General features: G+C 43.0%; 3 non-coding genes across 3 annotated transcripts; 1 reads left to right on the top strand and 2 right to left on the bottom strand.

The window, feature by feature from the left end:
• The first annotated feature begins 18,039 nt into the window (after positions 1-18,039).
• Positions 18,040-18,111, top strand: trnap-agg (transfer RNA proline (anticodon AGG)). Its single transcript has one exon. It is a non-coding gene; the product is annotated as a tRNA-Pro (tRNA).
• Positions 18,112-57,223: 39,112 nt separating this feature from the next.
• On the bottom strand, positions 57,224-57,296 carry trnaa-agc (transfer RNA alanine (anticodon AGC)). Its single transcript has one exon. It is a non-coding gene; the product is annotated as a tRNA-Ala (tRNA).
• A 1,868-nt stretch (positions 57,297-59,164) lies between these two features.
• Positions 59,165-59,256, bottom strand: trnar-ucu (transfer RNA arginine (anticodon UCU)). Its single transcript is given in 2 exon segments — positions 59,165-59,200; positions 59,220-59,256. It is a non-coding gene; the product is annotated as a tRNA-Arg (tRNA).
• Positions 59,257-72,089: the final 12,833 nt, after the last annotated feature.

Raw genomic sequence — 72,089 nt, 5'->3', positions numbered from 1 at the left:
CAACGGCAATCAAACTAATCAGCTAAAAACACATGTGCAATGCATGATGGGTAGTTTTTAAATGTCAACATGTTTACATGTCTCCATGGTGATGTGAAGTGCTTTGATGACAAGAGTTTCAGTCACAGTGCGTCTTTGAACTTCTGTTACGTACTGAGAGGAGCCAGGCAACAAACACAGAGAAAATATAAAGTCTGCAAAGTCAACATGACTCAAAAAGACGGGGAATTAGTTTACAAGGATCTCCTTGACCAGGAGCTTTTCTGTGATGCTATCATCAGAGTGGAGGAGGTTGACTTTAATATCCACAAAGTCATCTTGGCGAACTGCAGCCCTTACTTCAGGTGAAGTGATTATCTCAATTTTAAATGAATGTGTTAGTAACCTTTACATAGGGAGACAAAATGATGTGAGTGTTGGAGATTATTCAATCTTGTTTTTATAGCTCACAGTGTTTCAGTGTGTTTGCTGATATTGTTGTGATGACTAGTCAACTGCTGGGGAAAATGTTGTCAGCCTGACCTCATAAAGAAAGCAGCAGCAGTCCTTAATGTTTGAACATGACAAAAACAACCGGTGAACAAGTGTGTGTTAATCTGCTGGCCCCAGGTGGGACTTGGATGATAGGACATGTTTGACATGTTGACATTAAAGCATCTAATAGTGATTTCTCCCTCTATAGGCTCAAACTTATTTTATCTTAAACTTAAACTTGATGTATAGTTATACATTATAGATAATGTTACAGCAGGGTTAGGGTTAGGGTTAGGGTTAGCAGATTTAGACCTTTAACTAGACTGTTGAATAAAGTTACCCGTAAATCCACCAGTGACTTAGTGACTCATTTTAGTATCTGTTTTAAAAACTGAAATGCATCAAAGTGGTGTATAATGTTGTGGAACTTTTTCTGTGTCTTTCAGAGCTCTCTTCGCACGCTGGTCTGAACCTGACAAGAAAGTCTACGTTATTCCTGACCTATCCTCAGACATGATGGAGCTCATCATTGAGTTTGCATACACCGGCTCTGTTAACGTGACAGAGTCCAATGCACGGAGGCTTTTCATGGCAGCTGATTACCTCAATATAGTGGAGCTGGTGCAAATATGCTGCAACTTTTTTGAAAAGACGCTCTGCCCAGACAACTGCATCGGCATCTGGCAGTTCACAAAAACCTACCACGCCCCTGAACTGCACCTCAAGGCTTTCCACTATGTCCTCAGTCACTTTGAGGATGTGGCTTTCAGTGAAGAGTTCCTGCAGCTCTCGGCCCAGGATGTCAGTGACATCATCAGCCGTGACAACCTCAATGTGAGACAGGAGGCAGCTGTGTTTGAGGCCATCATTCGGTGGATCACACATGAACCTCAGGAACGAGAAGGATGCGCAGATCTTCTCTTTCCAAAGGTACTTTATATTATAATTTTCACTTTATAGGTTAATCTATTTCAAGACAGTGACTGAAGCCAACCTCAGCCCAATAGAGGGTTATTAGATGTCATGATGATGGTCAGTACAGCCATCCTTTACCCTTTTATAGGCCAGAAGGTGCAATATCATCTGTTCTGATGAGTGATAATAGAAAGCAACACAGACTACCTGAGTGATATCTGCACGGCAGCATGTCATTTCTCTCTGCGCTGCTGTCTGTGCAGAGGCCCGATGTGCGTACACACACAGACGCATGCACAGACAAACACACACAGACACACACCGTCGGACAGAGAACGTGTGTTGCTTTGTCCTTTGCTCATTACATGCTAGTAGGATAGACTGAACTTTATGACTACGCTAGGTTAAGCTAAAGTTACTGATGTCCGTGTTTTTATTTTATTTTTCTATTGAAATATGCTATTTACATCCCGCTCTGTAAACCATGACAGGACCTTCGGCAGCTTTTGCGCACGGTCAGACGCAGAGTGCTGTGGGTCTCTCTGCTCTGCCTGCAGCTGAACCTGCTGCGAACCGAAACACGTGTACCGGATTTTTTTCCTACCTACCTATGAAAGAGCAAGAAATGAAAATATAAGAAAACAAAAACCTCCTGTTAAACCTGGTCGCTGGCACAAGCATTTATAATCATTTATTATTATTAGTACAAGTACATAAACTAATAAGGAACACATACATGTAATGCATAAGCTTTGTGTGCAGGTTAATGCAACTCAGACAATCAATAAGCTGATAATGATACTATGACAGATGAAGGGAGGAGAGTAATGAGAGGAATGAAAAAATATATTAAAGATAATCAAAGAGGGCTCAGTCCATCTGACTGACTGCCACGATGTAGAACAAAGAGAATGAAGACCTCCTTTGTTCCGGTTGCTAATAGCATTTCAAATAACTGACCATTATTTTATTGTTTTACTTGTTGTATTTATTGTGATGTTCTTTATTAGGAACCATGATTTTTTTATGTGTTTTTATTTATTCTGACACAGACTTTTAAGTTATATCCTCTTTATTCTCTGTATTGTTGTAGGTCAGGCTGAGCATGATGCCTACAGAGTACATACAGAGTCATGTGCTGTCCAATAAGCTGGTGATGGACAACTTGAGGTGCCAGGCCATGGTCTCTGAGGTCATCAAATGCAAAGACAGAATCCTCGGTCAGCCTCGTCTGCCTTCTGCCATCCTATTGGCCATTGGAGGCTGGAGCAGCAGCAGCAGACGTATAACTAATGTAATCGAGGCATTTGACGTACGTGCAAATCACTGGATGAACATTACAAACCTTTCTGAGCCTCTTCGTGCCTGTCATGGTGCAGCCTACCTCGGTGGGTATGTCTACTGTGTTGGTGGCTTTGACCAGGTGTCCAAAGCCATGAATAGTGTGTGCAGGTTTGACCTGAGCACACGAACATGGCAAGAGGTGGCACCGATGCACTATCGCCGCAGTTATGTGAGCGTGACTGTGCTGAACGGGTGCATCTACGCCATGGGAGGCTATGGTGAGCACACACATCTCAGCAGTGCTGAGTTCTACCAGCCAGAAACCAACCAGTGGCTTCAAATTGCACCCATGCATGAGCAGAGGAGCGACGCCAGCTGCACAGCACTCAACAGCAAGGTGGGTGGAACACAGTGGAACATACCAGAGAACAGAAAGATATGTTTACAAAACACTGCTGCCAGTTTGAGCCAACAAAAATGACAATTTCTTATTGCCCCCCCCCTTTTTGTATTCAGATCTACATATGTGGTGGATATGATGGGAATGAGTTCCTGCAAACAGCAGAGTGCTACAACCCAGAGACCAACCAGTGGACCCTGATCTCTCCCATGAGCAGCCGGTGTAGAGGACTAGGAGTCATTGCATACGACAACCATGTTTATGCAGTAAGTGCATGAAAGAAATGTGTGACCAGCTTTCATTAGTGGTTTAAAGCAGCTAGTTTTTTATGTGACAATTGAATTGATAAGTGATGCATCTTCTTCTCATCTTTGACTCCAAAGGTTGGTGGATCTGATGGAACAGGCTGTCTGCAGACCGCTGAGGTCTACAACCCTCACACCAACACCTGGCGCAACGTGTCCTCCATGATGACCCCCCGCTGCAACTTTGGCATTGAAGTAGTTGAGGACCGGCTCTTTGTTGTCGGGGGCAGAACCTCTAATGTTGAGTACTATGACAGAGAGATGAATGAGTGGTCTCAGGCCTGTGACATGAACGTCGGCCGCAGCGAGCTGAGCTGCTGTGTGCTTTCTGGTCTTCCCAACATGGCCGACTACACCATCCCTCGTGATTCGTGATTTCTGTAAATCTTGTATAAATATGAATGAATGAATAAATGTATAAAGTGATGTAACAACACTGTCACAGTACCTGGCTGTAAATGTATATAATCTGTTTATTCCACTCTTATGCAGTCTGCATGTATGTTTTAGGCTCGCGGTTATGCTGTACACATCTGGATTGCTAGACCTGTCCCAGCCACCATACAGTATGGTGCTGTTTGGGACCATGAGCTCCCTCTCACTTAGTGTCAATTACCTTTGAATTATAAAATGAAGCACTTTCTCCTTGGTAAAAGGAGTGTACCATTAAAACACTACTATTTATGTGCGGATCAGTTATCCGATTGAACATCATTTTTGACAGTTTGACAGGCTAAGTTTATTTTTTACCTAAAGGTCACGCACATCAAGCAGCTGTGGTAGACATTTTTTAAAATAACAGTGTACGACTTTACAGCTTTGATTTACTCTTGCTGATTTCACCGTGTTATGTTGAACCACAGGAGGCGGCTGCTTTCAGAGACTTGGCTCTAAACTCCCTCCTTTACCTACTCAGCAGCAAACAGCAGGAGCTGACAGACAGCATTGGCAACTGCCTGGTGAACATATGGAGCATTTGGTAGCTAGAGAGGCAGATGTAGAAACCAAAAAAAAAAACATAGAACCAAAGGAGAGTGAATATTGGGCTTACGTTCACCAGGTGGACAGAGACACAGCTCCAAATGAATGATGTTCCAAAACAGCTGGCTGTGTAAATAAACAACTGTTTGCTATCAAGTTAGAAAAAAGATGATAATGACATTGTTGTGCTGACAAAAAGGGCTTAATTTAAGAGAATCTGACTCCTTCAAAGCTGCTTCACATACCATCATATTTTTCATTGGAGGCCTTTATGTACAGCATCAACATATTTTTTATATCAGTGGTTATTAAGATTAAGAAACCTTTATTAGTCCCACAATGGGGAAATTGCATAATAGTGATAAGAGACAGTCTGCTGTCCTTGACAAATAAATGCCATTAAATTCCATGAAGTTCTGCTGTGTTTGGGACAATATTAGCGCTTCATCACAGCTTTTAACCTGGGACTGTTGTGGATGTCACTTCTGTTCTCTGTTTGTGGTTTTTCTTGCCTGCCTTTTGTTATTCTTATTTCCTGATTGTATTACTATCCTTCCTGCCCTGACCTCTTTTGTATGTGTCTCTTCCTTACCTTCCTTCTGTTTCCAGCCTCTGTGATTACCTGCTCCTCCCTAATTTTTCATTCTTCATTGTTCTTTGTACCTGTGTGTTGTGGCTGCCTGCCGTCATGTCCTCCCTGTCAGTTCGTCCTCCTGTTCCTCTCTTTGGATTTATTTTGGTTTGGTTAGTGTTTTTCCTTGGTTTCATTTTGTACATTTGGGTTTTTTACTTTGGAGTTCATTCTGAGGTTTTGTTCCCAGCCTCTTATGTCAATAGCTGTGTCTCAATTCAGGGTCTGCATCCTTCGGAGTGCGCATTTTAAGGCCGCTTACGTCACAACGCTGCGCGAAGACTGTCACAACTCGCCAACATTCGAAGGGTCCTTCAAATGCGTCCTCCTTTTGCCTGAATTCGGAGGATGCATCGCTACCATCCTTCGTGGCCTTACATATCCCAAGATGCTTTGCGGGCCCATTTTTTTCAACAGTAAAATGACGGACCAAGCGAGCGGCACCGGCAGGAGTGCCGAATTCACATTTAAATGTAAGTAAAGGGCAGTAGTTCGAGGGATTTTTAAAATGCTATAAAAAAAAGAGTTTTATATGACGTCCTGTTGATACGAGGCGCTATAAACTAAACGTTTTGATTGAATGTTGTTTCTGGACTGTTTACTGTGGTATAGTATAAAACGTGAGGAGCAATAACCTGACGAGAGAGAGAGAGTTTCTAACTATTTACCAGTGGGCATTATGAAAATGTACAGTTTATTATTTATAAAGATCAGCAGAAAATACTATTCACAAAGAACATATATATAAATGTTTGGCTGAGCAGGAGTCCTTGGTGCTGCTGGACTGGATGATGCCACGGTGAAGACCTTGGAGTCCTCTGGCTGTGAGTGGGACATCATCTGGGGGAGGGGGGTGCCTGTCTCCTCTGTCCACCACATCGTCCATCAGGGTTTGCAGAGCTGACGATCGGCGGCTGCCATGTTACTAAAGATGTTTTTAAAAAGGGCAAAAATAAAAATAATAACTTCAACAGAGCGGCTTCCAAAACAGCTGAAAATATGAAAAGCTATAAAATATGTATCCTCACCCTCCAAAGGGGATGATGGTCAGTACACCTCCTCCAGGACAGACAGCTGGTCCTGCAGGGAGCCCCACTCTCCTCCACCCAGCAGTAATTCTCTGGTGCAGTGACAGACCTGATGCTTAATGACACATTAAAGCAGTGCTTTCAGGGTTATTTGCCTTATTATCTCAGTAACTGGTATATTAATTATGATCAATAATATGGTTAAACAGCAGCTTACCGTCACCTCCCCACTGCGCTCTCCCAGCCTGAAGAAAATGAGCCGTCACCGGTTTTGCTGCCGCTGGAGCCGCCTCTCCTCTTCCTCCAACAACAAATAAATATATTTAAAAATTCCAAATTTCTAAATCCACACTGTTGTCCCACTTGTTGTGTAGTCCGTGTTGTGTCGCTGTCGCTAAAGGCTGCACAACCATGGGAAGACTGCTGACTTGACAGTTGCCCAAAAGACGACCATTGACACCTTGCACAAGGAGGGCAAGACACGAAGAGGCTGGCTGTTCACAGAGCTCTGTCCAAGCACATTAACAGAGAGGGAAGGGGAGTACAAGCAAGAGGGAGTACAAAGTGTTCCGCCCAAACAGGGACTTGAACCCTGGACCCTCAGATTAAAAGTCTGATGCTTGCAATACTTCACTAGTACACTTCATGTAGTGCAATGAGTCCTGATTGACTTTCAATTGATCCTTTATACAAGGGGGATTAGCTCAAATGGTAGAGCGCTCGCTGCGCAAAAGAAGGGGTCCGATTTTCTCGCTGTCGCACGCAAGGGAAAAAGTCGAGAAAAATGTGGAGCCCCGCTGTGCGCGGACAAACGTCTCGTGTAGCGGTATTGAGGCAATATTCCTGTTCATTATAAAGGAGTTTAAGTGAAATATGAAACAAATCATCTGCCATGGGCTGGACTCGAACCCGTAGTCTGTGCCGTCGGCTGTGCGACAATGTATAGAGTTGTTGGAATGTTTAAATCCCACAATGTGCGTAAAATAATTAATGATTGATTTAGCTTAGTTTAGATGTTTAAATATATTACAATATCAACAGATGTTTTTTAGTTTATTTAGTGTTTACTTTGGCTTTAACATGATATGTCCCATCCAATGACTTGTGATGTTTACCTGTTTATGGTTTAATAATATGAACAATAAGCAGTCAACGTGTTTTTGTGTGGGAGCTTCTTTGATGAAGATCAGAGTGAATCTTAAATGTTTATATGATTTATCAGAACAAATATAAAACAAATACAAGTGAATACACACACACACACACACTGCATACAGGACTATAAAATACTATTCAGCCCATTCACCCATGTGAAAATATATACAACATATATAGGTCAAATATTAGGTCAAATATTACACAATGTACAATTATACAATAAAATTCAACAGCACTGCATAAAGGCAGACAGGCTTGTTGATTTAAACATAAGAAAATTGCTTATATACAATATATACAGGCCAAACATACAGTGTTTACTGTGGATGTTTTTGCTGGTGCAGCCACTCATCCAGAGACATTCCACTGGATGAACGCGAGCAAAAAAGGTTGGTGGTTCGATCCCAACTCCTCCCTAGTCACTGTTGTGTGTTCTTGGGCAAGACACTTCACCCTAGCCTGTGGCGCGCCTTGCTAGTCATTGTATGACACTGCTTGTGCAGCAGCCGTAACGAATTTCCCTCTGGGGATTAATACAGTATCTAAAATAAAAAAAAAAATAAAAATAAAAAAATGTGGCATTACCATATCTACTGTGGCCAAACTCTGCTGTTTTAGGATGCCCACATTTGCTGCATGTGTTGAAGGTAACCCTTCTCACATACTTCCTTTTTTGGTTGCCACTCTCCTCCTCCAGAGCCCGCCGCCGCCTGTTCCTCTGAGTGAAACGGGACACAGTAGGAAGAGGAGCAGCAGACGCAGGAAGAAGCGGAGCTGCGCCTGCACCGGATGCTGCAGTACCAGAAGCTGCCATCACCACTGGCACAGTCATGTTTGGGTTCAGAACTAACGTGCCTAACCCAGCTGCTGAAACAGGCTGTGCAGTTTCTGATGCTGTGGGACCAGGTACTGTGGGCGCAGGTGTGATGGGGCGCTCCCTGATGCGCCGGCGACCAGGCCGCAGAGGAGGAGCCTGTCCTTCCTGATTTGGTGGAAGTACCAATGTGTGTCTTGGGCCTGATGTGACTGGTGCTTCATCCAGTGGTTCCCTCGGAGCAGTAAGCCGGGTTTGAGCCACAGGAATTGAGGCAGATGGAGCCGGTCCCTGATTAAGGACACTCAATTCCTGACTCTTCTGCCGCCGTTGAAACCTGAAAATACATCATTTGTATTATATGTGTTTAGAAGTATTTACTTCATTTGAGGCAAATAGTGTACCCTGCCTACCACTGAATGAGTGTCCGCTGGTTTAGCTCAACGAGCTGGATCGTGGTTTCCTCCATCAGCCTGGTGCTGTTAAGCACCAAATCTCGGATGTGGTGGTAATCGGTGAGGATTTTAGACCACCTGGGGTTGCTCACTCCAGCCTTTTTGGTTGTTGACCTGTGTAAAGCGCACAGCTTTACACATATGGCCTCAACTAAGCGGCTGGTACTAGGCCACTGAGCTGGCCCCCCAGGATGGCCAATCAAACACCGTTTTACACTCTCCACACCCGGGGTGACTCCAGATCGCTTTGGTGCCTTAAAGCGGCTGTGTGTCAGTCGAGGCTGATGTCGAGGCTGGTAGTTAGCCCGTTGTTTGTCACCATCAGGGAGCGCTGCCCACAGCCGGAAGGCCTCTGTCACCTGCAGCTCAGTGAGGTAAGAAGCCTCACGAAGACCCACAAGGTAACCAGCCAGTTCCTGGACCTTGTCCCACCCAGTGACACCATCAGGGCCAATAACTGCTCCCTAGTAAATGCAGATTAATGTTAATATATGTGCAATAAAAGCTGACCAAAAGTTAAAAGGCCATTAAAATGTCTTACCTGAGGCTCGTTGGATGGACTGCTTCCAGGATCCAGTGCAGCCTGACAGATGTCAGACGGCTGTGACAGCACTAAGGAGGCAGAGGCAGGATGCTGTCCTTCTCCATCACTGGACGTGGATGGGTGGGGTGGAGCAGAGGCCTGAGGACTGGTTGTCAAAGATGGGGGGCTCTTTTGAAGATCATGGCAGGGGTCATCCTCACAGAGCACTGATACTGTGATGTCCTCCATGATCTCCTCCTGAAATCCCTCATCTTGCAGGTCCTCGTCATTTATTTGCTCCACCAACCTGTCCTCCTCTTCAGGGTTCTGGAGCACTGGAGTCAATGTTTTGCCTGTCTGGCTGTACAGATACTCCACCCCCAGCAATTCACCTACAAGAAAAAAACAAAAAAGAAAGTGTTCTTAATATTTTGTCCAGAACATAAAAGGTTATACAGATAATGTTTCAAAATACAAAAATGTGGATTGATGAATAAATTATTTATATTAGTGTTAAATGAGTATTTCTTGCCTGTGTATACTCCAGGAGGGCGGTAGCGCTCATCCCAGGGCTTCCCAAACACAACTCGGCTGAGCTGGTCCACAGCCTCTCGCAGGGCACTGCCATATGATCGGATGGGAGAGGCTCCTTTTACAGCCTCTTCCATCCGATCTTCATTCCATCGCATCAAGCCTTCAAGGAGATAGGCCTGAAAATGTGCATCACTGGCACTGGTTCCTAAAGGTTAAATAAAATAGGAAAAAGGGTCACACACGCGCAAGATATGTGCTACATTTGAGGTACTATGAGGTTACATGCAATAGAGTTATGTAAATACATGAAAAATCATCATTATAACCAGAATTAATGAGGAAAAGTAATTAAATTAGTTTCTTGTGAGATAAGATCTGTTCTGACATCAGAAAAGGACTGTAATATTACTGTAGAATGTGACATTACTTTAAAGTAATGGAAACAGTTACAGTGCTTATAATACTTAAAGAGACACTGTAATCCATATGGGATACCTGGGATGAAGCGGTTCAAGTGGAGGTGGAAAGACTCCAGGGAGGTAGAGCCACGGGCACACCTGTAGCAGCACAGCTCCAAACCACCTTTCTTCAGTGTCCCCTTCTTAATGTAGAGTGGGAAGTTCTCTGGGTCTTGGATACACAGTACATGTTTCTGCTGTTCTTTCCATATTTGCTGGATCCGATCATGGTCCAGTAGAGGAACTCCCAGAGTGTCCTTCCCATCCACACTGTCAAAGTGATCAATCAGTGATCCAATCAGGCTGGTGGTCTCCTCCATCCCTCTGGTCCTCCTGCGGCAGTGCAGTGCCAACTCCCTCCGGGTAATGCGAGCACTGAGTGCCTTTTCTGAGAGGTGGCCGGTCTTCTTTGCTGCTAGCTCCCCCTCCTTTGCACGGCGAAGAGCAGCGACATCCTCTGGATCCCATTCAAAGATGCACGTGGACAGACGTGCCATGAAGACTCCATAGAGTGGATGAGCCTCTGTTGTGACACCTGCAGCAAATCGCCGCATAAAATGCCAGATGTCAAGGCGCACTTCGAGGTCATCCCACTCTGAAAACATGGCCTTAACACGAGACTGGCCATGCTGACTGCAGCAGTCTCTGTCCACATACATCACTTTTGGGGGCATCTGTCCTGCCTCCCGATAGCGCTTCATCAGGCCAGCTGCCATGGCATCCAATCCATGTCCCTCGGCAGCTGTGAGCACAGAGACAAGGACTTGGCCGTGTTCATTTCCCACATTTGTGCACCAAGCAGCTGTCCCTGAAGCAGCCCCAGCGAGTTTCTTTGTGACCTATTTGGAAAAGGTCAAACAGAGTGTTCATTATGCACGCAAACATATTTATATCTGGCCAACATTCTGTATAGGTAAAATGCTGTGATACCTTTTTAGTGGAGTCAATCTTGAGCACAGACCCAAAGACAGATGTAATTTTGGCCTTGACCTCATGCAGTCGCCCCAGAACATCCCTGGCGTATACAGCTAACAGCCACTTAGGTTTAGGTATGGCAGGTAAGGGAGGAGGCTCAAGGAACACAGGAGGCTGCACAAGGGAGGACTTTGCAAATGGCTCACAGGCAGTGAGGTACTGCAGTACACGCTGCGTCCATGCCTCACCATGTTGCTCCATCAACTTCTTGTGAAGCTGAGTCACACTGTTGCCCAATGTCCTCTCCCTCATCATCCTCACCACCCGGTTGTCACATGAGTATCTAATGAAAGACCAGTGTAATAACACAAATGCAGTTTTTGGTTAAACAATAACACAAATCAAAGCACCTAATAATGTTTGATCTTAATTATGACTTACCTGTATGTCAATAAAGCAGGAAACTGACTGCGGTGGCCCATATCCAGTTGTCCTAAGATGTCTTCGGACCAGGCTGGATACTTTTTTGTGCAGCGTTTGCACTCCAAGTACTCTGTTGCAAGGTCATACCACCCGTCGATGTCTAAGACCTTGCGCACAGTACGATACAGTCCTGCCGCTGTTAGTCTGTGTTTACCACAGTCTGGGCGAACACAGACAAGAGGGAACTGCCACATCTTCAGCGGCATCCATAAAAAAAGGGGCCGACAGAAGAAGAGGTCAGGTGAGGTGGGCAGCTGACTGTGAATGAGAGGGGGCTGAGGAGGATGCCACCAAAGCTTCAGCTGGGGCACTAGCTCTGGCTTGCCAGTGTGTAGGTTGGCCTTGAAGAGGGTCTTACGGATCCACTCCTGCTGGAAAGGTGGAAGCTGATCCTTCCAGTGACGAGGGAGCTCAGTAGGTGGCTGATGATGTGGAGGGTCTGGTATTTTTACCACTAGAGGCGGACCAGCACGGGCCTCTGAATGAGCAATGGCTGGAGCTTTTGAAGGAGAAATGCAGAAAAAAATAATATAAGGATGACTGTTGTATTTGATCGCAGTCCACAATCTGCCTGCACAGCATACATTTGGACAAGCATTAATAGATTATGATTATAATTAATAGTTAGACATAAAAAAATAAGAGACCACTGTGGTTTCTTATTTTTTCCAGAGCTGTATTTGAAAAGGATTAGATGGAATAGAGCAAAGAAAATAAGTTGTGATGAATTTAGTATAAAGTAGTGATGCCCACAGACATGAAGCGTGCACACAGTTGCAGTGATGAAAAACAGTTACTGTGATCATTAAAACAATGAATCTCCTCCGTCCTGTTCAGGGGATTAGACAGATAGTGAGTGAGAAAAGCAAGTGATGTTAGTGAAAATGTTATCCAATGATTGTTTCTCAACGGGAAACACAAATGAAAACACCAACACCTTTGGATATCCTTAAGGTTTTGAAGAGGTGCACTCAAAGAATGCATCCCGCTTGAAGCTTGATGCGACATAATCCTGTACTGTAAACAAAAATATTTGAAAAAACAGTGATTTTTTATTCCTCAAAAATAATACTTCACAGTGTGTTTTCACTAAACATTTTCATAATATTTGCATTTGTGTCGTATGCCACACCTGTATTCTGCTGTGCTTCATATTGTGACACTGCAGATACCAGCTCCTCATCATCGTCTTCAGCAAAGTCACCCGCTCCAGAAGGGGCAACAGAAGTGCCTGCAGCACAAATATAAAATGTTATTAGCATTTATTAATAGGTTAATAAAATTATTACTGTTGACAAGACACAAGGACAAACAATGTACGATGTTACTTACCAGTAGGGAAGAGCTGCCTTTGTGCCAAATGTTTGGCTGGGGGTTCTGTTGGCAGAGTGCACTGCGGTACTGGGGCTGGAAACAGCAAGTGGATAAGTCTGTGTAGTCTGCCATAATGATAACTGAATACATATACAGTACATGTTGCACAGTTACACTCACAGGGTTTAACTGGTGACATCAGTTTTTTAGCCAGCTGTGAAGGAGACAAATGTTTGCCACGCGCCAACAGTGCTTTCACAGTGCCAGTCTTCCACACACCAGTTTGGATGGCAGCAGGTGAAGGAGCAGACATGTGGGAGGCTGCAGGTGTAGGTGCAGAGGCACTGGAGGCTGCAGGGGTAGGTGCAGAGGCACTGGAGGCTGCAGGTGTAGGTGCAGGCTGACATGCTCCAGCAGAAGCCCTTCTTTTCAAGACGTATGTCTTGAAAATAGCCATGTTGGTTTTGGGCCTGGCATCTGCCTTGATCAGGTACTTGATGAGAGCCTGGGCCTCCTTGCTCTGGTCTTCATAGACGTCCTTCATGGACCGGCCCTTGAAGTCTCCAAACTCTACCATCAAACATCCCTGGTCTCCAGTTTCCCGGGCTTCTGCTTGCAATTGCTGCTTTCTTTTAAACTTCTCCAGTTCCTCTGCCATCTCTCTAATAAGAGATGTGTACTGAATGAACAGCTGCTTATTTTGTGACAGGGGGTTTGCCTGCACCGTCTCTTTAGATATGCTGTCCATCAAATACAATGCATACCCCAGAGAGTTTTCCAGGAGCCATCTAAATCTCTGGCCCTGGTACTTCCCAAACTGGAGCTTGCAGTGAGCAAGCACCAAAAACTGGTCACTGGGGTCTCCACCGTTTACACTCACAAAAGTTCTGGCCTCCGCCAGCACTTCCTCTTCAGGTTTGGCCCTTCCAGATTCCACATTTTGCGTGTGCATCGCCTCCTCTGATGGCGCCATGAGGAGACGCTGTGATGTAGCCGACTGCCGCTTAAAAACCGGATAAGCATACATTTTCTGAAATGAAAACACAATTACAGCTGAAAGATACCTGTACTTTTAGAGTGTGATCATTTAACAAGCTACTTCATTTCCCCACAGGGATTGATAAAGTAATTCACATTACTATGATAATGTGTACTACTGTGTCTCCTACAAAGCAAAACCATGTTATTTTCATTGAGCTATTGTATTGTACCTTTATTTAAATATTTGTAGAGGTAAGTTGTTAAAGGGGAGGGATTGTAATAAAACACCCACCTGAAAACAAACCATTTTAACATCATAACATAACATAACTTAATTTGTAAGAGTAAAAAGTATTCTATTTTGATTTATTCTGATGTATTTTGAAAACCCCAATGTCTGAATCCTTAACTTTACTATATTAATGTTAAAACTGGAATTTCTGAACTGATCAATATCCTACGTTTATAGTTTATAGAGATAGTGAATGACCTCCTGGATTAGCCTACATGTAGGCTACTTTACATCTACAAAAAGCGGTTTACACCATTACAAGGTATTACATGCATATTAGTATGTTATGTGTACATTACATAAAACGAACAATAGAGCAATATCTACCAGTTTACAGAGAATCAATTGCACGTATAGCCTGTTAGCGGGTGGCCATGATAGCGATAGCGATCAATGGTAGTGACATTTTTTGGTCGGTATTTAGAGGTTGACGGGTACGTCGAAGAAAACGTGTGCTATATAATGTCCAATCGCTATATCGCTATGTCGGCCTGTTTTGTTTTCTTAAGGTACAGACTGTATCTGAACAGACAATGGCCGATTTATAGTAAATTAAATAAGGTGAAGTAAACTTCATCTTACCGTTTTCACGAGGAAGGGTCAAAAGTAAGCCACAGTGAAGGAACGCGATTGGTTGGTCAAAAGTAAGCCCAGGGAAAGGAACGTGATTGGTCAAAAGTAAGCCCAGGGAAAGGAACGTGATTGGCTAATGTGGGCTTACTTTGGGCTTACTTTGGCTCGACTAGCACGATGCAGTAAGCGCAAGCGAGAGGTAGCGGGATCGATGCCCGCATCCTCCAGCCTGCATTTTAAGAGGGAGGGTGTAGCTGGATGGATAATGTAAAACACATGACAATAACATGTGAGACAGAGAGTTTATGATCAGTGCTCCCCCTGCTGGTTTGGACATATGATGACATTTTAAATGCACCAGTCAAAAGTCACTCAGTGGTTTGTCTTTGTTTTTATGACTTTCTACATTTCAGATTCATCCTGAAGACATCAGAGCTATGAAGGAACACATGTGGAATGATGCAGTGAACAAACAGTGTTAAACCAAGCAGAATATGTTTGATGTTTGACATTCTTCCAAGCAGCCAGCTTTTGCTTTGATGACAGCTTTGCACACTCTTTGCATTCTCTCAATCTGAACTGAACCACCAATGCTGTGCAATGCTGACATCTAGTGGTGGAATTGTAGGCTGCAGCCTCCTCGTTCCAAAAACAATTCCTCCTCCACATAAAGTCGGAAGCGGAGAGGAGCGGCTGTTCAAAATAAAGGAGGAAGCACACACTCTGCAGGCTGCAAGGGAAGGAGCAGAGGACAAAACAAGAGAAGTAAGAGTCTGTGACACAGCTCAGCCTCATCTTACTCCACCACTGTTTGTCTTTTTTACATTGTATCACTTAAACACTTTTAGAGACGCAGGCTTCACGTCACTACAGCCTCCTTCATGCTGCAGCCTGAATGTTCACTGTGAGTCGCTCTGCGTACAAACATCTGCTAAATGAGTTACAAACGTCAATATAATGACGTGATATAAAACTTAAACGTATAAAAACGTAAATGAAGCTGTAAAGTAGCTTGTTAGCTCATGCAGCAACAGTGTGTAGCTGCTATGCTAATGCTACTTTAGCTTGTTTAGCATTAAGCTAAGTGCTGCTGTTACAACTTACTGTTAGAGTTAATGACCTCTAAACCACAGCAGGAAAAACTAATGTATGTATTTAGTCTATTTAGTGTTTATTAATGCTCAGGTGTTTCTCTGTAAAGGACAAGCTAGTGAATTATTGTCATATAGTTGTTATTTTATGGCTTTTTTAAATGTTTTCAGGTGCTGTGCTTAAACACCTGTCTGTGTCTCCTCATGAAGATGCCACAGCCTCCACAGATGAAGGTATAATCTGGATTATTTACAGTGTTAATTATCAGGCTGATCATTATGGTCTTATACCACACAGGTCATGTGGAGCCCTGTGAGGAAACTCCAGAGGACGTCCCAGCAGCAGTCCAACACCTGAGAGCCTCCACTCCTTCCTCTGCTCCTCCAGCACCTGACCTGGTAACAGAGGAAGGTCCAAGGTGTCCAGGTCTCACTGATGATCCTGCACTGTGGACAAACTTAATAATAACAATACTAGTCATCTTGTGTTGTCAGTGGTGGAAGAAGCACTGATGTTTAGTACTCAAGTAAAAGTAGATGTGCTACATCAATGATCCTACTTAACCAAAGTCTTAAGTACTTACTTTTAATTTCCAAGAGTTTAAATCGAGACAACTGGACTCAAGGATTGTTTTTTTTTAACTTGGGGATACATAAAAAATACATGAAAAATTACCTAAGTACAGTAACAAAGTACAAATACTTAGTTACTTTCCACCACTGTGGACAGTCTTCAGAGAGTACATATTTCTATGATGTATTTTGATTGTGTTGTACAGGTTTTTTATGTTTCCTTAAGATAATATTTTCATATGTGTGTTCCACATTATTTAAATAAAAGGTTGCTTATATAATCATCACTGTACATGTCTTTGTGTTTGGGGCGGCATTTCTATAGAATCTAGTAGCCCGTAGGGCCCCAGTGTTACCTTCTCGCCTAGGGCCCCTATAGTGTCAAGCAACGGCTCTGTTCAAGAGTTAACAAGACACAGGTGACAACAATCATGGTGGAGCAGCTGACCACCAAGGAGGGAAACACAAGAGGAAGGAAAGAGTCCTTTCACAATAAAACAGGATATCCAACAAAACAACAAAGTACATGAAGCAGGAAGATGGAGGACTTAAAGGGAAACAAAGCTGACACAGCTGGCATCATGACATTAGTAACAGTTCAAATGCAGTAAACATGCTGCAGACATGTGTTCATAGATGAAGTCAAACATCAAATGTGCCGTCCCATTCACCTAAATGTTACTAAGAAGAGGACTTCCTGCTGCTCCTTAAACATGATGGTCTGCTGTGGGTCATGTCTTTGTTCTGCACATGTACAGCTAACATCTCCAGTGTTACACAAACACATCATGTGCTGCTTGACTGGTTCCATTCATGGTAGGAAAGCATGTGGAAGTCACACATGTCAAATCTGTGCTAGTCTCCCTTCATTCAGGCCATATGAAGACAAAGAGTCTGCAGGTCCAGGAAGTTATAATTAACTATCATTAAACAACAAGAACGTATGATGCAGCCAGCACATGAAGACCCCTTTAAAATAATAAACCTCAAAAACTGGTGTTTTCATCAAAAAGTGACTGTGGCCCCACAGTGAGTCCAGGGGCTTATTTCTGCCTCAAAAGGACTTGATTTCACTCTGGTCTGTGATATTTAACAGATTATTGTTGAATCCTGGAACACTTCAAACAGACCGGTGCTGTAGGTGGACTGACTTGCAGCCACCCTTTGAAATATCTTAGAAATAAAGGTGAGGTTGGAGATCACAGCAGTAGCAGCCTGTGGTACTTACTCTGTTGCCAGAGACAGGTTGATCTGGCCACACTTGTGTGAAACCAGCCTGTCCAGTTAGGATCAACATTGACTGTGAATCAGTTTCAGCTGCTGTTGTGCAAATGGAACAGACAACAGGTGGAAATGAGAGGCAGTTATCAAGACAGCCCCTATAAAGGAGAGGTTCTGCTTCTCAGGAGGGTCACACCCTAATACAAGACCACTTCCTGTTATGCAACAAATACACTTTATGATTCAATGTTGAGCTAATGCCACAGCCACAGAAAGACATTTCTCCCAGCTGCTAGACAGCAAGCCTTATCTAGACATGGAGGACAGACAGTCTCCTCTCCTCATGGAGGACAGACAGTCTCCTCTGGAGGACAGACAGTCTCCTCTCCTCATGGAGGACAGACAGTCTCCTCTCCTCATGGAGGACAGACAGTCTCCTCTCCTCATGGAGGACAGTCTCCTCTCCTCATGGAGGACAGTCTCCTCATGGAGGACAGTGATATGCAGTGTTCAATCTTTGTTGACACAGTTAGAAGAAATCTTTGTTCATACCTTTACCAATGTCAAACTAAGAAGAACATGTGCTTTGTGTTGTTCTCCCACTGACTGAGACATGAAAAATAAGAGGTCACACATGGCTCGTTGGTCTAGGGGTATGATTCTCGCTTAGGGTGCGAGAGGTCCCGGGTTCAAATCCCGGACGAGCCCTGATGTTTAACTTTATTCCATTGGAGACCAACTCCTTTTTGTTGAACTCTTTTCAGTTCCTCTCTAACTACCACACAGCTTTACAAAGCTAACAAAGTTCTATTCAGACTCATCCCAATCCAGAGCAGTTGTTACACACCCTTGTTCGGGCTGGGTGAATGGGTGGCCGTCTTACACACACCTCCGCCACATCTTTTACATTCCATTTCGTGTTTATTCAAAGCTGAACAAAGGTCTTAAAAAAATACAAAATAATTTAACTCAAATGAAAATCACTCAAAATTAATAATGCTTGGCCAAAGGTGGTCAAGAAACTGTTTGCCACCTTCTTCCACCCTCCTCTTCCTGTAAAAACCCTAACTAAACACTAAATGTAGACTTGTTACGGGTTGCAAAATAATAATAATGGCACAACTTTCAAATATACTAAATAACCAAAAACAATATTGTACAGTGCCAAATTAATCAAAAAATGGCTACAACAATATGAGTGTCACAGCAAAGGCTCTGAATACTTGGGACCATGTCATATTTCACTTTTTCTTTTTAATACATTGAGTTTGGCCACTCCCCCGAGTAGCATCCTCAGTTCTGCCGAGTGGCTCATCACATTACGATAACATCTTCCCAACCCATCTACTCTTGGAGAGACACAGTCATGCTGTCTACACTTTAACAATGCTACGTGACTATGCTGTAAATGTGTCTGCACATCATCTGAGCTGCTCTGCACTGTGTGCCCTGGTGCGGCCTCTGCAGTGCGCAGTGCTGCCTTTGCAGTGCAGCCTTTGCATTGTGCAGTGCGGACCTTGCAGTGTGCAGTGCGTCCTCTGCAGTGCAGCCTTTGCAGTGTGCAGTGAGGCCTTTGCAGTGTGCAGTGCGGCCTGTGCAGTGCAGCCTTTGCAGTGTGCAGTGCGGCCTTTGCAGTGTGCAGTGCGGCCTGTGCAGTGCAGCCTTTGCAGTGTGCAGTGCAGCCTTTGCAGTGTGCAGTGCGGCCTCTGCAGTGCAGCTTTTGCAGTGTGCAGTGCGGCCTCTGCAGTGCAGCATTTGCAGTGTGCAGTGAATTTTCCTCCTTAGTCTTTGAAGGAGAACTTGTTTCTGTCACAGCATTTGCCTTAAACATAAGCATCTTGTTTGAAGACAAACTTTGACAAACATTGAAGGCCAGTTTTTGGAGTAGTTGCTTGGTTTCTCCATTGTACAGAACAGAGCATGCCTCACTGCACTGGACTGCATATATCCAGGGGTGGCAGTAAAAAAAAGCAGCTTCCCTGAGGGGAAACTCAGTGATGCTGTAACCTCTGTTATGCTGACTTTAAAAAAAAAAAAAAAAATACTTTAAAGCCACTGCTTTGTGGCTTTGGTGCACAATGGATAGCGCATTGGACTTCTAGTTAAACACAGGAGAAGTGATTCAAAGGTTGTCGGTTTTGAGTCCTTTTGCTTTTTGCTTTTTAACTTCCTGTGGTGCCGTCCTTCAGGGTGGATACCTGTTGCAGCAGCTCTCGTCCTGAGAGCTAGAAAAAAAATGAAATGTTCCTTTCAGTTGGATGAATCGATAGAGCAGAGCATCTCCAGTGCTGCTCAGTTGATAGTTTTGGTGTGCTATCCCTGATATTTTGGAAGACTTTCTGTTCTGCAAGTTATTGCGCAGATAAAGTCTGTCAATCCAGAGATTAAAGCTGCTCACTGTATGCTGCTGAACATGAGGCACTGCTGGATCACTCTGAGGTGCGATAGGTGTTGCAATGGCTGCAGCACAGCGCTCAATCAGAGGGGAAGAAGAAGGAGCAACATCACTGGAGAGCAGACTGGAGAAGAAGGCAGCGTGGTCAGAGCAGTCAGAAACAGGTGCTGCAGGGTTTCAGCCTTTCTCTGACACACAGGACACGACCTGGTTCAGACCATGTGCTTCATCTGGTGCAGAATGATACAGCTGTAAATCCCTCTGTGCCTCATCTTGAAATCTGTGTCAACACGTGCTGTCTCAACAAGTCTTTAGACCGAGGTGACATTCATGATCAGTATTGAGTATTGTGGTGTATGAGATGAGGGTAATATGTTAAGCTAGTTGTGTAACGTCTGTTTAGAAGCTGTGTTCAGCAGTGTCCTCAATCAGCTGTGGATCAGCCATGGTCACAGACACTCACATGTTGTCATCAACTAAATTAGCTGTCAGTGTTCCAGCAGCTCTTTGATGCTAAGTGAGTGCTCTACCATTTGAGCTAATCCCCCTTGCTGGCACGTGCAAATGCCAAATATTGCGCCTTGTCCTGCTGCAATATGGAGCCAAATCTGGGTCATACATTGTCAGCCATGCTGCTACAGTCCTTGTGTGGTGCACCCAAATATGTGCAACCACATTTGGTATTTTGAGAATCAAAAAGCAGGTAAAAATTTTATTTTGTTGATACTTTAACAGTGCTACTAAGTAATACTTTAATAATAAGATCATTATTTTGCATGTATAAAAGGTATGCCTGTGCGAATATGAGTGAATTAAGTGTTATAATGGTAAGTGGAACCTTTGGCATTGTGATTGTCACTCCTCAGTTGTCTACTGCGGACCAACTTCCTGTTTCCTGTTAGAAGCAACCCGGAGAACGAAGCGAGTGCTACTGTGTTTCTTTTGCTAACATTCTATTATTCTCAGGTCAGTAGTTGGTTAAAAATGGTCACGAATGAAAGCCTTAAGCTTCGTATTGATTCTGTATTCGCTGACAGTGATTTCATAATGATTTGCGTAACTTTGAGTAACTTTAAAAGTAGTTTGTAGAAGCTAACGATGCAGCTAATTGGAAGGTAGTAGCGGTATAGCCGAGCTGTGGGTAATCTCGCGCTACTTCGAGTAATTATCGCGCTGAAATGCTCCGCTGTAATTTGTATCAAGTATATGTATATAGCACACTTACGTCACTCCAATTGAATGTATGTCTCCTGATGTGTTGATGTGTGATTATAAGATAGAGTTGCATTATTTGTTCAGTGTTAAATGTAATGTTTGATGAAAGAATGAAATATTATTGGGTTTATTTTGGTGCAATGTCCAAGTCTGTATAAACTTGTATGTTTATTTTGTGAGAAATACTGTTATACTGTTTGGTGGGGAAACATGGTTTATATGTGGTTACAGACCTGCTGGAAAAACGGAGGTGGTGGCCTCAGACATCATCTTTCTACCACATACAATGCAGTGATTCCATCCATTCCCAGGAAGTTTGCACATACTCACAGCAAGAACAAAGGGCTGTCAACCAGTCCCCCTCCGGCAGTCTCACAGTCGTTAGCCAGTCGTTAGACACACCTGGCCCAGGCAGCCAGAACATCACAGGTAACTATGGAAACATTTAGTGCTATTGTTTTTTTTAAGTTTTACCCAGACCCACCCACTGAGGTCTGTAACCACATATAAACCATGTTTCCCACCAAACAGTTAGAACTGATGAAGCTGCTTGGAGGAGCAGCGAAACGTCTTCACGAAAACTCTACAAGTCCAGACGCCTTACTTCAATCTTCTCTACGTATGATGACCTGGATGACTGAGAATCTTCATCAACAGGAAACATGACCCACAGCCTGAACAAAATGTGCTTAAAAATACACATTATGAGGCTGGAAAAAGAGAAAGACTTCATGAGGATGTTTTAATGGAGATGTATCTCACCCAGTCTCTCATGAAGGAATGTGATTTTAAGTTTCACAAGGTGCCTGGATATATACAGCATTACCAGGTTGATCCATTTGGAGTACATATGTACACAGAGACTGGAGTAAGCATCCTCATGCAGGAAAAAATGTGGCTGTATATCTTGTGACGGCCCCTGAGTGGGCTGGATCTCGTCTGTGTCTGGGGCCTTTAACTTTGCTCCCAGCTCTGTCTCCTCCTCTCCCCTTGTTTCTCTCCCTATTCTCAGGTGTTCCTGATCACGGTGCCACCTGGCGGGGGCGTGGCCGGCTAGGTTTAAAAGCCAGTTTCCAGCACTGATGTCTCTCTCTCTGCTCAGCCCTGCCAGCCCTGCTCTGCATTGGTTGTGTTGGCCTGCTCGCCAGCGGCCACCTTTTCTTTTGTTTTGGCACTTGTTTGGGTTGTTTCATTTTGTTATACTTTATTTTTATGTTAATAAATTGCACTTTGATTGGCATCCCTCCCGTTTGGTGTTTTGTTTGTCCGCCTTCTGCGAGCCAGGCGTGACAATCTAGATGCTACAGGGAATGTGGTATCCAAGGTCCCTAATCAAAGTAAATGACTGCTATACTATGCCAAAATGCACCCCCCTCCCAGTCTGTGAAATGATGACCAATGAACACTCCATCCTACTTTCTGGCTACTGCAGTTCCTCAGAAAAGTATCACAATACACAACCCTGAAAGTAAAACAGGTTGAAACAGAACAGTTGGGCACTACTGCAGAGTGTGCTGTTATCATTCAATGGGGAGAGCATTGAAAGCTATTTAGACAGAGCTTATGCAACGTGTTCTAAATGGAAGACAGAGAAGGACATACAAACATTCACAGTCTTGTGCATATGCTCTGCACATATGATTAAAGCTGTCAGTAAGGCAATTGGGGAAAAAACTGCAGATACGAACTTGAAAAGTTTTGCCACATTTGCATTTGCTAGGTTGCAAAACAGTACTTCAATGGCTGCAGCACTCACCATCTTCCGTTCTCTCTGCCATGTGTTAAAAGGCAAACACAATAGCAGTTGTGTCCAGAAACATCTTGAGACATTGCATGACTTGATTAAAACAAACATCATTCCAGACATGGAACAAACAGGAAATGCTGACACACCCCTAGCTCTGGAAGATGACAAACAAAGAAGAAATTGTTGGAGGATCTCCCTTTACACATGTGTTTAAGAGCATCTTGGAGGAAGTACAGACAGAAATGGAAGAGATTCAGAGACCTCACTTCCTGAAGACATTCCCTACTTCTGTCCTGCAGTCCTTGATGATCTCTTTGACAACTGCCTTGGCATATTTCCCCTATGGAGTGGTCTCATGTTGAGACATGTGAAAAGGGATGTATGTGACCAAAAAGACCAGACCATCACAACCAAAACCAGAGACACAAACTGCCACGTGGAGAGATGGATTGGAATTGTTAAACACTGTATTTTGAAAAAGCAGAGGTGCCTGAGGCCAGCAGCATTTGTTAGAATAATGTATGGGTCCTTACAGGGAAGATACAGAGAGCATATCATGTATCATAACTCTGAAAACCTGCTCATTGAAACTATGCTCAATTATGCTATGCTGATGAGCATATCATAGCATAAAACACAGGACAGGAGAAGAGCAAGCAGAGAGCAGAGCAGAGTGGGAGCAGTCAGAAACACGTCTGCACTCCTTAAAGGACAGATAAGGAATAATCCTTGTTGAATAATCATTGTAATAGCCTGGGCATACCAGCAGGGAGGAAGGGAAGAGAAGTGACCTGCAGATGCAACATTGTTCTATTTAAAGTGAGCACCACTTACATCAGTCCAGTCAGATTAGCATTCAGTATTCTACAGGCAGACAGGATGCAAAAACGCAGTCAAGCACAATAAAGAGTAATGATATTATGAGGGGTTATATAAACAGTATATTTATAATTGCAGCATGGTGTTTTTGTCATCCTGTGGAGGAAACATCTATGCTATGTACAATGTTTCAGGTCACATTCCATCACTATGATGTCGATGTAGGAAATGTGCACTTTGTGGGAAGTATACAGCCACTAATGCAACAGCGTTTCAGTTTCTTTTTTCACTTAATATATATTTAAGTGCAGCTTTTATGGAAGGCAGATGCTGTTCTTCACTTGTCCAGCTGGCTTAGTGTTTTTCCTTCATGGCAAGAGGGAGAATGAACCATGACAAGAATGGTAAGGGTCCTTTATGGTGGGGTGGCTCTGTGGATGCACCTGCATTGCAGAGTCACTACCAAGTACAGGAGAGGTGTACCAATGATTTTACTGGGTGTTCTCTGTGTCCTGTTAAGCTGTTATAGAGTGATCCTGAAAGCAACAGAGAATTTGGGTGTAGCTGTTTTTCCTCTGTCGTCTTGGAGGTGTGACTTGTGCAATATGTCACACTAAATAAAGACATTTTTGTGACTGTATTTATGTATTTGTATCTATTTGTTGTATACATGTACATTATATACATAAGCTCTATATACACTATACACCCAGTAGGCATATTATGTCAGATTTGGACAAACTTACGTTTGTATTTAAACATCTTTTTTTCTAACCAGTCCAGTGTACATGAGCACCTCACCTATGGATACAGGGATAGGCTCCAGCCCCCAGTGACCCTGACGAAGCAGGTTCAGATGATGGATGGATGTTGTAGAATAACCACCAGGAATTAATCGTGGAATGATGTCTTAATTAGGGCTTAATTAGGCAGCCAGGGCTGTTACCATGGTGACAGGCTGACACACAGAGGCATACAAACTATATACTACTAAACTACTACTACTACTTTTCCGCATTCAAATCACACAGTCTGTGTTTTTTATAGTCTTATGGTTTTATTCCAGCCTCTGACCTTTCATATGGTGTATTCACAGACTATTCTTTAAGGTCATGACTTCATACTGCTCTTGTCATTCAGCTGTTTCTTTTTCATTAGTGGGCCAATGCACTAGAGCATTGCCCTGTTGCACTGTTCTAGTGCATTGTTCCACTATTGTTATTGCTCATACTTCTTTATTATTCTCCTTCTTCCAGACACAATTTGGCGCGTAACTAGCCCCACAGCTTTGACGTGAGTGACCTGAAACTTTTACAGGACGTCCAGCTATATCGGGACACCTGTGCCATTTTTTCCAATTCGACGTACGGTTTTCGCATAATTTGCAAAAAACACATGGCAGAATGACATAGACGGTGACTGGGAGAGAGAGAGAGAAAAAAATGCAAAAATCACAAAACCTGGGTCTCTTTGTGGCACTCTGACTCAGCCACACTTTCACCTACAGACATGGGCGTCTCAGCCGTGGGGGATGTGGGGGATGTAACACCCACACTTTTTCTAAAATCACATTTCATCCCCCACAGTCTTTGGAGAGGTAACGTAACTAAACAGCTGAGATATGACGTCTGCGAAAGGGAATGAATGATCCCACAGAGAGGTAGATAAGACTCTCTCTCTGTCTGATTGTACACCATTGACAGTAAAAACTATGGACAGAGCTTCCGTGACGTCACCCGTTTGTTTCTGAAGAGCCGTTTTGAGGCTCGGTGGGAGGTTCCGGGACGTGATGACCGCCGCCATGTTGACAGCGTCACGTCCGCCAAAACTCTCAAATATGGACAAAGAGGGGGAGCACGAGCGGGGTTTAGGGGGGCGGGCGATCGTGGGAGCAGGAAACTCACGCTGTGATACGTCAACTGTCTGTCACTCAAGCGGCAACGCCCATAATTAGGCGTAATTTTAAGTCCGAATACAATTGAAACGAGTGGGTTGTAAAAAAATTCACCCCCCCTACAACTGACACTAGAAGAGAACCTATCATCTGAGACCAGAGTGGTTTTTTGTACCAGGCCGTAAACATGTTAATTTCTGCAGTGAAGTCTGCCATTTTAACATGGGAGTCTATGGGAAATTACTCGCTTTTGGAGCCAACCCCCAGCTGTTGCAGCGTGAATTACAAGTTTTGACACTTCCGCATGGGCTTCCACTTTGAGCCCCGAAGGTTGCCGCTTGTTGTACACACATACAGGAGACAACACACATTGGTCAAGTTAGCTTGAGTGACAGACCTTTCAGCCAATCACTGCGAACCTGCAAGTTAGCGGGGTAAGATCGAAACGTAAATCACTAGGCCAACATCTAGGAGGACTGGAGACAGCTGAGGATCTGGTGTAGAGAACGTTAACTGGGAAAGAGCAGGTCTGAAGGTGAGGCAGGAAATGGAAGAACACTGACTCACAGTGAGTTAGTGAAATATCAGTGGATTAACAGTTAGCTAGCACCAGTGGGCTATCTTTGTAGCAGTCTCACAATCCTGTGATCCAGCTGCGCTCACCACCACTGCTGTTCTTACCATGCAGTGTTAAGATGCAGAAAAAAGTCTGTTTTTCAGAATAACTGAATACAGTGAATATATTTATTGAACCAATGAATCAGGGGTGTACTGAAAAAATGTGGGTGAACTGTAACAATATAAGTGACATGAATGTCTTACAGTGTTGATCAGGGTCGGGCATATTGGAAGGTGCAGATATCTGTAGATAATGCAGTGTGCTTCAGAAACAATAAGCTATAGCTGTACACACTGACAGTGATAGCAAGCAGAACATGGAATGTCCTGGTAAAGTCTGTATGTCATAAACATATGTGTCAAACACATTTAGTTATGTTCAGCTTCAGTCTTGCTCAGATACGAAAACCGAACCCTCATCCCCCACACTTTTATAAAGCTTGCTACACCCCTGCCTACAGACATGATTTAAAGTTTAAACAGGTCAGCTATGGCAGTTTACGTTTTGTCGAAACTTTAAACACCCTTTTCTCTCTCAGCAGTGTGATGATGTCACGCACTGTAAATCTCCCTCCTTTTTCCAAGAGGGAAACAAGGCAAACCTTGGAACCTCCACAGGGAGGGGGCTGAGGGGGCCGTTTCCATGGTAACCTCCACAGGTGCTCTGACTGATTACATCAGCTAAGATGGCCGCTCCCATTAACAATGAATTGGCCTCATTTAAACCAATGTAACTTCACTGTGTGGATCAGTAGCAGCTTTACCTTTTGTAAAGCTGTGTGGTAGTTAGAGAGGAACTGAAAAGTGTCAACAACAAGGAGTTAGCTTCCAATGGAATAAAGTTAACCCTTTAACACCACCCTCAATAGTTGATGAAACGCCTGTCAAAGGCATACCCAAATTAAACTACAAGCTGTTTGTGAGCCCTTAGGAGTATGTGCAAAAGCTTGGTCTCATTGTGAAGGTAACACTCTGAAATTTTTATTTTAGCTGTGTGATTTACTGCAATTGCAAATGGTTAACAGTGAGAGAAGTCTAAACACAGAGAAATAAAAAGATTTTGTAGCTCGCCTAAATTTTTTTTGTAAAAAAAGGCTGCTTGACAACTGGAGCATGGTGATGTTGATTAGATGACAATATAGTGACACAGGCTGAAGTCTTACCTATTCCCAGTTAAAAGTAGATAGTAATTGGACAAGAAATGACCATTTGGGACAGGTTTTTCTGTAGGTATTCCCAGGCGCTCTCCAAAAAGTGCCATTTGGAGTCTCCAAATGGACACTTTGGCACCAAAGTGCATAACTCTGGAATGCTTCAACATACAGACATCAATGAGAGCTCTAATGAAAGGTGCCACTTAGAGGAACCTCATTCCATATTCAGATTCACTATTAGTATGATTGAAATAATGTTAGTGAAGCAAAAACACATTGAATGCTCATTATTCTACTGAAACTGAAATTGTGCATCACAAGAAAAGACTCAGAACAAGAGATATGGTCAAAAACAACACCTTTATCTAAACAAATACCCAAACTACTTACAGCAAACTGTTTACATGTTTACAATTCCACAGGTTTCACAGCCACATGTTGTTCTCAGTATGCCACTGTTACAGTCACGGGCTGCTACAAAGCACAGCTAGAAAGCTTGATGGGTGTCTTACTGTCACCAGAGATGTAGACTGGCTTGTGATGTTGTACACTGGGAGTAGGAGGCTGCTCTGGCTCTGGTGCTTGGCTCCCACTCTGTATCTGAATCAGTTTGCCTAAAATGCAAAAAATAAGGTTTTCATTCACAGAACAACTGTATCTGCATTCATTGTTCACCTCACAAATCAATAGTAAAAGTGCACACCACACAGGTAAACAAAATAGAACAGTGTTTGCCTAAAATGCAAAAAATATATATAAAACAAAATAACTATAGATGTATGTATGGTTGTATGAATATCAGATATTCATTCACAGAACAACTGTAGCTGTATTCATTGTTCACCTCACAAATCAGTCCTCCACAACTACTTTTGGAGGAATAGTAAAAGCACACACCTCCCCCACACAGGTAAACAGAACAAAGGACCCACACAGGTAAATGAAATAGAACACAGTATTTGCCTAAAAATGCACAAAATATATATAAAACAAAATAACTATAGATGTATGTATGGTTGTATGTATATATCAGATATTCATTCACAGAACAACTGTAGCTGTATTCATTGTTCACCTCACAAATCAGTCCTCCACAACTACTTTTGGAGGAATAGTAAAAGCGCACACCTCCCCCACACAGGTAAACAAAACAAAGGACACAACACTGTATTCACTAATTCTTTGAAACGTCTACATTCTATTTATAAAACTGCAACATGTATAAAAGTTACACTTACTTGTCATGGACAATATCTTCTCCTTCAATGAACATGTCCTCCTCCACCGAGTCAACAGACGACACATAACTTTGCGCATCCGACACATCCTCGTCAGAAAAGTCGCTTTCCCGTCTCGTACACTCTTCAATAACTTCTTCAACAGTGTAATTCTTCTTTTCCATGCGTTTCGCCATCTCTCTGGTCACTGGAAATACCACTGGAATGGAGATATACGCTCACTCTCACTATTACGCATTTACGCATGGACAGCCGGCATCCATTGTTCATGTTTACGCTTAGGCCTGTAGCCCACCCTCCTTCCACAACCCCTTCATGTGGGACATCCCCGTGACGGAAATCTTATTGGCTATACGTCCATTGCATCAGATTCAGCGTCAAATATAATGGGCTGAAAATACAAGCGTAAGAGTGGGGGGAGGTGCTTCGCTCGATATAGTCGCTCATTGGATTCTTTTGGCTAGGGACAGGCCCTCGATCCTTTTGTATGGTCAAACTAGCTGTCAATCAATAGAGTAGGGAAGTGGCTTTCCAACGAGGTGTAGGTTGTCAACAAAGAGCACAAAATGGCTGCGCCCAGACGGAGATATTGCAGTGAAAACATGAACCGTCCCGTCCTCGGGCCGCGTGTATACAAAAGGTTAAACATCAGGGCTCGTCCAGGATTTGAACCCGGGACCTCTCGCACCCTAAGCGAGAATCATACCCCTAGACCAACGAGCCATGTGTGACCTCTTATTTTTCATGTTTCAGTCGGTGGAAGAACAACACAAAGCACATGTTCTTCTTAGTTTGACATTGGTAAAGATATGAACAAAGATTTCTTCTAACTGTGTCAACAAAGACTGAACACTTCGCATATCACTGTCCTCCATGAGGAGACTGTCCTCCATGAGGAGACTGTCCTCCATGAGGAGACTGTCCTCCATGTCTAGATAAGGCTTGCTGTCTAGCAGCTGGGAGAAATGTCTTTCTGTGGCTGTGGCATTAGCTCAACATTGAATCATAAACTTTGTTGCATAACAGGAAGTTGTCTTGTATTAGGGTGTGACCCTCCTGAGAAGCAGAACCTCTCCTTTATAGGGGCTGTCTTGATAACTGCCTCTCATTTCCACCTGTTGTCTGTTCCATTTGCACAACAGCAGCTGAAACTGATTCACAATCAGTGTTGATCCTAACTGGACAGGCTGGTTTCACACAAGTGTGGCCAAATCAACCTGTCTCTGGCAACAGGTTAAGTACCACAGGCTTCTAAACTGCTGTGATCTCCAACCTCACCTTTACTTCTAAGATATTTGAAAGGGTGGCTGCAAGTCAGTCCACCGACAGCACCGGTCTGTTTGAAGTGTTCCAGGATTCAACAATAATCTGTTAAATATCACAGACAAGAGTGAAATCAAGTCCTTTTGAGGCAGAAATAAGCCCCTGGACTCACTGTGGGGCCACAGTCACTTTTTGATGAAAACACCAGTTTTTGAGTTTTATTATTTTAAAGAGGTCTTCATGGTATAAATGTGCTGGCTGCATCATAAGTTCTTGTTATTTAATGATAGTTAATTATAACTTCCTGGACCTGCAGACTCTTTGTCTTCATATGGGCTGAATGAAGGGAGGCTTCCACATGCTTTCCTACCATGAATGGAACAAGTCAAGCAGCACATGATTTTTTTTAGATACTGTATTATGTATGATGTGTTTTTTTTTTGTTTTTTTTATTTTAGATACTTTAATAATCCCAGAGGGAAATTGTTTAAGGCTGCTGCCAAGCAGTGTCATACAATGACCAGAAAGGCACGCCACACCAGTGAGTACACTGGTAGAGGCAGTACGGGTAAAGTTTCTTGCCTAAGGACACACAACAATGACTTATTGGACAACCATGCTCTACCACTGAGGCAATGCTGCCCAAAAATTAAGAAACCTTTATTAGTCCCACAATGGGGAAATTGCTTAAGGCAGCCCAGCAAAGAGCACAAAGTTTTATTTTAAACCCTGGCTCTGACGGTGTTCATATAGATGCATAAAGGCCTGTTCAACAGCAGCCACTTCCAGTACTGAACCACTTTTCTCCACTTGGCGACACACCGGCTGAGAAACCATTGGCTCCATCTAGTGGGCCAAGTTGAAACTGCTATGTATTCAGATTGTTCAGCTCGATCTTGTGCGAGTGCATGTGCTTCATTTTTAACATGTGCTCAGTTATCTTGTTTTATTGGTTATATCTTGGAGCTGGAAGGTCAGGTCTTTTTTTGTCGTAATTATTTATAATAATTTGCCTCTCAAGCAGGACACATCATTCCCTTCCCCACCAAAGCACCTCCTAGTCACCCCATAGTCCCACAGCAGCCCATCACCAGTGTGGATATTCTTAGCGCTGCAAACAGGATGACTTCCTGCTGCCCACTGGGTAAATCCACCAAACTCGTGTGGGGTGCGATGTTGGGATTTTTGGGGGAGTGATTTTAACAGGACCCAGGCTCCCAACACCTCTGCACAAGTGGGTTTGTTCTGCCCCCATCCTGCCTGGATGCAGGCTTTGAGGGGGGTCTTGCCCTTCCTGCTGGTGGGCAGCAGGAGAAGGATAATAATAATAATAATAATAACTTTATTTATAAAGCACTTTTTTAAACACTCAGCTTCAAAGTGCTGTACAATAAAATCCAAGCAGGAACAGCAGAACTTGGTTAAAATACCATCCAGTAACATTCATAAACACAAGGTGAGTCAATAAGACGTAAAACAATTTAAAATATTAAAAATAGAATAAAATACAAAATAATGATAAAAATAAGAATAAAGCATAAAAACAATTAAAAAGCAATAAAGTAAAACAATAAATGAATGGATAAATAAAACCAGTTTTACTCACAGGGAGCCAGTGAAGGGCAGCTAGAACTGGTGTTATATGGTCACTTCTCCTTGTATGAGTGAGAAGCCTTGCAGCGGCATTTTGTATTAATTGTAGTCTGTGAATGTTATGTTTACTGATACCAGAGTAGAGGGCGTTGCAGTAGTCTAGCCTGGAGGAGATTAGTGCATGTATAACTGTTTCAAACAGAGGTGGGGAGAGGAATGGTCGAATTTTTCTTAATTGCCTTAGCTGTGCGAAACAGGATTGAACAACCTTGGTAACTTGAGTGTCATAAGAAAGTCTGGAGTCAAGGATGATACCCAGGTTGCGGGCCTCAGTGCATATATTTTTAGACCAGGTGCCAAGACAGGTGGAAAGGTGGGCAACATAGCTGGGGTTGGGGGTGGAAGGTGTAATGATAATAATTTCTGATTTAGCATCGTTTAACTGTAGGAAATTGCTGGACATCCAGTTCTTAATTTCTGTTAAACAGGACAGGATATGTGAGCCATCAGAGCTACCGGGTGTGAGTGGTATATAGAGTTGGATGTCGTCAGCATAACAGTGGAAGTTAATATTGTGTCTGTGCAGGATATCACTGAGGGGTAGCATGTAGATAGTGAAGAGAAGAGGACCCAGTATGGATCCCTGGGGCACACCACAAGACAGGGGGGCGGACACTGAGGATGTGTTACCCAGTATCACAGAAAAGGACCTGTTTGACAGGTATGAGGTGAACCATTCTAGTGCCACTTCACTGACTCCAACAGTGTACTTCAAACGGCTGATTAAAACATTGTGATCCACAGTGTCAAATGCGGCGCTGAGGTCTAGGAGGATTAAAATTGAGTGTAGACCAGAGTCAGCCGCCAACAGAAGGTCATTTGAGACTTTTACAAGTGCCGTCTCTGTGCTATGCATGCTCCGGAAACCTGACTGGAACTTCTCAAAAATGTAATTATTATTCATGAAAGAAGTTAACTGGGAAGTGTTGTGACCTAATCTGGTCACCCCGGATTCCCAGACTCCGTCCCCGATGCACAGAACATTGAATGAAAACCAGTACTGATCGGTTTCAGTTTCGCCTTTATAAAGGGAGAATGCACAGCTCAATACAGACCCCTCGATCTGCTCCTGCAGCTGACCATTTGCATTCTGTCTGTCCCATGCATTAGGCTCGTTTTATTAATCTGACAACAAGGTGTGGTTACATTTACATAGAAAGGCATAAAAGGTAATGTTTTTCAGTGAAACATGCATATTCAATAATCACAAGGTGGAGGGCGTATACGAAACTAAAAGACATTGAAGTTCTCCCACTCACATCTTTGATGTGAGTGTGTGTCAGGTCCTCCTGTTACGACCTTGAGTACATCTTATCTCTTTGGCAAGCTTGTGTTTTCATCTTTGGGTCCACTAAGGGGTTTGCAGTTCGAATTTCTAAACTAACCATTAAACATCAGAATACTTTATGGCCTCAGTCAGAGGTCTCGATCTATGAGCAACCATACACTTTTACCATATGTGCAAACAAACATATATTTTGACCAAGTTTGACCATATATTTCCACAGAAGCCACAACTTTTTCTAGAATTTTTGATAGAAATGGTAGCTTAGATATCGGTCTGTAATTACTTAGAACAGCGGGATCGAGTACAGGCTTCTTTAAGAGAGGGCAAACGATGGCATGTTTGAGAGAAGATGGGACAATGCCAGAGGAGAGAGAACCATTTACAATGGCTAGGATACTGGGACCAACCGTGTGAAGTACATCTTTTAAAAACCAAGAAGGGATGCAATCTGAGAGGCAGGTGGTAGGCCTTAACTGCGTAACAATGCGTTCCAGTGAGGGGAGTGAAATTTCATGAAACTGTTTTAGAGCGAAAGGGGTGGAACAATTTTCTTTTGGTTCGACAAAGACAGAACGGAATTGTTTGCGGATGTCACAGACTTTAGTTAAAAAATAGTTAAGAAATTCACCGCATTTCTCAGGAGAGGGTTCAGCAGGCTCAATCGCAGGGGGACTCAGAACAGAATTTATTGTTTTAAAGAGGATTCTGGGGTTGTTTCTGTTAGTTGTAATGATTTTAGAGAAATAGGTATTTCTAGCTTCTTTTACAGTGTGTTGATATTTAATCATTAATTGTTTCGACAAGTGATGTGCTTTGTCTGTCTTTTTTTCCATTTCCTCTCAGCTCTCCTGCAATCTCTTCTTATGTTCCTTGTGTCTTCATTTAACCAAGGCAGGACTGTGGGCTTTAAAACTTTACATCTAGCCGGAGCTATGGAGTCTAAAATGTAGGAGCAGGTGCTATTAAAATTACTAACCAGCTCCTCAACTGTGCTTTCCTTTTCAGATTCCCAATTTTCAATAAAAGCTTGGCAGAAAATCGGGGCAGAGAGTGAGCTCAGAGGGCGAGAGTGGATTTTTTTGATAGGTTTATGGTCAGGAAGGAGTGAAATTTGGAACTGCACTGCACTGTGATCCGTGACAGGAAATGGTGTTAGGGATACTTGTGTTACATCAACACAGTTTGAGATCACCAGATCTAAAATGTGACCTTTGCTGTGGCTGGGGGATTTTACATGCTGGTTCAGATGAAAAGATTGTAGCAGTTTAATGAAGTCGGAGGCAAGTGGAGAAGAAGTAGGACAACAAACGTGAATGTTAAAATCCCCTAAAATGATTACCCTGTCATATTTGACCATAATGATTGATAAAAAATGTGCAAAATCCTGAATAAAACCAGAGATTAGTTTAGGAGGTCTGTAGATTAGGACACATAAAAAAGGCAGGTTGTTTCTTACAACAAAGGAGAGATATTCAAATGTGGCAAAGTGGCCAAATGAAACTGGTGAGCAGGTAAAAAAGCAACCCCTCCACCCCGACCTGTTAGCCTTGACTGGTGAAAGAAAGAATAGTTAGGTGGGGTTGACTCAATGAGGGGAGCATGCTCTCCAGGGGCAAGCCAAGATTCTGTGATGGCAAGGAAGTCAATTTTATTTGTCATGATAAAATCCTGGCAGATGAATGATTTATTACTGATAGATCTTATGTTCAGTAAACAGAAATTTGCTGAGTTTACAGAATGGGAGGTGGAAGGGGTGATTTTTATATTAATGAGTTTTTTTTCGCATGAGTTTTTAAAAGGGGCCAACGGTGCCGACTGCCTCTCAGATATTATAGATGGGATGAATGAAACAGCATCAGCCGCAGCAGGACCCGCATGATCATATAGGGTGCTGAGACTACTCGAGTCATAAAACTGCAGCGGGTCATGCTGTGCTGACCATCAGTCCAGGCTAAAAGCAATAAAAACAATAAAATTATGATTAACCTTTTAAGTACACGCGGCCCGAGGACGGGACGGTTCATGTTTTCACTGCAATATCTCCGTCTGGGCGCAGCCATTTTGTGCTCTTTGTTGACAACCTACACCTCGTTGGAAAGCCACTTCCCTACTCTATTGATTGACAGCTCGTTTGACCATACAAAAGGATCGAGGGCCTGTCCCTAGCCAAAAGAATCCAATGAGCGACTATATCGAGCGAAGCACCTCCCCCCACTCTTACGCTTGTATTTTCAGCCCATTATATTTGACGCTGAATCTGATGCAATGGACGTATAGCCAATAAGATTTCCGTCACGGGGATGTCCCACATGAAGGGGTTGTGGAAGGAGGGTGGGCTACAGGCCTAAGCGTAAACATGAACAATGGATGCCGGCTGTCCATGCGTAAATGCGTAATAGTGAGAGTGAGCGTATATCTCCATTCCAGTGGTATTTCCAGTGACCAGAGAGATGGCGAAACGCATGGAAAAGAAGAATTACACTGTTGAAGAAGTTATTGAAGAGTGTACGAGACGGGAAAGCGACTTTTCTGACGAGGATGTGTCGGATGCGCAAAGTTATGTGTCGTCTGTTGACTCGGTGGAGGAGGACATGTTCATTGAAGGAGAAGATATTGTCCATGACAAGTAAGTGTAACTTTTATACATGTTGCAGTTTTATAAATAGAATGTAGACGTTTCAAAGAATTAGTGAATACAGTGTTGTGTCCTTTGTTTTGTTTACCTGTGTGGGGGAGGTGTGCGCTTTTACTATTCCTCCAAAAGTAGTTGTGGAGGACTGATTTGTGAGGTGAACAATGAATACAGCTACAGTTGTTCTGTGAATGAATATCTGATATATACATACAACCATACATACATCTATAGTTATTTTGTTTTATATATATTTTGTGCAATTTTAGACAAACACTGTGTTCTATTTCATTTACCTGTGTGGGTCCTTTGTTCTGTTTACCTGTGTGGGGGAGGTGTGTGCTTTTACTATTCCTCCAAAAGTAGTTGTGGAGGACTGATTTGTGAGGTGAACAATGAATACAGCTACAGTTGTTCTGTGAATGAATATCTGATATATACATACAACCATACATACATCTATAGTTATTTTGTTTTATATATATTTTTTGCATTTTAGGCAAACACTGTTCTATTTTGTTTACCTGTGTGGTGTGCACTTTTACTATTGATTTGTGAGGTGAACAATGAATGCAGATACAGTTGTTCTGTGAATGAAAACCTTATTTTTTGCATTTTAGGCAAACTGATTCAGATACAGAGTGGGAGCCAAGCACCAGAGCCAGAGCAGCCTCCTACTCCCAGTGTACAACATCACAAGCCAGTCTACATCTCTGGTGACAGTAAGACACCCATCAAGCTTTCTAGCTGTGCTTTGTAGCAGCCCGTGACTGTAACAGTGGCATACTGAGAACAACATGTGGCTGTGAAACCTGTGGAATTGTAAACATGTAAACAGTTTGCTGTAAGTAGTTTGGGTATTTGTTTAGATAAAGGTGTTGTTTTTGACCATATCTCTTGTTCTGAGTCTTTTCTTGTGATGCACAATTTCAGTTTCAGTAGAATAATGAGCATTCAATGAGTTTTTGCTTCACTAACATTATTTCAATCATACTAATAGTGAATCTGAATATGGAATGAGGTTCCTCTAAGTGGCACCTTTCATTAGAGCTCTCATTGATGTCTGTATGTTGAAGCATTCCAGAGTTATGCACTTTGGTGCCAAAGTGTCCATTTGGAGACTCCAAATGGCACTTTTTGGAGAGCGCCTGGGAATACCTACAGAAAAACCTGTCCCAAATGGTCATTTCTTGTCCAATTACTATCTACTTTTAACTGGGAATAGGTAAGACTTCAGCCTGTGTCACTATATTGTCATCTAATCAACATCACCATGCTCCAGTTGTCAAGCAGCCTTTTTTTACAAAAAAAATTTAGGCGAGCTACAAAATCTTTTTATTTCTCTGTGTTTAGACTTCTCTCACTGTTAACCATTTGCAATTGCAGTAAATCACACAGCTAAAATAAAAATTTCAGAGTGTTACCTTCACAATGAGACCAAGCTTTTGCACATACTCCTAAGGGCTCACAAACAGCTTGTAGTTTAATTTGGGTATGCCTTTGACAGGCGTTTCATCAACTATTGAGGGTGGTGTTAAAGGGTTAAGTATTTTGGAACCACTTATGTTGAGATGTATGCCATCCTGTTTGAAAAGGTCTGGTCTAGTCCAGAAAGAATCAAAATTACTAATGAACCCAATACCAGTGGCAGTGCAGAAATTTTTTGTCCAGTTATGCAAGCTGAAGAGACGACTGAAACGCTCAGGGTTATGGGATATAACAGGGATGGGACCCGAGAGGACACACCTCCTCCCGAGACTTTCAACTGTGGAGACGAGAGATTCTATTTCATATTGTAGTTTCGTGGATTGCCTGGCCATGACGTCATTACACCCTGAGTGCGAGATCACCGTATGCACAGATGGATGCATGTCAAGGAGAGCTGGGATGAGTTCAATAAAATCCGAAGTTTTGCCTCCCGAGAGGCAGTAGGTAATGCCACCAGGAATGCTTAGATGACGGATTATTGAGTCTCCAACTACCAATATCTCAGGGGAGTTTGAGTCCAGACTGTCTTTGTACACTGCAAGCTTTGCGTTGGAATTAAGCGTGGTCATTAGCGAGGTGGGAGAGTGCAGGTGCGCTGGGTGATTAGCCGGCTCAGGTGTATCAGCGAGAGCAGGAGGGAGGAGGAAGCAGCTCTGGCCGCAGCGGTTTGCTGTGGGGAGCGCGGTGAAGACACCGGACTAGGTGAAGAGCGGGGCTGCCTCTTGGTCTGTGGCGGTGATAACCGGGGCCGTTTGCGTTTAGGAGGTGCTGGTGAGAAAGATAGAGAGGAAAGTGAGTCTGAAATTAGACTGTCTGACTGTTTGGAGACGAGCGCTTTCGGACCCGTGCTGCACTGCTTGTGTGAGGGGAAAGTGGTGGTTCTAGCTCTGGGGGAATCCTCGCTAGGGGAGAGAAGAAGTTTGAGAGGGGGGTATCCTCATTGCTAGCGCTGGATGTGTCGAAGAGCGGTAGAGAGAGTTTCTTTTTCTTTGTCCCCTTCACAACGGACGACCAGGAGGGAGCTGAGTTTAAGCCGGGGGCATCAGCGACTGATCCTTCCGGAGCCGCTGGCCGGGGCTGTCGGTTTTCCGGAGGTTCTAGATTAGCCAGCTGGGACCCCAGTAACGCCTGCCGCTGAAGAAGGTCCTCGATAAGCCGTTCCAGGGACTGAAGTTCCGATTTCAGGTCGGCAAATGTACTATGTGGGGCCATCAGTAACGCTAGGGAGGGAGACAGCAGAGAGAAAACGGGCCAGCAAAGTGACAGTAAAATGCCAGGGGATGCACAGGATTTCTTTTCCGCAACCCGTGATGACAGAGAGGAGGTCGGACAACTTACACGCCAGGGCTCCAGAAGGAGCCCGCAGCAGTGAGAGAGCAGATTTTGATTGGAGGACTTGTTTAGTTGTTATTAGATGGAGACTTACCGGCGAGGGCCCGGAAAGCGGGCCCGTTGACAGAGAATGGCTCGGGTAAGTCAGTCCAATTTCGTGTTTCTCGTAGAATCCGTGAAAAATGCAGGTAGTATCAATCCTGAGTTTGACATACGCCGAGTAAACACACGCCGAGTAACACACGCCACGCACGGTGATGACGGTGATGAACGAGAGATGACAAATGTAGCAAGTGGTATAATAATAGATAATAATATAATCATCTGTAACACAATGAGAGCATTTCCAAGAAAACATGCAAAACTTAGTATGTACTTGATGCGCTGCTGTCGCTGACAATACTGAAGACTTTGGGTTTGATATGTATTGGTTTTGGGGTCGTATCCTGCTGCCTTCTTCAGTGGTGTAACATTTTGAGCTACAACTTCTCATCTTCTGTCATAAACTGTGGTCAATATTGTTCCCAGTTCATTGACATATATTGTCCAAGCTGCTGATTGCAGCTTTAGTGTGACTTTTCGACCCAGAGCACCCAAAAAAACGAAAAACTGTGGCTGAGGTTGTGATAGATGTGGCTTAATCAGAATGAAGCCCGCGAGCAGAGATTGCTTTATTATAGATTGATTATAAAGCCTTGATAAGACAGAACAAAACTTATAGAGATAAAGAAAGCTTGCAGGATAGAGAAAGAAGGGCATGAGAACAGTATAACATGATTACACCACCACCACCACCAGTAGCCAAGCCAAGCCCCTTGACCCGTTAATTTAATGAGTTTAATTGCATTAATTGCATTCCACGGTGCTGTAATGAAGGGAAACGGTTTGGGTGGGATCATGCTATCTTTTCTTGCCGAAGTATTTGTGAGTGGCAATGACGATGGGGCTTGTGCGAAAGGGGGAAAACGATTTAAAAGGCCCTATGATGTAGCCCTTCCTTATTTCTTTCTCCAGAAGCTCAGTAACTATGGATTGCTCATGGAGTACTGACTAAAGGTTTTTTTGACACATAAGACTGAGAGAGGCGCTAAAACACCAACATGAAAACCTTGAGAGAGACCGGTGAGAAGATGATCCACAAATACAGAATCGGGGTGAGAAGACGAAGATTTATTGGAGTGGAAGGGTGGTTGATTAGAAAGTGTCACGACCTGGTGTATTTTTGGTTTTGTTTTCCTTGTTTTGGGTTTTTAGTTTAATCTGTGTTTAGTTATTGTTATTTTCCTGGTGTTTTGTTTCCCTGGGTTTGTGTTTAGTGGTCTAGTCTTGTCTTGTGTTTCCTGTTTTACTTTGGTAGTCCTGTCCTCCTTGTGCTTTGTCTTGTGTTTTACTTCCTGTGTTTTCCCTCCTTGTTGATTACCTGCCCCGCCCTCATGTGTGTCACCTGTGTCTCGTTGTCTTCCTTGGCCCTTGTGTATTTAGTCTTTGTCTTCCCTGCACTCTCTGCCAGTTTGTCTCGTAGTTACTCTAGGGGATTGCATGTCCATGCCTCGACGCTATGACCAGGTTTATGCATGCCATGCTTTTTGTTTGCCATGCTTAGATTTAGCCTTGTTTTTGCCCTGTAGTGGCTTTTCCATGTTACGTGTGATTTTTAGTTAGTTAATTTTTGCCTTGCCTTTTGATCCGCGGCAAGTGTGATTTTTAGTTTGCTTCATTTGCCCTCCTGGCCTGTAATAAAGACTTTGTTTTGCCATGTGACTGCTTCACTGCTTCTGCTCTTTGGAGACAGCTCTGGTTGATATCAAGCTAAGGTTGTAAATCCAGATCTTGATTGAAAGAATGTGTTCATCTCCAAGACCCCATTTTACAACCCACCCTTCCTGTGAGTTTGTTTTCCTGGTCACCTCCAGATCTGACCCACAGCCTATGAGATTTTAGGACTTAAAGTAAACGTACATGGGGGAAGATGTAAGATTTTATGGGGCGTCACAAAGTCACTCGTATGGGACAGTGATCATTCTCCTGGAGAACTTATCTTCAACTTAGGTTTACGATTGACAAAAGGGGACCCCCTACTATTTCCTTTCTGTTTTCTCCTGACTCTCAGGTTTAACCATTACCAAATAAGGTAAACTAAATATCAGTTGAGCTGACCCCATTGGTGCAGAGTTAGGGGAGGACATGATTTTATGGGATCTCAAGATAGGATAAAAGGTGTTTTCAAAGAATGGCATATTGTTCTCTGGCTGTGAGGCTAGGCAACCACAGAGATCTCTGTCTGTGTTACTCAGAACTAACTTTACTGTTAGAATAAATTGTAATTTTGAGACCAGATATTGTCAACTTCTTCTTAATCAAAGAACCGGGGAAGAGGAACGAAAGGATCCAGAAGATTTTTATGTCCCTAACAATATGCTATTTCAAATTTCTTCTTCTTTCAAAGTTCTTTGAAATAATATTACCAAATGTGGCTGTTTTGTAAACATTTCTGTTGTAGGAGTCATAGACCCATCTCTCCTGTTTGAAGAAGGAATCCTGTGGACCAGTTTTGTGCGGATAGGAAGATTTGACTTTTGACCTTACAAGGTAGTCCTTTAGATTTTTGTTTTTTCTAAATGCTGCAATGATTCTTATGATGTTATTCGGTTGATTAGCTGCCATAATATAATTACAATTCTTAATTTTCCAAACCAATTTTGTAGTGGATGGCGAGAAGGTGGTGATGAGAGGCAGAGAAGTAGAAATCTGGATGGGTTTACTCTGAGAAAAGGACTTGTAGATGCTCCTGAGGAAAGTCCTTGAATACCCTCTAGTGGACAGAGCCAAGAACAGCACCTTGGTGGCCTGTTTAAAATCCTCAGGCTGTGTGCAGATTCTGTAAAATCATAATAATTGACATTTAATTAGTCCTGCAAATGTGAGTTTTCGATGGTAACTGTTTTTATGAAGGAGTGCATGTGTGTCTGTGTCTTTGAAATAAACTTTAATATCCAATTTGTTATTAATTGTAAATTTAGGGCCTTTAAATGTCGTGTCCAATAAATTCACCAAATTGTTATCTGTTGTGGCCTTTAATTTGATTGAGACATTGTGGTTATTGAGGGTCTCCAGAAACACTGTGAAATCTTCCTCAGAGTAAGTCCATACACCCCAAATATCATCCAAGTATCTGTAGTAGTGTAATGGTTTTGCAATGCTGTAGTCTCCCATGCTGCCATAATAATATCTGCATAGGCAGGTGCAAATTTCTTACCCATGGCTGTGCCCTTGATTTGTAAGAAGTATTTCCCATCAAATTCAAAGTCGTTTCTGGTCAAATTAATTCCCAATAATTTCAATAAATCATTGTCTGGTCTTTTTTTGTCTTGGAACTTGAAAAAGATGTCCTTCACTGCTTGTACAGTGGGGAAAAAAAAGTATTTAGTCAGCCACCAATTGTGCAAGTTCTCCTATTTAAAAAGATGAGAGAGCCCTGTAATTTTCATCACAGGTATACCTCAACTATGAGAGACAAAATGAGAAACAAAAATCCAGAAAATCACATTGTAGGATTTTTAAAGAATTTATTTGCAAATTATGGTGGAAAATAAGTATTTGGTCAATAACAAAATGTCATCTCAATACTTTGTTATATACCCTTTGTTGGCAATGACAGAGGTCAAACGTTTTCTGTAAGTCTTCACAAGGTTTTCACACACTTTTGCTGGTATTTTGGCCCATTCTTCCATGCAGATCTCCTCTAGAGCAGTAATGTTTTGGGGCTGACGCTGGGTAACACGGACTTTCAACTCCCTCCAAAGATTTTCTTTGGGGTTGAGATCTGGAGACTGGCTAGGCCACTCCAGGACCTTGAAATGCTTCTTACGAAGCCACTCCTTTGTTGCCCGGGCGGTGTGTTTGGGATCATTGTCATGTTGAAAGACCCAGCCACGTTTCATCTTCAATGCCCTTGCTGATGGAAGGAGGTTTTCACTCAAAATCTCACGATACATGGCCCCATTCATTCTTTCATTTACACGGATCAGTCGTCCAGGTCCCTTTGCAGAAAAACAGCCCCAAAGCATGATGTTTCCACCCCCATGCTTCACAGTAGGTATGGTGTTCTTCGGATGCAACTCAGCATTCTTTCTCCTCCAAACACGACAAGTTGAGTTTTTACCAAAAGGTTCTATTTTGGTTTCATCTGACCATATGACATTCTCCCAATCCTCTTCTGGATCATCCAAATGCTCTCTAGCAAACTTCAAACGGGCCTGGATATGTACTGGTTTAAGCAGGGGGACACGTCTGGCACTGCAGGATTTGAGTCCCTGGCGGCGCAGTGTGTTACTGATGGTAGCTTTTGTTACTTTGGTCCCAGCTCTCCGGAGGTCATTCACTAGGTCCCCCCGTGTGGTTCTGGGATTTTTGCTCACAGTTCTGGTGATCATTTTGACCCCACGGGGTGAGATCTTGCGTGGAGCCCCAGATCGAGGGAGATTATCAGTGGTCTTGTATGTCTTCCATTTTCTAATAATTGCTCCCACAGTTGATTTCTTCACACCAAGCTGCTTACCTATTGCAGATTCAGTCTTCCCAGCCTGGTGCAGGTCTACAATTTTGTTTCTGGTGTCCTTTGACAGCTCTTTGGTCTTGGCCATAGTGTTTGGAGTGTGACTGTTTGAGGTTGTGGACAGGTGTCTTTTATACTGATAAAGACTCCAAACAGATGCCATTAATACAGGTAACGAGTGGAGGACAGAGGAGCCTCTTAAAGAAAAAGTTACAGGTCTGTGAGAGCCAGAAATCTTGCTTGTTTGTAGGTGACCAAATACTTCTTTTACTGAGGAATTTACCAATTAATTCATTAAAAATCCTACAATGTGATTTTCTACATTTTCTTTTCTTATTTTGTCTCTCATAGTTCAGGTATACATATGATGAAAATTACAGGCCTCTCTCATCTTTTTAAGTGGGAGAACTTGCACAATTGGTGGCTGACTAAATACTTTTTTTCCCCACTGTATATAGCGCATATTACAATCAGACATTGTCTCAAAGCGCTTCACAGGAACCCCCCTAAGAGCACTGTGGCAAGGAAAAACTCCCTTTAAGAGGAAGAAACCTTGAGCAGGACCCGTCAACTTAAGGGGGAACCAGTCCTGCTGCTAGTCAGAGAGGATGAGGGAGAGAGAGAGAGAGAGAGAGAGGATGAAGGAGAAAGAGAGAGAGGGAGAGAGGAGCAAACATGATACAAACATGATACAGTACAGAGCAAACATGACAGCAAGATGAAACAGTGATTATATTGTAATAGATATCTATATATATCGTCGGTCCATAAGTAGGAATAGTAATTTGATAGTAAAGATGAGCAGCAGGGGCTAGTGAAGTCGATGAGCACAGGAGAGACTGCAGGTCAGTATGCAGGTCTTGAGACCTGCAAAGAGAGAGAGCGAGAGCGAGGCACAGAACTACAAGGAAGACAGTTAACACAGATTATGAGACGATATTACCCAGTATGATCCAGACTAAGGAGAGTGGAGGAGAGGTCAGAGGGTGTTCAGAGGATCGTGTTTGTGCCCCCCGACAACGTAGAGCAAGAGAGACTTCACGGGCCGGACTGCAGGTCATCATCCAGGTCTTGAGACCAGTGTGAGCCAGACTAAGGAGAGAAAAGGAGAGGTTAGAGGGTGAGAGGGAAACTGCTCAGTGGATCATGTTTGTGCCCCCCGACAACGTAGGCCTAGAGCAGCATAGCTGTGCTACACACTAGGTCTAAGGCTAACTGTACGCCTTACTAAACAGAAAAGTTTTAAGTCTAGTCTTAAAGGTGGAGGCAGTGTCTGCCTCTCGGACCCAGATTGGTAACTGGTTCCATAATAGCGGTGCCTGATAGCTGAAAGCTCGTCCTCCCATTCTACTTCTATGAATCCTAGGAACTACTAGTAAACCTGCACTCAGAGATCTGAGTGTCCTATTAGGAACATATGGTACAATCAGGTCCTGCAGATACAATGGAGCAAGTCCATGAAGAGCCTTGTAGGTTAGAAGAAGGATCTTGAAGTGTATTCTTGAGTCCACTGGGAGCCAGTGAAGAGACGCTAGGACAGGAGAGATATGATCCCTTTGGCTGCTTCCTGTCAGAACTCTAGCTGCTGCGTTCTGGATCAGCTGCAGACTGTTGATGGAGTAATGTGGACATCCTGACAATAAAGAGTTGCAGTAGTCCAGTCTTGAAGTGACAAAAGCATGGATGAGCTTTTCAGCATCACTCTGAGAGAGGATGCTCCTGATCTTAGTAATATTACGCAGGTGAAAGAAAGCGGTCCTGGAGACCTGCTTAATATGAGAGACAAACGACATGTCTTGATCAAAGATAACTCCAAGGTTCCTCACAGTCGTACTGGAGGCCAGAGTAATTCCATCCAGGGAGAAAGTATTATCTGATAAACTAGTTCTGAGATGTTTCGGTCCAAAAACAATGACCTCAGTCTTGTCCGAGTTTAATAGTAAAAAGTTGGAGGACATCCAGTCCTTTATGTCCTTTAGACACGCCTGTAGTCTGACTAGCGGCTCCGTTTCTTCAGGCTTCATGGATAAATACAGCTGGGTATCATCAGCATAACAATGAAAGTTTATGCCGTGCTTCTGGATGATGTATCCTAGAGGGAGCATGTAGAGGGTGAACAGGATCGGTCCGAGCACAGAACCCTGTGGAACACCGTGGTTAACCCTTGTACCTGTGGAAGACACATCGTTAGTGTGAACAAAATGAAATCTGTCAGATAAATATGATTTAAACCAGCGCAGTGCTGTTCCTGTAATCCTGATCTCGTGTTCCAATCTGTGTAGCAGGATGCGATGGTCTACGGTGTCGAAGGCAGCACTGAGATCCAGTAGAACGAGTACAGAGACGAGACCCCGGTCCGATGCCATGAGGAGGTCATTGGTGACTTTAAGCAGTGCTGTTTCTGTGCTGTGATGGGCTCTGAAACCAGACTGGAAAGCATCAAACAGACTGTTACTACACAGGTGGTCGTTTAGCTGACTTACAACAGCTCTTTCAAGTAGTTTGGAGATAAAGGTGAGGTTGGAGATCGGTCTGTAGTTTCCTAGGACGTCCGGGTCCAGTGAAGGTTTTTTAAGTATCGGAATGATCACAGCAGTTTTAAAAGCCTGTGGTACATATCCTGTTTCCAGAGACAAGTTGATCTGTCCTAATATAGAGTCTCCGATCAGAGGAATAGCATCCTTGAGGAGCTGTGAAGGGATCGGATCCAGAAGACAGGTAGTAGGTTTAGACTTGCTGATGCTGGTGGTCAGCTCAGGGAGGCCGATGGGCGCGAAGCAGTCCAGAGTTAGATCAGGATCCATTTCCAGAAGTGGCGGTGTATCCTCAGCGGTCACAGAGAGATTGTGGTTGATTTGTCCTCTAATAGTGGTGATTTTATCAGTGAAGAAGCTCATGAAGTCTTCACTACTAAGAGCTGCAGGAATGCGAGGCTCCACAGAGCTGTGGCTCTTTGTCAGCCTGGCCACGGCGTTAAAGAGAAAGCGCGGGTTGTTCTTGTTTTCTTCTATTAGTGATGAATAGTAGGCTGTCCTGGCTTTACGAAGGGCCTTCTTATACGTCAGCAGACTGTCTCTCCAGATCCTCCGGGAGTCATCTGATTTAGAGGACTGCCACATCCTCTCCATCCTACGTGTAATCCGTTTCAGTGATCGGATGTTTGAGTTGTACCATGGAGCTAGCCTCTTCTGGTTTGTAGTTTTCTTCTTCTTCAGTGGAGCAATCCTGTTTAAGACTGAGTGTAGTGTGTCTGCAGTGTTGTTGACAAAGTGGTCCAGCTCTGCAGGAGTAACATTTAAGTTGGTACCCCCATCAGTACTTGGGACTGTGGGGAGTACTGGTAGGATTGCTGTCCTAAACTGCTTTACGGCGTCTTCAGACAGACATCTGCTGTAGTAGACCTTTTCCTCAGGTGCTGGTAGGTCTGAAAGAGAGAAGTCAAAAGTTATTAATAAGTGATCTGAAAGAACAGGATTTTGAGACCACACTAGCAGGTTCTCAGCTTCCAGGCCGTAGGTGAGAACCAGGTCGAGGGTGTGACTGTGACAGTGTGTGGGTTCATTTACTAACTGAGAGAACCCAACTGAATCCAAGAGTGAGTTGAAGGCAATCTTCAGACTGTCGGAGTCGACGTCCATATGAATGTTAAAGTCACCCACTATAATGACTTTATCTGTGCTAAGCACTAAACTTGATAAGAAGTCTGAAAACTCCAGCAGGAACTCTGAATAAGCAGCAGCAGGTGGACGATACACTACGACGAGTAAAACAAATTCTGACTTCTTCCAGCTTCCGTGAGACAGGCTGAGAGTGAGACTCTCAAAAGAAGTATGAGTAGACTTAGGTTTAGGATTCATCTGAAGACTGGAGCGGTGGATTGCTGCCACTCCTCCTCCGCGACCTGTAACTCTAGGATCATGACAGTTAATATAACAGGACGGAGTTGATTCATTTAAAGCAACATATTCTTCACCCTGTAACCAAGTCTCAGTGAGACAAAGTATATCAGTGTGATGATCAATAATTAGATCATTAACTAAGAGCGACTTAGAGTGTAGGGATCGTATGTTAAACAATCCACACCTGAGTGTTCTGTTACCTTGTTCTATGTGTTTGTGTGTGTTAGTGTGTATTTTTATGAGGTTATTATGATTAATATATCTTAACTTGTGTGCTTGATGAACTGTGGGAGGACGTGTGACCGTCACCACTTCAATAACATTATTAAGCTCAGTGTTTCTATGTGTATTTGTGTTTAATGTGTTTCTAACTGAGGGCGGCAGTCCTCCAGAAGCAGCAGAGAGGTGTGTAGGACAGCGACTCTGCCTCCTGGCCTCGACCCTGGGTTGTCAGGTTGGTCTAATAAACTTGGCTATGTTGCTAGAAATCAGAGCTGCACCACCCTGGGTGGGATGGATGCCGTCTCTCCTAATAAGGCCAGGTTTCCCCCAGAAAGTTTCCCAGTTATCTATAAAGGCCACGTTATTTTCTGGACACCACCATGACAGCCAGCGACGGAGCGAGGACATGCGGCTAAACATGTCATCACTGGTCAGATTTGGGAGGGGACCAGAGAACGCTACGGAGTCCGACATGGTTTTAGCTAAATTACACACCGACTCAATATTAACTTTAGTGACCTCTGACTGGCGAAGCCGGGTGTCATTAACACCGACGTGAATTATAATCCTACTGTATTTATGCTTATCTCTCGCCAGCAGCTTCAGGCTACCCTCTATGTTGCCCGCTCTGGCCCCCGGGATGCACTTAACTATAGCCGCTGGTGTCGGCTTTACATGCCGCAGAACAGAGTCGCCAATAACCAGGGTCGGCTTCTCAGCGGGTGTGTCGCCGAGTGGGGAAAAACGGTTCGATATGTCAAGCGGCTGGTGGTGAACCACGGGCCTTTGTTTCGGGCTACGCTTCCTTCGAACCGCCACCCAACCTCTCTGACTTCCCGGCTGCTCAGGGGCTGCCGGGGTGCGGATAACATCAGCTAAGGCAGGCTGGTCCGCACAGGCTAACTGCTGATGGCTAGCTGCTGTGGCTACAGGTCTATTATCTAACATGCGGAGCCGACCCTCTAACTCGCTTAGCCTCGCCTCCAAGACTGTGAATAAGCTACACTTTGTGCACACCTCACGCTCACTAAAGGAGGCAGAGGAGTAACTGAACATGTCACACACCGTGCAGTGAGCAGGAGAGGGAGATGCAGAGCGAGTGGAAGAAGCCATGCTAAGCGCTAATGCTAACCGCTAAGTTACGGTAGCTTCGCTACAGTGGTAAACGAGAAGGGAACCCAGAAACTGGTGCACTTAACTCTAACACTACGGTGCTTGTGTATTACCACAATAAAAGCAAACACAATATGTCTAATGCAGAAAGTCCGTAGCACCAACAGCGCACACCAAGTGAACAAACAGGACAGTGTCGAAACAGGAAGTGACGCAGTACGTTACCCACTGACGCAATACGTTACCATCGTTCAGAAACATGAGTCCACCGTTATGTCATTTTCCATACCAGGCCATTAATACCGTCTTATGACGGCACTGTGGGTTTTCTCCCACCCCCGCAGAGTCAGTAATTGGTGTACTACAATGCTACAGGTTTGTCAGCTCAGCCCTTGCTCGCATAATTTAATAATCTATATTTCTAATATGTACAGTGGGTACAGAAAGTACAGACCCCCTTAAATGTTTCACTTTGTTATATTGCAGCCATTTGCTAAAATCATTGAAGTTCATTTTTCCTCATTAATGTCCTCACAGCTCCCCATACTGACAGAAACACACAGAGCTGTTGTGCGTCCATTTCTTCTGATCGTCCTTCAGATGGTTCTACACCTTCATCTGAGTCCAGCTGTCTTTGATGATACTGATTGGACTTGATGAGGAAAGACACACACCTGTCTGTATAAGACCTTACAGCTCACAGTGCAGGTCACATACTGGGTGATGATGTCCTCCTGCAGGTGTTACTGTGGAACAACTGCTCTGATCAAACAACTGATTGGGATGAGTCTGAATAGAACTTTGTTAGTTTTGTAAAGCTGTGTGGTAGTTAGAGAGGAACTGAAAAGAGTCAACAACAAGGAGTTGGTCTCCAATGTAATAAAGTTAAACACCAGGGCTCGTCCAGGATTTGAACCCGGGACCTCTTGCACCCAAAGCGAGAATCATACCCCTAGAGCCATGTATGACCTCTTATTTTTCATGTTTCAGTCGGTGGAAGAACAACACAAAGCACATGTTCTTCTTAGTTTGACATTGGTAAAGATATGAACAAAGATTTCTTCTAACTGTGTCAACAAAGATTGAACACTTTGCATATCACTGTCCTCCATGAGGAGACTGTCCTCCATGTCTAGATAAGGCTTGCTGTCTAGCAGCTGGGAGAAATGTCTTTTTGTGGCTGTGGCATTAGCTCAACATTGAATCATAACGTTAAGGTATAATAAGTTTGTTCGGGTTTGTTCTTTCAAAAAAAAAAATACAGTATTTTCCTGACTATTAGTTGCGCCAGTGTAAATAAATCACTACTTTTTTAGTGTAATGTTGCCTCTTGAATTCCTCTTAACTTAAGTGGTGTGGCTGCAGGGCATTGAGTGAGACACACGCATTTCAACATGTTCTCACGCAGAGAAATGATGAGCTTCACTGCACAGAAATTCCTATTAACATCATGTAAATGAGTAAAAGACTACTGTGCGCTATAGCTGTCTGGAATTAGCGACCTATCTACCACGAGTGTCACATGTGCTTGGAAAGCGCGGAAAGTGTGGACAAGCTGGAGGTGGAAGAGAACCGTCAGGAGAGGGACAGAACAGCTGCCATGATATTTGTAATGGGACGTCAGGACACAGGCTAACTAGTTGTATATTTTTTAATAGATAAGTCGCACCTGAGTATAAGTCGCATACCCAGCCAAAGGATGAAAAAAAGTGCGACTTATAGTCCGGAAAATACGGTAATATTTATGAGTTACAACCACTATGACTTAATATTATGATATGTACATATGTATGACAATAACAGTGCACTTGAGTAAAACTACAGTCAAATCATCCTGTTAGAAAACTTTACCTGGATGCTGACATGCTGTTGTTTCATAGGAAGATCTGCAGGTGGACGGGGAGACTTTAGATACACAGCACGAGGTCAACATGCATTTTATATGTAATCTAAGCAGGTTAATGTATCTGTACAATCTAGAATCATAATAATCTGCAATAGAAATGTAAATAAAATGAAAACATTCCTTGCTGGGAAGGTTTTCAAACATCGACTCCTTTCAGCTTCGGTTGTTGTTTAAGTTTCTCCTTGTGTACTCAGAAGGACTACACATACATACACAGAGTGAGTATGATTGACATTTACATTTGCTACAATAATTCTTAGTTTTGATCTAATCAACATTAAGTGATTCCTACCTTCTTAGTGGTCCTCTCTGTGTCTGCATACTCCAACAGCATGGCATCATGCATCTTCTGGTACATGCTGACACTCATCTAGTCTCTACATTTCTTCCTTTGGTCCCACTGACTCTTCTCCATTACCCTCTGTGTCCGATCATCCTGCAAGTTCTGCAATTGAAAATGAAATTGCATCTCTATCAGCATTCTGAATTTCAGAATTCAACTCAGAGAAATTAATTTTTACCACACATCAGTGAGAATGTGATTCTTTAAACGTCTTTTTCTTCCAAATGAGAATAATTACATCTGAAACACTATAAATCCAATACAGACACTATCATTACGCATACATTAACTTCTTGTTGAATAATTAGAAATATTTTTATAGTATAGTATTTTTATAGTAATCAAATAACACAAACTTGAGGTAAATGCAGTTATCATTTACTTCACAGGGTAACATTGTTGCATTTAATGGTCAACAGTTCCTCAAAGGATTTATCATTGCGGCGGCATCTGGTCTGAACATCTTGCCAGCAACACTAAAAATCCTCTCAACAGGTATAGAGGAAGCAGGTATGGCCAGATATTTACATGCACGTACAGCAAGGTTTGGGAAACTGTTTTGGTTTTCTTTCCAGAACATACACACACAATTCAGCATTCACCACTTACGGTCATCTACAATTATTATCTTTTGTTCTGTCTGTTTTGTACTGTTCTGTGTTGCTCATGTTCATCATGTTATGTGTCTGTTTTGATATTTGATGTACGTCTAGCTATGTACTACCTGTTTGTCCTGCAATAAAATAAAATTATAAAAAAATAAAATAAAATAAAATAAATAAATAAATAAATAAAAAAGATATGTACAAATGTAGCAAAAAATAAAAATAATTTACAACTATTTATCCTTGAATGCAGTAAATGCCTCAGGCGTTTTTTGTACAGCTATTTATAAGTATTATATGCAGTACAGGTGTCACACAAATTATTTGTGCCACTTCAAAAAGCAGTTCCTGTCCACCACAACACAGAGGGGCACATCACAGGCCTGACACTTCCAGGGTGTCATCGGATCATGACGGATCATGACGTCATCAAACTCAGACGCTGTCCACGTGTCTCCCTCTGCGCCTTCCAGTTCCAAGAAGAGCCTGCTCCACATTCAAAAGCCGTCTCATGGCGCACAAAACAATAAAACGACTAAATCCCCACTAAGTCCCCACTTTTAACACAAACTAGAGACACAGCGTCAGCAACACTGTGTCTTGCCGCTACGTCATCTTAAATTGGCCATGCGAAAAAGACGCGCAGGCGCGTCAATTGACTCCAGCGGGTTAAATTACGCATTCTGGGAAATTTTTTTACATTTTTTTTTTATTTTAGGTACTTTAGTAATCCCAGAGGGAAATTGTTTAAGGCCCCTAAACAAAAGACAGGTCCTGGCCAGTAGGTGGCGCAGTGTCTGTAGCATTTCAGCATATCAATCTGTGCAGAGTCAAATGTTCAGCATGACTGTAAGGTTTCATCCACATAGGATGAAGAATGAGGGAGACACAGCCACAGAAACCCTGTGGGGTCTCAGCAGGGGATAATTGTCTAGTTGTTGAATCTAGAATCTAGAATCTTCTAATACGTCAGACAAAAAGACATTTCCTGGGACACATCAGCTGAGTGTGTGTTTGTGCAGTGAAATACACTTGTTGTGAGGACTTGAATCAGTTTACTCCTCAAACATACTCCTGAAACCTCTCTAAGCTTAATGAACAGTAAACACAGGTTCATGAAGCAGTGCTTCCAGCCAACGATCACACAGTTTAACACGTCTTTGTTTTGTGTGGTGTTGTCAGGCGGCAACCTTCGGGGTTCAAACTTGAAGCCCATGCGGAAGTGTCAAAACTTGTAATTCATGCCGCAACCACTGGGGGCTGGCTCCAAAAGCGAGTCATTTCCCATTGACCCCCATGTTAAAATGGCAATTATGCATAATTATAGACGTTGCCGCTTGAGTGGCAGACGGCTGACGCATAAGTTTCCCGCTTCCATGATCGCCCACCCCCCAAACTCTACTCGCGCTCCCCCTCTTTGTACATATTTGGAGTTTTGGCGGACGCGATGCTTCCAACATGGCGGCTCCCACCGAGCCTCAGAATCGCTCTTCAGAAACAAACGGGTGACGTCACGGAAGCTCTGTCCATAGTTTTTACTCTCAATGGGTGTTGAGTTTTGTCTTTCTTTAAAAGGAACCTCCTACAGATCTTTGAAGGCATGAATGGGGATCGAACCCATGATCTTTGGTTTGTTTAACTTCTGAATTGATCACTGATCAACACACACAACACAAAACAGCAGAAGTCTTGTGGTGATCCTACACTCAGAGAAACCACAACAGCATGCAGCTTTACCTTCAGGTCTAACAGCTGGGAGCTTTTTCCAGCATTATTCTGTCTCAGCATGATCATGGCTGACAGGACACACACATTTACATCAACACACACAGGCGACCGCATGTGGATGAACACACACTGACCCCTAAAACCAGATAAACACACACATCAAATGTGCTGAGATCACTATCATTAGTCCTGAGTCAGTCTGCTGTGGAGTCCATTTGCTTTGTCATTTACTATTCTTTGTTGTGTTTCCGTCTCTTGCTTCCTGTCTATTTATTTACATATTATTGTGTTATTTGTGTCTAAAGGGCCATTTCCATCACTTTGCAGTCAGTTTTGTGTGCTGAAAGCAGTGCAGGAGCTGCTACACGTCCTCATTTGATGAGCTGATATGACTGATTTTCTCATCGCTGTCAGCATGAACTGAACAGCTCTGCAAAGTAAATCAGCAGTTTAGTCACAGGCTTCTCTTTTCTTATCATTTCCACACTGAAGCACCTGAATGTGTGACAAGTTGTGTTCACTGTCACACTAGTGAGAGCTCTTTAAGCACTTACTCAAACAACTCAGACTGACAAGCCGTGGCTTTCAACAGGCCCAAAGAGCCGTATGCCTCCATAAAGAGCAGAGAGCTGCATTATTGATGAGGCTGAGGTGACACTTGGTGTTTTCTGGTGGAGGTTCATTTTTTTTAATTATTTTAGATACTTTAATAATCCCAGAGGTAAATTGCTTAAGGCTGCTGCCAAGCAGCGTCATACAATGACCAGCAAGGAGCGCCACTGGAGGCAGTGTGGGTAAAGTGCCCACACACAACAATGACTAGGGAGAAGCTGTGTGTGTGTGTGTGTGTGTGTAGGTCGGTGAGTCAGATCAAATCAAAAATCTTTAACCTGCTTTTGGCAAGGTTGCTGCTCAACTCTCACACACAGCCTTCCTACACACACACACAAATACTGACACACAAATGTGATTCTGAGTTATTTCCTTTTATCTGTACATGAACTTTACCTTTTTCAGATTCTAACTGCTTTTACCTCACAGACACTTCCTGTCAAGCCATTTCCTGTCACTGTCCTCAAGCTACAACTGTCCTAAAACTGACGCTTGATGCAGAAATAACTGCATCAATCGTGGTCCTAAAAAGCTCCAGCAGCAGCAGCAGCAGCAGCAGCAGCAGCATTATTGCAAGTTGGTCAGGCTGGAGAGGATCATGGAAAAAAGGGCCGACTGGTCACTATCTGATCTCAATGGAAACTCATTACTGGCTCATGTTGTTGAGATGTTAAAAATCTCAATATGTACTGGTTAGATAGACCAACAGGTTTGAAGTTTCATTTTAGTTATCTTGAGTAACATTTATACACTAAAAATGCAAAAATAATTTGTTTTGCACAGTGTACCCAATAATAGCCTATTCCTTGGTCTATATCACTATGTATTAACACATACAACAAGGTATTGGTTCCTTAGGAAAATAGAACCTTTTCTAGCTGCTTCTAAAATTACAAAATCCAAAAACATAAGAAACCACCAGAGTAAACTGAATGAACACATTGCAAACGAAAGACACCAAAAGACTAAACCTATACAAACCAAACAAGACATGGACAGGTCAGACGGGGAACCCAGAGGTTAGCAGAGTGTGACACAAGAAAGGAGAGAAACCAAAGATCAGAAGACAAGAAGTTTGAAAATAAAACAGAGAACCAGGCCCACCTAAAACAACAAATTATAGCAGCCAATGTAAAAATGTGTTTGTGGTCATTTTTAAAAAGAAAACAACTTTAAATGTGTCCAGTCATTCTTGCATTGGTGCCAGTGAAAGTGTTTTATTGACAGCTGTGTGCACATGAGGAGCCTTCCACTTCAGTGCACTCAGCTCTTCATGTGACATGCTCCCTGAGCTCTGCATTCATCCATCAGTTGAGTCTGTACTCGCACGTTCGTATGCTAACTACAGACCTCATACTGGGGTCAAAGGGGCTACTTTCATGAGCATAACACAGCACAGAGGAATTAGTGAGCAATGGTACCTGGTACTGAACAGGGACACTTGGTGGAGTTGCTGTCTGCACCAGCCAGTTTCTGTTGGATGACAAACATTTTACAGGAAAACTTTGGGCCACATGCAGACACAGGAGTGCTCGATACAAACTTCATATAAACAGAGGCCGGTTTTTATTATTACTGTTGAGCCAGGTTTTCTGTAGTAAGACTACATCATCTCTTAGACTATGCTAAGTGTGCCAAAGAGGTGAGGACAATATCTACAGACTGACTGTATTGACCTGCACACCTCCCTTGTCCATGTCACTCTATTTCTCACATCAACACATGCAGTACAAGCATGAGCAAAATCAGTGTTTGCCGTTCAACTCTGACAGTTATATGCAGGCACAGTAACAGTGGAGCTGAGCACAGCTGTCAATCACACACATACATAACAGCAAGCACACACCTATCCCAGGGATATGTTATAATGATGTCTCCATTTGAATGGCTTATTCTTTCAGATCTATGGAAATTAAATTATTTTTGGAGTAAGTCCCAGAGGCCACAGGGGAAACTGCAGTTTTTGACACTTCTGTTACCACTGCATAGTTGCATAAAACTTCTAGAGAATTTCCCTGATGTTCTTGTTTCCCGTAAGAGCCTGTAGACTGTTTTTACACTTTACACCATTTACACTTGTACAATTACACAAGTATTGAAACTTGGGTTAGAAGAAAAACACACTGAACAGTCACTTCCTGTATCTGTCACGAGCCACACATCTTCAAACATTCTGAACTCATTATAAATACAACAATTGTCACCCAGCAAGCCTTCATTTCTAGAATGTAAATGTACACTATTGACTGAGAGATGCAGATACACAAACTAGCTTCTACAAAAGCTCTTATATTCCACACATCAAAGACACACAGCATTTACTGCAGAGTAAGAACGTGATGCATGCAAACAGCATGTGTTTATTTTTAACAGTAGTTGTTGTATTAATCACTGTTAGCAGCACTCACTGACAGGACCTTGATGCTCTTAACCTTTAATCTGGCAAACTGGGGATTGTTAGAAATCCCACCTTTTCCTTTTGGATGCTCATCACAACATTCATTTCCACAGCACCTGAAGACAGCGTGATAATGTCTGGAGAGAGATCAGACATGTTTTCTATGATGGTTCTTCACTACAATAACTGCTCAGAAATGTCAAATCTTTCCTTGAAGCTTGTTTTTTTGAAAGCAGCAGCTATGTGAAAACAATTTCTACAAAGCACCAAACTTAATAAAGAATTTAAGAAGGCTGCAGTTGAGTGGAAGCTCACCGAGACAGAGCCAGCAGTGGGGACTGACAACACAGCGTATATGTTGTTGACACTTTTCAGTTCCTCTCTAACTACCACACAGCTTTCCAAAGCTAACAAAGTTCTATTCAGACTCATCCCAATCCAGAGCAGTTGTTCCACAGTAACACCTGCAGGAGGACGTCATCACCCAGTATGTGACCTGCACTGTGAGCTGTAAGGTCTTATACAGACAGGTGTGTGTCTTTCCTCATCAAGTCCAATCAGTATCATCAAAGACAGCTGGACTCAGATGAAGGTGTAGAACCATCTGAAGGACGATCAGAAGAAATGGACGCACCTGAGTTCAATATATGAGAGTCACAGCAAAGGCTCTGATACTTAGGACCATGTCATATTTCACTTTGTCTTTTTAATACATCTGCAAACATGTCAACAACTCTGTGTGTTTCTGTCAGTATGGGGAGCTGTGTGGACATTAATGAGGAAAAATGAACTTCAATGATTTTAGCAAATGGCTGCAATATAACAAAGTGAAACATTTAAGGGGGTCTGAATACTTCCTGCACCCACTGTACACATAACAAATGGATGTGACTGAAACAACAGCTCTGTGTGTAATATAAATATACAAACTAATGTGATTTGATCAGAACATTTTAAAAGACAGTGATGATCTGTTCTTATTGTCTAAACAGGAACAGTTGAAGCACAGCTTGCAGCCCCTGTATCTCCGGCTTCTCAGCTTCTCTTCAGATGTTTGGACGTTTCTGCTGGAACCTCTCATTTAATGACTCACATTTAGAACTTCTGACTTTATGTGGAGGAGGGATTGATTTTGGAATGAGGAGGCTGCAGCCTGTGATTTCACCACTAGATGTCAGCATTGCACAGCATTGGTGGTTCAGTTCAGATTGAGAGAATGCAAAGAGTGTGCAAAGCTGTCATCAAAGCAAAAGCTGGCTGCTTGGAAGAATGTCAAACATCAAACATATTCTGCTTGGTTTAACACTGTTTGTTCACTACATCATTCCACATGTGTTCCTTCATAGCTCTGATGTCTTCAGGATGAACCTACAATGTAGAAAGTCATAAAAACAAAGACAAACCACTGAGTGACTTTTGACTGGTACATTTAAAATGTCATCATATGTCCTAACCAGCAGGGAGAGCACTGATCATAAACTCTCTGTCTCACATGTTATTGTCATGTGTTTTTATGGAAGATGATGCTGACTGTTGTTTGTCTTGTTTCTCTCTGTAAACAGCTTGTAAACAGCAGCTTCCCTGAGGGAAACTCAGCTAATAAATGATGCTGTAACCTCTGGGACTTGATCTGCTGGGTGGGAGTCCACTACATTATCCATCCATCCTCATCCATCCAGCTACACCCTCCCTAAAATGCAGGCTGGAGGATGCGGGCATCGATCCCGCTACCTCTCACATGCTAAGCGAGCGCTCTACCATTTGAGCTAATCCCCCTTGTATAAAGGGTTAATCGCAAGTCAATCAGGATTCACTACTCTACAAGTGTACTAGTGAAGTATTGCAAGCATCAGACTTTTAATCTGAGGGTCCAGGGTTCAAGTCCCTGTTTGGGCAGAACACTTTGTACTCCCTCTTGCTTGTACTCCCCTTCCCTCTCTGTTAATGTGCTTGGACAGAGCTCTGTGAACAGCCAGCCTCTTTGTGTCTTGCCCTCCTTGTGCAAGGTGTCAATGGTCGTCTTTTGGGCAACTGTCAAGTCAGCAGTCTTCCTGTGGTTGTGCAGCCTACAGAACTAGACTGAGACCATTTAAAGGCCTTTGCAGGTGTTTTGAGTTCATTATTTGGTTAGAGTGGCTCCAGGTGTCTTCAATATTGAACCTTTTCACATATTCTCCATTTCCTGACCTACTCATATATTCCATTTCCTGACCTACTGAATGTGGGTTTTCCATTAATGACTACAGCTGGACCAATGCACAGACTGTGGACTTCTCCATAGACTGATCTGTGTAGATAGGACACCAGTATTACTGTCTTAAGTTGGAATGTTTATGACACCATCAAGTGATGATCCTGTGTCAGGACCACAATGGATTAGCAGCCCATCGCCTTAACCACTCGGCCACCACATCTGTCTGATTAACATGTGTTCACGGCTTCGAGTGAAAATACGCTGCAAAACTTGAAAGAGGTCACAGCTTTTGCCTTAAACATAAGCATCTTGACAAACATTGAAGGCCAGTTTTTGGAGTAGTTGTTTGGTTTCTCCATTGTACAGAACAGAGCATGCCTCACTGCACTGGACTGCATATATCCAGGGGTGGACTGCAAATATCCAAGGGTGGCAGTAACTGATTACAAATACTCAAGTTACTGTAATTAAGTAGTTTTTCTGGGTACTTGTACTTTATTTTTAAGCCAGTACTTTTACTTGCACTTAAGTACAAATGTAACAAAATAATGTACTTTTACTATTTACTTACTGTCAGCCATTTTGTCTCCGTTAAAACAGTGGGTGTTGTGGCTAACAAAATCTAAACCTGTAGATAATTAGCTGCCCCTTTGTAATAATATTGACACTTTTTCTGCTAATTGCATTATGTAATTGTTGATCACAATGACAGGTTAACAGGAGTACAGGATTACTAATGAATTTTGAGTTCATTCGGATTTACAGCTGTATCATTCTGCACCAGATGAAGCACATGATCTGAATCAGGTTGTGTCAGAGAAAGGCTGAAACCCTGCAGCACCTGTTTCTGTCTGCTCTGACCATGCTGCCTTCTTCTCCAGTCTGCTCTCCAGTGATGTTGCTCCTTCTTCTTTCCCTCTGATTGAGCTCTGTGCTGCAGCCATTGTGACAGCCATCGCACCTCAGAGTGATCCAGCAGTGCCTCATGTTCAGCAGCATACAGTGAGCAGCTTTAATCTCTGGATTGACAGACTTTATCTGCGCAGAACAGAAAGTCTTCCAAAATATCTCCTTTCCAGGGATAGCACACCAAAACTATCAACTGAGCAGCACTGGAGATGCTCTGCTCTGTCGATTCATCCAACTGAAAGGAACATTTCTTACATGATCGCAGTCTATCCAGCAGCTGTGCCTGAATGTCAGCTGAGAGATCTTCTGTTCTCCTCCTCACCATGTCATTTGAAAAAGGTACAACTTTCAGTTTATTAGCTGCCTCTGTGCCAAGCAAAAGCTCACACCAGTCAGATCTCTGTCCACCTGTACAGTCACAAAGCCAGGGGCAGTGACGCTGTTTTCCGGGATGTCTGAGTGCAGTCCTTTTTTTCTAGCTTTCAGGACAGGAGCTGTATCCACCCTGAAGGACGGCGCCACAGGAAGTTAAAAGGCACTTTGACTCTGGTGGGACTCAAACCCACAACCTTTGAATCACTTCTCCTGTGTTTAACTAGAAGTCCAATGCGCTATCCATTGCGCCACAGAGCCACAGAGCAGTCCATTTGTTTGTCCTAGAATGAAAGGCAGAAATCCGGAATAAGCAGCAGCATTCCAGAATAGTCAACAGAATTCCGGAATTATACGTAGAATTCAGGAGTAACAGTCAGTATTCTGGCAAGTCAGCAGTCCAGAAGGGAAGGCAACATCAGCAGTGGCTCAGTGGTAGAGCAGGGTTGTGTGTCCTTGACCCACATTGCCTCCAGTGCTGGTCATTGTATGACACTGCTTGGCAGCAGCCTTAGGCAATTTCCCTTCTGGGATTATTAAAGTATTTTTTTTTTAAAAAGTCAGCATAACAGAGGTTACAGCATCACTGAGTGCATTGTGCCTTCATTTTGTGCCTTGAATTTTGTGTGTGCCTCATTGTAGGTACATTTTTTTTGTTTCCATAATTACCTGTGATGATCTGGCTGCCTGTGCCAGGTGTGTCTAATGACTGGCTAACGACTAGGAGACTTGTGAAGTATACAAGGTTATTTACGCAATGACATGATACAGACCACGTATGTATTTGATTATATAAGCTTACACTTAGAGAAAAACACATCTATAACTCTTACAGAGTGTTAGGGAGGAACTCTTTGATGAGGTGAAGGCCGAAGCACTAGGAGCCACGGACCTAAGATAAATCAACCAACATAGAAGGGACAGAGTGTTTTCACAGTCATAAATATGTTAGACCAATTATGATAATTAGTAGGTGGAGATAAAAGGGCAACATGTCCCAATATGGAAATACCTACGATGGTCTTGAAGAACTGTTTATCTGTTATGCAAATGTACCTCAACTTTCAATAAAACTAGCCTGTGTACAGGGAGGGGCAGAACACGTATGGACGGGAGTGAAGCAGACTGAAAGGCCTGTGTTCACTGTGTTATCCCTTTTGCAAAAGGCGAAACTACAAAACCCAGGGTATTTTCTTTCACTCAATGTTCTGAATACAGGAGACGGAATCTGACAATCCGGGGTGACCAGGGAAGGTCACGACAGACTGCTGGTAGACAGCCCATTGTTCTTGCTGTTAGCATGTGACTTGGAGTGAAACTTCCTGGGAATGGATGAAATAACTGCTTTGTATGTGGTAAAAAGATGAGGCCACCACCTCGAGAAGGTTTTACCAGCTTAACATAGATGGCTTCCTTGACTTCCTCTCTGTCTAAAATGTGAACATTGTTGTCCTCAAAGGAGTGTCCTTTGTCTTTGAGGTGGAGGTGAACAGCTGAGTCTTGTCCTGAGGAGGTGGCTCTCCTGTGCTGAGCCATTCTCCTGTGGAGTGGTTGTTTAGTTTCTCCAATGTACAGATCAGAGCATTCCTCACTGCACTGGACTGCATATATGATATTGCTGTGTTTCTCCCTGGGAGTTTTATCCTTTGGGTGTACCAGTTTCTGTCTCAGGATTGTCCTCCAGTGGAGACTGCAACTTTAACACAGCGCCTTGGACGAAAAGCAGACTTGCAGAATGAAAGGCAGCATTTCAGAATGAAAAGCATTCCAGAATGAAATTCAAATTTCCGGAATGAAAGGCAGTAATCCAGATTAAGTGGCAGCATTCCAGAATAGACATCAGTATTCCGGAATGACAGGCAGAATTCCCGATTAACACTCTGTATAGTGGAACAGAAGTCAGCAAGACATCATTCTGGAATGAAAAGCATCCCAGAATGGAAGAAAGCATTCCCAAATGAAAGGCAGAAATCTAGAATGAGAGCATCCTGGAATAGACATCCATCCACCCACTCCAGAATGATAGGCAGGATTCCGGAATGGTAGACAAAAGTCTTGGATTAAACCCCTAACCTGACAGCGGCCTGTGATGTCATGGAAGCGTGCATTCCAAAATGGAAGGCAACATTCCAGGACAAAAGTCAGCATAACAAAATGAAAAGATTTAATTAATCTGAGGGCCCAGGGTTCAAGTCCCTGTTCAGGAGCAACACTATATATTCCTAACCAGAAATCTTTGTACATATCTTTACCAATGTCAAACTAAGAAAAACATGTGCTTTGTGTTGTTCTTCCACCAACTGAAACATGAAAAGCAAGAAGTCACATGTGGCTCGTTGGTCTACGGCAGACCTGGGCAAAGTACGGCCCGCGGGCCACATCCGGCCCGCTTGCGTCTTAATAATAACAATCTCTAAGGTTTCAGTAGGGCTCTTGCACCATTCGGTGCTCGGGCCCTAATTATAGTGCAAAGTCTCCTTATCGATACGTGTGTGGAGAGGAAAGCAAAAGATCAGCTGGCTCTGTGACTTTCTCGGGAGAAAACAAACAAAAAAACTCGACAAAAGTGATAATACTGAAGCAGCCTGGAGGTAGATGTCAGTTAAGAGGGCTGTGACATGGAGCGGATTGTCCCACGGATAGCATCAGGTGTTTCCAGCTCTTCTTGGTAACTCTGCTGTCTAACTAAATACATTTGGGACCCATTCCTAAAAGCGCTGCCTCTAACCCCACCCAGTTTTTTTTAGTGCGTTTCATCTTCTGATCCAGCGGCCTCTCTTCTTGCGTTTTCCCCCCTTTTCGGATGTGGTCTTCACGACGGGGTCTAGGACGCCGATGCACATTCAAACTTTGTACTTAATAAATATTTCTCATTCAGTTCGCTGAGTCTCTCATGATTGAACTGTTACTGAGATCCATCCTGTCCAACAGACAGGCAGCAGCTCAGAGGACAGATGCTCCACAGACAGGTGCAGCTTCCTGACAGCTTCCACTTGTGTGTGTGTGGCTACAACCAACCTGAAGACATAGATGACATAGATAAATGGTCAAATATGCACTGTGTGTTCAATATAGGGAGAGGAACTTCTCCATTTTTCTGTTATGTTCACGTACATTTCAGAGGGAAATACTGTTACTCTACCCAATATTTGTATAACTTACTTTTAAGCGTAAGTTAAAACAAATATTAAAAGATCAGGTTACACTAGTGGGTCAGTCTCTGAGCAGTGTGTAATATGAGTTGTTATATCCCCTAAAATAGTAATCTTTCCCTCTTAATTTATCACATTTCATTCATATTCAGCATCCTTTTGTAGCACATATATCTTCACACACTGCCACTGTACACACTTACAGTTAAAGAAAAGCTGGAACTTTATTCATAAATAAGTTTTTAATGTCTTTTCACATAAGGCACTTCCTCATGTTACTCAGACTTTTCCTAGTAGCTCATCTACAGGGAAATGAAACAGCGCCATCTCAAGTCCAACAGGAGTAGTAAGAGTAAAATAAAAATAAAACAGGTTAGAAATTCCAAACGTTAATAAACATTCAAGTAAAATCCAGGCAAGTGAAGACTGATAGTCATATATAATACAACTAAAACTGTGTGCAGTAAAATCTTGTCTACTATAAATCCAATATGGGTATAACTACAAGACAGTGCGTTAGATTGTCTGATCTCAGAGGGAGGAGTTGTACAGTTTGATGGCCACAGAAAGGAATGACCTCCAGTGGCACTCAGTGGTGCATTTAGGAGGGATCAGTCTGGCTACTGAAAGTACTCCTGTTCCTCAGCAGCACGTGGTGCAGGAGTACTTTCAGTGCCAGACTGATCCCTCCTAAATGCAAATATATATAATAATGTTACCTCCATTAAAGTGCTGATGCTTAATGACATCCTGTCTATTTACCTGCAAACAATATATATCTTAAAGAGGAGTCTTCACAGTGCAAAATGTTTGAGTTTGGCTCACGTCCTATGAAGTGGCCGTTTCACCACAACCGGCCACGTAGTAAGCGTAGGTGAGACTTTCTGATGCGTGTCCAGCTGAAGTGACTACAAAGTCCTGCAGGTCCGAGAACAACGTTTATTTTAATTCAACATTCCAGAGAATGAACCCAATCCACTATTGGGTTTATGTGATGCAGACAGGAGGAAGGCCACTGTCGTCACCTCCAGCGTCTCTCACCCACCCTCCTTCCTCACCAGCTTTTTGACCAATCTGTCTGTCAGGACTAACAGGTAACTGCAGCAGCCCCACAGGGGTAATGGTTGCATCTTCATCCCCCTCAGTGGTGCAGACAGGAGCGGGGCCACTTTTTTCCCTGTCGTCACCTCCAGCGTCTCTCACCCACCCTCTTTCCTCACCAGCTTTTTGACCAATCTGTCTGGCAGGACTGACAGGTAACTGCAGCGGCACCACAGGGGTAATGGTTGCATCTTCATCCTCCTCAGTGGTGCAGACAGGAGCGGGGCCACGAATACGCACAGACTTGGCTCTTAAACGTGTTTTGAGCGTATCTTCCTTTGACTGAAATATCAAGCATGTGAGAGAGAAGACATTAGAAGAAGGTGGTTAGTACACACACACACACACACACACACACACACACACACACACACACACACACACACTACCTTGCGTCTCTCATCAGCGAGCCTCATCTTCTCATCAATCTGTTCTCTGGTGCGGGGAGCTTTTTTGCCCCTCAGAGACTTAAGTCTGGCAGGGTACCTTCGCCGGAACCCTTCACTGTCATCCAGCTGACACACACACACACAATGTTACATATTTTATCATAGCATTGATATTGTGAATGAAGCATGCTAACCAGGTGCCCACCATGATGCTGTAGGCCTCTCCTGCGCCACTGCCGGCCTCTCTTTGCCCTTCTATGATGATTCCCTGCTGCATCAGTTCCTCCAGGATCTCTCTGGCCTTTGGACGGTTCTGTTCTGTGCCATTTTGCAGCAGCTGACCTGGAGCAGCAGACAGAACATAAACACATTTTAAGACACATGTTTTCTCTCTCCAGCCTGTGTGGAGCACATCCTCACTGTGCTGTGTTTCTTTGTTTCCCTCACTTTCTGTGACGCTCACTGATGTTAGAGGAGGAAGGTTACTGGGCACTGTGTCGGGTAAGTTGGGGATCTCTGTGTTCTCCATCACCACCCCGCTGTCCGCAGTGCCCTTCGACACAGCAGAGTCCCTACGACCGCTGAGTTTACTTTTAGTTTCCTCCTGGCAGCACACACACACACACACATTATCACAATTTGACAGCATCCTGAATCCCAGACGTGACGTTGTCATGGTGACATCATCATTGTGTTGACATATTGTCATGAATACAGTAACTCAGCAACAACAATGATACACTACAAAGAGATTGAAGTAAATTTTGCCAATTTTTGCTGGTGTAAATGTAGAACCATAGAAAATCTGTCACGCTTTCATTTCAGAGGACAGGTATAATTTATATTTAACTAAATCTAACACTAAATTCATTTGTAGTTTTTTTTAATTCAGGTTAGTCATTTTAAGGTTTATTATTATGTCAATGCCCGTTTTATTTATATATCACATTTATAAGGGCATTGCCCACCAAAGTGCTTAACATTAAAATACATGAAATAAACTCAAACTAATAAAATACATAAAAGAGACAAACTGCAGTAAAATACAATAAAACAAAGATACAATCATGAAGCATAAAATCCCCAAGAGCTGCCAATACTCAGGCAAAGGCCAAGATTATTAAGTATTAAATTGTTTCATTCAACTTATCCTTTTGTTAGTGACATGTTTTAAAACATAAATATTAGCACTATGATGTGATCATTTTAAGGGCCATTTATTCACATTTATGTTCCATCCTGTAATTTGATTGACTGATTTTATTGATAGTGTTGTATGAGTTCGCAGAAGTTTCTCACTTAGAGTTGCTAGTTTTGGTTAATAATGAATGAGAATCAGCAGCTAAATCATTGGTAGGATACAGTACGTAAATCTCTGTAACACGTCTCCACACACCGAGCCTACCTCCTGCACCTCCGCGCCTACCAGCGGCTCAACCGCCGTGTGCGTCGAGCTTAGGCATCCCATCTTCACCTCACAGCAGCGGTATGAAGTGAGCCCATAAAAAGTCCTCAAACATGCAGTTTAATCAGATTTCTTTCCTCGTGTCTGTTAACCGTGCAGCCCAGCATTCCCTCACTACTCGGACTGTTGTTTGTCTCCATGGACCCGCCGCGTTGCTAAGGGCGCCGTTGCCACAATAAATCTGACCCCGGTTAAAGAGGCGACACCCAAAAGAAGCTCATGGTGTCACTGAGGGCGCCACATGTCACACTAGAGGTCACATTGGTCCACCTTATCAGAGAGCCCTGCTTTTCTGTGTCCTGTCCCCCAGTCACAAAAACTGCTTTCCAATTTTAGTGCATTAAAAAAACCCTCCTAGCAGTAGGTGTCAAAGCTGCACCAGTGGCCTGTGCTAATGTAGGAGGGGGTGCAATCTGCAGATCTAAAACCAGACCTGCCAAATCATCAAATAATCGACTGAAGACAATCCGCCCAAAACTGCAGTGTAGTTCCTATAAACGGTGAGATCAGACTCTAGACCAATGAGCCATGTGTGACATCTCTTTTTTCATGTTTCAGTCGGTGGAAGAACAACACAATGTTCTTCTTAGTTTGACATTGGTAAAGTTATGAACAAAGATTTCTGGTTAGGAATATAAAGCCGCTGCATTGAAGTTCATGGCCCAGCTGAACCACTTCTCAAAGAAGCTTCTGTAAGTTTCCCAGAACAAAGGAGGAACTTCAATATTAATGAAAGATTCACATGTTTATGTGATGCTCAGGATCAACATGAGTGTTATGTGTGTTTGTGTTTTTTAACCCTATAGGAGGGCAGCTTACACGTTCTGAAGACAGGAGCCCAGCGATGTGGGAGTTTCATCCAACTTAATTTGGTATATTGAAATGCAAAGGTTTATGTCCTTGTGTCCCGTTTGAGTTGAAAGAACAGATGACCTACCAGTGGATGTCATGGTCATGGTTTTCTGCAGAAAGTCTCGGTTGTTTTCTAACATGGCAACCTTCTCCTTTAGAGTTTTCTGTCAACAGGCTCTTGTTCGGACTTTTGCAACCCTCACCTCTCATTAAAGCTGGCTTCCAATGATGTGTGTCTGGGTGCGTACACACTGCCCATAGTTACTGACGGAGCCACTGCGTCACACCCCAGCTGATACATGACCGCACCAGGTGACTGCTGCTATGACCCATGTTGGTTGTCAGCGTTCCTTCCATTCCATTACAGCAGCATGAAAACAAGGTCCTGAGCAGCATAACAATAGATAAAGTAGAAATAAAGACTATGTACAGAGCAACCATAAGACATGCAGATATACAGATGAGAAATGCACAGAGATGTATTATGTCCTGTTATGATATCATGAAAAACTCTGAGTATTACACTGTAGGTGAGGATGTTATTGTCAACTATGCCTGTTGACATCAGACAAAAACTGAAAGAAAACTAGAAAGTGGTAAGTGCTCTTGTTTCAAATGTGATGTGCACTGTACCACTGAAGCTCGTCTGTGAAGTGTAGTGCCTCTGTGTGTATGTCACAGTGATGTTAACAGAAGTCAGATAGGTCTGTTAACACATATAAAAACAACTTACTGAACAACAGCATAGATGTGAAGGTGAATATATGTCCCCTCACATGGAATGTGAGGAATGGAATCGAACCCGGGCCTCCCGCGTGGCAGGCGAGAATTCTACCACTGAACCACCAATGCTGTGAAAAGCTGACATCTAGTGGTGCCATCGCAGGTTGCAGCCTCCTCATTCCAAAATCAATCCCTCCTCCACATCAGTGTTAATTTTGGCAGCAATTTCGGATTTAGTTTTTATTTTAGTCTTGTGACTAAAATGTCATTTGATTTTAGTCACGTTTCAGTCATCAACATTTTTAAAGTTTTAGTCTAGTTTTAGTCGACTAAATATCAAATAATTTTAGTCGACTAAATCTGCCGTGGATTTAGTCGACTAAAATTCTATGATATATATTTTTCATGAAATATTTAAGGTTTGATTGTGCAATAAAAACAGGCACAGCTTTAACTTGTGTTATTTGAAACAAACACCTCTTTATTTACAGTTTTTTCTGATTGCTTAAACACTAACAATGATTCTTATAGCACAATTTCTAAAACTATTAGTAGTTATAGCAAAATCACTCACTGAGTTTGCAAAACTAAAAGCAAAAAAACTGCTTTACACTCAATTTGCACTTTTGTAACACACAATTTGCAATTGTATAAATATAATCCACTTCACAGCACTCTTTTTGCTGAACTTTAAACACAACTCACTGCTTTACACACAACTTCCAAAAGATCAACACACTCATAGTAAAACTACACACATTTATGGCTGGTATTTACACTATTTTGCCAACTGTCTGGCTACACTGTCACATGTGAGAACTGTTTTACATCATTAGTTCACTTTGCAATCAGCATGAGCTCTGTAAATAAGACACAGGTAAGCTTCAGTGTGGAGAACAATGGAGGGAGAAGGAGACTGAGAAGAGTGAGAATTAGAGGAGGAACATGAGGAAGAGGAGGAGGACGAAGACTAGGAGGTGAATTTAGAGGAAGAGGACGAGGAGGTGAAGAGGAAGGAGGAAGGGTAAGAAGAAATAGAATTACTGATGTCATCGGAGCTACAATAATGGATCATGTGATCAACCATGGATTGACCCTGAGGGAAGCTGGACAACGGGTTCAGCCTGAGCCGCTACACTGTAGCAAGCATCATAAGGACATATTGATGAGAATGGGTTAGTACAGTTCCCTCACACTAAGTTTTGCAGTAGTACCATACTCTAATGAGAAAAACAACAATACTGTACATGTAAAACTGAAACTGTTACTCCACAGAATTACTAGACATCCAGCATCTGGAAGGAGGCATGCGAGGATATGGACCAGGCATCATGTCAGGCCTGGATACGGCACTCCAGGAGACATGTTCCCCGGTGCCTTGGACTAGAAGACATTGCATGTGATGTTGATGAAATTCTGTGGCCGGACCCAGAGAGACAATGAGACTGATTTTCTCTCTCTCTCTCTCTCTCTCTCTCTCTTTCAGTGAAATTGTATGTTTTCTTGTGATTGTTTTGATGTGTGTGAATAAACATTCATACTTGAAATTTGAATCCCTGTGTTTATAGAACTATTTATGACAAAAGTTTGACCTCACATGGACATACCTTATGCACAGAGAAAGCAAAAGCCAGATGTGTTTTCAGTTAATACCATCAGTGTGTAGTTGGCACATTGTGTGCTTAGTAATATGATGGTTTGTGTTAACTGTGTGGTACAAAAATACCATTTTTACAAAGGTTTGAAGAGTTAAGCAAGATGTATTAGCTTTTGCAAGAGATCTACAATCGTATCCTCCGGCAGCCAGAGCCTTCTGGAGGGCGGCTGCAGACACGCCGCTCCGCTCCTTGGAAGCGGCCACAGCTTTCACGATGAGCTCGCTGACGCTGGGGCCGGACTTGTTCGGCTTGGAGACCTTCTTCTTCTGCGCTTCGGCCGGAGCGGCGGCTGGAGCTGGAGCTTCTTCTGCCATGTTCAGTTCGTAGCTGCAACACAAGCACAGTCAGAGTGTATGTGTGAATAACAGAAGCTCTTCACTGTAATAAATTTCAAGTCTGTTCAACTTAGAAATGAAAGTTCAAAAGTTAAAAATGTGAGTAAATACAACTTTCAGATAAGCTTGGTTTCAACTCAAAAGTGTAAATTGAACATTCTGGTAAACTAATATTTGTTCATTTTTAAAACTTGATGCTGTGAGTTACAACAACTTACTTGGTGTATTTTTCTGTAATTGAACTTACTTTAATGTGTCAAACTAATGAAGATCTCCACACTATTTCAACTCATAATTTTCACTTATAGATAATAAAAAATGTTACTATAAATTATGTGGACTCATATTTTTCAGTAGTTTCTACTTAGAACAATGATTTTACAACTCAAATGTTCAAATGATTTATTCAAACAAAAAATCTGTTTTTTAATAACATTCACTCCAACAAGGAAGGAGGTACAATATAAAAACTGCCAGGCATATATATTCTTACATATATGCCCATTCCTGCAGTGAGAAGAGCAGCAACATCGGGTAAAACAAACGACTAGACAAAACAAAGCCTTTCTTTAACAACAAATGATGCAAAGTGGGATTAGTACAACAAAACTTCTCTGCACATTCCCTGATCATGTTTCAAACAACAGTATCAGTTACCATCTGTTATAACATTTTCACCACCCCAACCAGTTAACTAGCAGGTTAGAGAACGTACAGAGCAGTCTATACAGGATACATCAGTATCAGTATCAGTATCTGAAAGTTGTTCCTGAGTCCATGTATCCTAGCTGAACACTGGTCAGCTTTGACCTTCAGGCTGACCCTCTGGAGGAATTCAAACGTGTACTTCATGGCACAAGGGTGCTCCAGATGGAGGCAGTAGATGAGACCCATCAGCCTTGCAAAGCCAGACGGTACATCTCTGATGTCACGATCGTCTCCTCTAGCACCACAGCTACATTGAAGATTTCAACAGGGAAAGCATCATGCAGGATGCCTTCATACCCACTCAGAAGTCCAACAGTCATTCCCTTCATGAGGACATCCAGGGTTTCTCCATGAACCTTAAACAAATAGGAAAAAATAATATTCGTTCTCACTTTATTTGAGTAAAGAACAAAATATAGTCAAAATACAAACAAATGCCTTCTAATTGCCCAACATGGTTATTCTTAATTTTCCACTTTTATTCTTTTATTTTTAATTCTATTTTAATTAAAGATAAAATCATTCTTATCATTGTTAAATCTAGGTTATTTGTTCCTTATCTGTTTCTAGTTCTTATGCTTCTCTAGTAGCACACTCTGCGTTGTCTTATTGTTTGTTCTGCTGCTTGTTGATCCCTGGAGGGAAGTAGAATATAATTTACATTTCTAATATATAACAGGTTTTTGTATTGAAAGAAAAGACAGGACAGGACAAAGCAGGACGACTGTCCACACTCCAGTCCGGTAGGTGGCGGTAATGCGCCTTGTAAGTTGGCTGCCAACCGCCATTAAACTGAAGAAGAAGAAGAAGAGCCGGAAGGAGGAAGAGGAAAACAAAGACGAGCACAGCGACAGCAGAAGCTGAACAGAAGTGTAACTACTGTGAGTGTTTCATCATCTGAAGCTACTGCGGAGTCTCTGAGAGCTTTTATCAGCGAGCGGCTAACTGCTGCTGCTGCTGAAATATTGGGAGTGTTTGAACAAACTATCGTCCAGTACGAGGGAGAGCTGGACCGTCAGCGCAAACTGCTGGATCTGCTCCTGAAGCCTGAGATCAAGCTACACAGAACAGGTATGTAAACATGACAATGTCACGGAACAACAACGGCTCTGTGTGAAAAGAGTGACATTCAGCACATAGTGTTTCTGACAGGAGGACACTGACTTCATGACTTGGAGCTGAGCTGGTGAAGACGCTCGCTCATTACCACTGTGTACGTCATCAGTCGTTGAGCTGAGCATCATCGATGTAGCCCGAGTTGATAAACGTTTTCATTTATTGCGGTTCATCCGTTCAAACGTGACCTGAACAACAACAATATGAGTTTTTGTTCACAACCAAAAGTTTAGCGGCGTCAACAGAGGTTTTTGGTGTCCGCGCATCTGCCTGATCAAAATACTGCAGCACTAAACAATCCATACAGACAACAGCTGCTTAGAATGCGCGGACATCATTATATGTTGTTGTCATCATCGTCATGGTTTGTGTAGTTCACTGCTGAGTTGTGGTTTAACCTGCATGTTTAAAAAGTAAACAGTGCAGCACTGATATGATCATTACATGTTGGCTGGTAGCTGAATTCCACCAGTGCCGTGGTGCACACCTCCACAGACCACAGCCAGGTTCAGATGTGACAGCTTAACACCCTCCTGTCTGCCAATGACAGACACAGACAGCAGTATTATTTAAACAAAGTCCATGGTTGGTTCCTGGGGGTCAGGAATCAAGACTCGCTCAATTACAGCACATATAAACTACCTGATCCCAGCTAGCAGGTGCTAATTGTCTAATGATGATGTTGAACATGCTGTCACATGCTGGCCGACATCACTACGTTCACTGTTACTGCTGAAATAATGAAAAATTTTATTTTAAGGAAGAAACGTTCCTGATGTTACTTCCTGGTTTGTACAAAAAAAAACATGTGTGTGTGTGTGTGCATGGGGCAGCTATTTATTATGTTTAATAAAAAGAACAAAGACCTGTTCTATAGGAAAGGTGACCTTAAATGACTTCTGTTATGATCTGCTGCTGTATAGAAAACAGCTGCTCCCTATATAATGGCAGGGAAACACTGGTAAGTGTGGAATATGATGTAACAACAGTAGTTAGTAGTGTGTGAATGTCCCACACAGGGAAGCCTAATGTTTTGTTACTGCACCCTAAGTTAGACTTGCTGAATGTCTGTTGACATGATATTACTGAAAAGCTGATGGTATTTCTATGTTAGAATTCTCTCTATATAGAAAATACATCTCTCTGTGTGCTGTGAACCTTCTGACCCTCTGACCTGCAGATCTCCCTCAACAACACAGTTGTCAAGTGGAGGATGTTCTGGCTGACCAGCAGCTCTGTAACCAGAAGAAGAACTCCATTCTGGACCAGGAGGAACCAGAACCTCCACAGGTTAAAGAGGAACAGCAGGAAGACTGCACCAGTCATGAAGGAGAGCAGCATGTACTGAAAGAGGAGACTGATCCCTCTATAGTAACTGCTGCTTATGATGGACCAGAACCAAACCATGACATGGTTCTCTCTCACAACGCTCCTCAAGGTAAAACGTCTCTAAAATGTCAAACTTGTGGAAAATATTGTCCATAACCAGATTAAAAGTGTTTTTTTTCTTTGTCAGAACCTGAATGTTTGTTATTATTTGTGTTTATTAGAACTTTAATGTTGGTTCAGGTCAGTTGGTTGTTCCAGGTTTTAGA

The sequence above is a fragment of the Parambassis ranga genome, unplaced genomic scaffold (assembly GCF_900634625.1).
Source record: "Parambassis ranga unplaced genomic scaffold, fParRan2.1 scaffold_22_arrow_ctg1, whole genome shotgun sequence".
Taxonomy (NCBI): Eukaryota; Metazoa; Chordata; class Actinopteri; family Ambassidae; genus Parambassis; species Parambassis ranga.
This window is presented reverse-complemented; position numbering and strand designations above follow the sequence as displayed.